Below are 72,089 nucleotides of genomic sequence, written 5' to 3'. Positions count from 1 at the left end.
GACGGTTGACCTGGTCTCCGATGATGTGGCAGAGCGGGGCTGGTTGGAGCGTGTGAGCCGGGTTTGGGCAAGGCAGAGATCGTGGCCTCGGGGTTGGGCGAGGTAGAGCCCACCCCTGGAGGTCAGGCGAGGCAGAGATCGTGGCCTTGGGGTCGAGCGAGGCGGAGCCCGCCCCTGGAGATCGGGTGAGGTGGAGCCCACGCACCTGGGGGTCGGTTGGAGCTATAGGCGCGCTATTGACTACTCGATTGAATCAATGTTGATGATCATTAGCTTCTCGTCTTCAGGTACCCTAGTATTGGTCCCCGACAGTAGCCCTCGAGCCTATGGAGGAGTAGAATACTCCTTTGGAGGCTTTTTCGAATGGGAGGACTCTGAGGGCCTTGGCCTTTTCTTGTCGCCCAAGGCATGTCCTGGGGACGGTGATTGCCTTTTGTCATGATTGTCTATTCTCAGATGGACTTCTGAGAGAGGTTAGTGGGGATGGGGTCGCAAGAGCGGCTCTTCCTGGCTGTGGAGCCATGGCCGGTGACGACTAGAGCTCGGTGAAAACAGTGCAGAGGCCATCGTTAACCAAACTAAGAGCACCGAGAGATAGAGCGGAGCACAGAGAAATCACCTAGGGGCTTCTCGATGTCAGAGAGGCTGCTGGGGTGGAGACCGAAGGCGGCGGGTGAACACGAGCTCGGTGAGATCCGAAACACGGCGACAACACGAAGCCAAGGCTAGAGCGGCGGGCAGATGGATGCGGAGGGGCGAGATAGGAAGGCGGCGCGGTCACGGCCACTACTTATGGGGCGATTTGGCTTGGGTGGCACAGCAAGGAGGAGACATGAGCGGCACGGCGTCGGCAGCACGGCGGAGTCCGGGGCGGACACGCGCAAGGAAGATGGCGCCGACAAGCGGGCCTGTCGTGGCAGCGAGAGAAGGGCGCGGGGCCACTGTGTCTGCGGGTGAAGTGGCAGGTCCTGGTTGTCAAACAGAGAGATCTCGTCGGAGCCTCCGAGCCCTTCGTAGCCTGACCAGGAGTCATCGTTACGAAGGGTTGAATTCAATTTTCTAGTGACCGAACCCTCTGTGGTGGGGATGGCTTCCACTGGTGAGAGTGTTGTGCCCTGCTTGGGGTCTTCTTCTCTAGTGTGATAGATGGTGCTTGGCTGTTGGGGTCAAGTAGAGATGATGCTGATCCCTTCATGAGTCTATGTCACTCGGGTCTTCAACTTGAGCGAGGGCTTAGTGAGCTCGTCTAGGAGTCACTGAACATAGGCCTGGGGGCACCCTCCTGTCTAATCAGAACCTATTGTGGGCCAGGTGATCCAGAGCACTAGGCTCTGGCTCGGGGCCGTCTGATCATCTAGAGCTCCACACGCTTCTAAGGGCTGCAATAGCAGGTCTAGGTCCTCTCGAGCCTACCTTATGGGCCTGACCCTCTACAGCCATAGATTAGGGAAGTGGGAGCATGCCGAGGCTCAGATGGAAGCCCTCATTGGGCCCACTACTCAGTAGCTCTCAGCCCAACTCTGAAGAGTTGGTTGGTTTTGGGGGGATGTGCCACCCGAGCACCTGTCTGGGGAGCTAGTGTAGCCCTCGAGGCCATTGTGGGGCCTCCTTACCAGCAAAGGGGGTTGCTTCTGGGTGCATCCCTTTTGCTGACGCCTTACGTAGGCGGTTCATGGCGTTTGGGCCATCGTGCCTAGTGGAGGAGTTATGACATGCATGTGTGCCCCCCGCGACATCCCATCTCGTCTGGGAGATGGGGCCTCGGGGCCACTAGAGTAGATCTGGTGGAGGAGGAGTCACGGCGCTAGGTGTAAGTGGATCTAAGCAATCGATGGAAGTCGATGGGCCTAGGGGAAGGGGGATCCCCCAAGTCCGGTGAGGAGGCGTGTGTGGAGTGGGCAGCATGTGTGGCAGAAAGTGGAGCGAGGACTTTACTCGTTGCTAGTGGTTCCCTGACTCCGCCTTTACTACACAGTCATCATCACCCAACTGCCTGGGACCATGCTGCGGGGATTGAAGGGATGCCTAGCTGGTTCTCTAGGGTCCTTTGTAGCCGCTGATGGCTGATCGGAGGACCCTAAGCCACTCACAGCACACCGCATTTGGCTATAAAGGGAGGCCCCTACGGGACACGGTGTCTTCAATCCTTTCCTTAGGCCCCTTCTCTTCTTCTGCTTTCTTTGATCCATCTTCTTCGGTGGTGACGGTGGTGGTGATAAAGTGTGATGCTTCCCTCCGAGTGAGAGCTTGGTGTTGTCCATTGAGCAACTACTTCTTCGAAGGTCGAAGGGCTCCAACGATGGGGAGCCGATGGCATGGCATAGAGGTAGCTGTAGAACCATAGCACTAGGTGGGAGACCAAAACCTCCATTATCGCCGCCGGCCTAAGCATCTGCGGTCTTATCCTGAGTTGTTAGCACCAATGCCTCCCTGGTGCCGAGGGCCACTGAGTCCCTGCTCCGCTGCCCTTCCTTGAAAAAAGGGGAAGGATCCTGGTGCCTTGGGCTACCGGTGTCTTTTCACTTTGTCAATGGATGAGTTAGTGGCCTAGGGGCTCAACGGTCCTTCGCACCGGTGGGCTTGGTCGAGCGCTGCCGGTCCTGCCATCACTGTGCCTATCTGTGTGCCACAGAAGCTCGGTCGGGGGGTCCTGACCAAGTGACTACAGCCTTGCCTGCTGTAACAGTGGGTCAGTAGCAGTTTTTGCCACTGTATATTGTGATTGGGTCATTCCCAATCAATGAAATTACTTCTGTGTGCAATCCCATTTTGCTGTTGAGTCATGCTCAGAGACTTGATCCCTCGTTGGGATGGGCTGTTACAATGATGACCTCGTTGGCCAAGATCACGACGACCATACTGCTAGCTGGTAAGTCCATGAGAACCCCAGGTTTATGGTCATTCCATGCCCCAATCATGTCCCCTAGAGGGGAGATCCTCAGCTTCTCGACCAAGCCACTCGTACAGTTCCCGAGCCCATCTATCGATGCTCAGGGGCTCGTTGTCTCCCTTGTTGGGTCACTACGAGCAGCTCAAGGCCCATACTTGGACATCATTTGTCAAAACAGTCAGGGCACTTCTAGGTGCCCTAGATACAGCCACATGGGCTTGCCTCCCGAATGCCCCACGCGCTTTTGGTTGCTTCGGGCGACCTTGAAGCCCAATGGGTCAGCCTTGAACCCTCGGTGATGCCCCTTCTGGGGGTCCTCCGTACTAGCATGCGGTGGGGTGGAATGATCTGATGAAGGATCGAGAGATAGGCAGATAACTATAGAAAAAACAGAATGGACACATGAGAGGGGAAAGAGGACATAGCTGGTAAAGCGATGACCGGGGCCGCTCCGTTAGCACCTTGCCGATCTTTTGCCTACTCCTCCTGCTCCCACCATCCCATCCTTGACCTGCTTGGGGGCCTTCTATAGCGATCCTCCTTCAGAAAAGGTCAACAGGTGGTTAGCCTGGTCAATCCTCCGATGCGGCCAAGCCATCGCTGGGATCGCTTGGGTCAAGGAAGATAGCAAACAGAGCAAACATGGATAAGCGAAGTAAGAAGGTTGAGAGGACGGGACTTATCTTAGTTTTTGTTGTTGGAGAGGTAGGCCAGCGAGGAAGGTCGGCAGGTGGGCCTTGGCTCAGGAGGCGTCACTTCTGGGCAGATGGCTCGACGATGGCCTTCCCTCATGGGCAAAGGTTGGAACTCACCTCGATCGGGTTAGCCCCTTCTAGGGAGCCGATCGCCGGGATGGAGGGGCCAGCCGAGCCATCCGCTATCGCTAGATGTGTTGACTACCTTGCCGATGCTCGGTTGGTCGAGCACCATTGCCATCTTTGTTGCTTCCTCCGTCGGCGCCCTTCCTGCATCGTGGCTAGGTCCATCAGGAGCATAGGGGGTGATCAGAGCGGCTGCTTGGGCGACGCGGTCTTGCTCACAGTAGTAGGCTTGCTCAAAGTTGCCTTCGACGATGACGACCCCCTTCGGGCCGGACATCTTGAGCTTGAGGTAGGTATAGTTGGGGATGGCCATGAACTTGGTGAAGCACGATCGATCGAGGAGGGAGTGGTAGACACTAGGGAAGTCGATGACCTAAAAGGTGAGTGGCTCCTTGCAGAAGTTGTCTAGGTGGCCAAAGGTGACACTGAGCTAGATGCGCCCAAGGGGCACGGCATCCTTCCCCGGCACGATCCCATAGAATAGTGCCTTGCTGGGGTGTAGGCTGCTTCGAGGGATGCCCATCTTGTTGAGGGTGCTCGCATAGAGTATGTTGAGGTTGCTGCCTCCGTCCATCAGGACCTTGGTGAGGCATGTTGTGCCCACAATCGTGCTGACCATGAGCGAGTAGCGCCCCGGATGAGGGACGCAATCGGGGTGATCCTCTTGGTCGAAGGTGATGGCCATCTAGGACCACTGAAGCCACATCGGGGTGGCAAGGGTGTGGACAACGTTCACCTCCTGCTCTATGATGCGGCGCTGCTGGCAGGATTCATATGCCTAGGAGCCCTCAAAGATCATGAGGCAGCGCTCAGCCTTGGGTAACTCATTCAGGCGGCAAGTGGCATCCGACATGCTGAGCCTCGCCGTTGATGTGGTAGCACATGCTCGGTGGGGCGCTATAGTCGATGTCATTAGAGTCATACTCTGGTTCATTCCCCAAGAGGATCTCAAGGAAGGCGTTGAGCAAGGGACCATCAGTCCCCGCTGCACTAGAGAGGATGATGCTCCGTGGCGCCTCGCGACTAATGAGGTGCTCTAGCTCCAACTGGAAGGACACTGCCGCATTTGGTATCCCAAAAGGAAGGTCTAGGAAGTAGTACCAGAAGCGATCAAGTGGCAGGAGCACCTCACCAATGGTGATATGGTGGTGGATATTGGCCAGCATGTAGAACATCTGGCGGCGGTCTAACAAGGTGCGGTTCGGGCATAGACCACGTTGGATCTGGGGAGCCAGAACCTCAAGATCTGTTCCCAAGAGTCTTGATGGAGGGGATGACACCGGGGGCTCGTTGCCCACCGACGCAGCCCTGTGGAGCAACGAAGCTCACCGTAGCAGTCGATGATGTAGGCTAGGCTGCCAAAGTTGAGGACCTCACCCTTAGTGAAGGCGTCGGTCGCAATGGAGAACTCACCGAGGAAGCGGACACCGCCATCTAGGGTGGTGCTGCTCGCTTCAGTGACAAGGTGGTGGCTCTAGCCACCGTAGAGCTAGAATCGCACTCGACACTGCCCCCTACCTGGCACACCAACTGTCACGAGGTCGAAACCATGGCAAACATGTTGTTCGAGTCGGTGCCAGAGTACAGGGTCTCTGGTGGCTCGGGTGGACTCAAGAACACAAGAATCACATGGAGAAGACACAATGGTTTATTCTAGTTTAGGCCAATTCGGTCCCTACGTCCAGCAGCTGAGATCCTTATACTCAAGAGCACCCAAAATCTAGGGGGTTACAATAGAGTGTAAAGGAAGAAGAGTTTGGCAGGGGGTTAGCTCGGTGCTAATCCTATTGTTGCATCGCTGCCGGTGGAGTCTCCCCCTCATCGAAGAGGAAGGAGACGGTGGGATGCGGTGGGGGGAAGGGCTCTTGGTGCCCCTCTCTGGATTGCCTTGCTCTTTGTGCAGAGTGGAGCTAGATAGAAAGGAATGGAGATCAAATTGAGATCTCCCCCCTCTAGGTCCGACCTTATCCCATATATAACGAGATTGGTCGGGTACAAGGTGGTTTGTGGTTTCTAGTCTATGGTCTATGTGCGCTTGAGTCCAAGAAGGTCTAGCAGTGGTGCGCCATGGACCATCGAGGTGTCTTGGAGCTGAAGAAGCCTGGGCGTCGTCCAGCTGCCCTGTTCTGACACTCTACGTGTTAGGCGGTGTTAGCTTGGACTAGCCTCCCCTGGATGAGACCTTCTGAGTCTTCCTGATGGAGAGGAAGGCCGCCTCCAAGGACTGGCATGCAGGCTTGGAAGCCCCCAAGCCCTCGGAGGTCGAGGGAAGATTTGTCTTCTTATGTCACACCCTGGACGTGACCCTATTGAAGGAGCAGTTGGCATGGGCACGCCTTGGGAGCGATGCTAGGGAGCCCCCGGGCATCGGTAGCCTAGGGCTTGTCTTCTTGCGCCCGGGCCTTGGCTGGTGTCGTTAGCTGGGCAGGAGCCAAGGGCCAGGTTCGGAGATGTCGTAGATCAGGAGCCCGGAGCTTGGGGAAGCCCCTGAGCCTCAGGTAGAAGCTGCGGTCAAGTAAGGTCAGCCAGGTCTCTTTGCCAGAGGGTGCACGCAAGCGTGCCCAATGGGCATATCCCCTCAGCCCTCGGGCGATCCTAAAAGGGTCGGTCGGGGGGTCTTCTTCATTCGAGAACCATTGGACCCAAGGCTTAACATACCCATATTTAAGGTCTCGTCAGGTAGTCTACCAGCCTCTATAAGATGGTCACAATTAATCATTGTTAACCGAGGCAGTCTTGATGCATGCCTATAAAAATGATGTTTCGAGAGGCGAGTGGCTTGTGATGCCCGCTTCTAGTAATAAAATAATAACGAAAAGACAACAACTGCCACCACCATTACTCCATGCCCCCAATCACCACCTATCCAATGCTTCCCTTGGTTGTTGTGAGCTTCTACTTTTGCTTTTGCCACCGCACCGTCACTCCTCAACGCCCCTAGCCAAAGGTCGGATCTGTGTTGCCCTTGGCCCCAAGGTTGGAAGGCTATCCTGTGCCTTGCACCGTCACTCCTCGACGGTTGCAACTACAAGCTAAAGCTAGTGCTGCCCTTGGCTGCCACATAGGGATGGCAACGGGGTGGGTTCTGCTCAGGTGGAGTATCTGCGGATCCTGCCCCGAAACTGTTGAGGAAAACCCGCATCGACACTGAACCCCAATTCGGGTGGTAATCTGGACCCGCCCCCGAACTCGGCGGGGACCAAAAACCCGAGTTCCATCGACATAGGAGCATAAGTTGCACAACATTTAGTAGGATTGTATTACAAATTTGCAACCAATTTCATCAACAAAGATCACATATCATAAGAGCACAATATTCAACATCAATAGGACAACTAAAAGAGAGCGGTCACCGCCTAAGCAAGATGAGTCAAAGCAAATTGTGCTAGCTTTGGCTCCAGATCAGCAGAGGCATGCTCCTCATGTGTCTTGTTGTGGTCCTCTAGTGAAACATCCTACTCATCCTATGCGCTGGACTTATGTGTGTGGGTGCCGTATCCGCCAATGGCACCTATGATGCAACAAATGCAAGGAGTTGCTGCTGCAACAAAGTCCACGAGGGCTTGGGATTTGATTGTTGTTCTGGAGCCTCGCGCTCCTGGAGCTAGTGAAGTCGCTTGTCCTATTGTGTCCCAGTCTCTTGAGACTTGTTGTGCCTATGTAGGACTATGTAGGCCGAGGAAGTATCCGTGGGGGCCTTTTTTTGATCACCCCTTCACCGGTGGTGGGTGCCATCTATGCCGAGCTATAACAGAGCGCTAACCGCCGATGGACGCACAGCCATGAGGGGAGAGGGGCAGAGCAGTGGTCTGACGTGCTAGCCTACTGGGGCAGCGGGGGGGTGCGAGGCTACAGTGCGGGGCCACGTTGGGTGGACGGTGTGACCGCATGACACGGACGCCAGGAGAAGGCATGACCATGCGACACCGATGCTAGGTGGAGGCGCGACCACGCAAGGCGCAGATGTAGTTGTTCTCGCGTAGAGCCTATGCTTCCTACTGCTAGTGGTTCGGATGGGGTGGGGTGGCTGGTGGGAATGGTGAGATGGCTGCTTATTATATACTTAGGGTTGTTGCTCTTAGATATGGGCTAGGCCTTCTAAGTTTACATGGGCTATGAATAAGCCCCTGTGGGACACCCACAAGTCAAAACCCCGACCCGGACCTAGCCCTACCAAAATTTGAGTCTCCAAACCTGAGACCCACCGTGGGAAATTTTCCCCTGCCTCCACACCCGTCGGGTCGAAAACCCGCCCTATTGCCATCCATACCGCCACGTTGCCCTTGGCCCTGAGGTAGGAAGGCTCTCCTTCGTGCTCGCCACCACCACACTTCAATGGATGCAACAAGAGGTTGGATCTAGTGCCGCCCTTGGCTTGATCTCGGCCGACCTCCACATCATTATAGATAATGCACCACCACATCATCCTCGTCTATGCCATTCGTGCCGCCACCTTCAAGTCAAATAGCACCTCCACCTTCAAATGAAACAACAAAAAACAAGTGGATCAAATCGGAGGCCAGGCATTAGTGGAGCTGGGGGTGGGATGGAAGCACCATTGGTGGTGGTGGGACAAGGCTTGATTCGCCGGGTTGCTGCCTTTAGTTCCTACCCATTGGCCAGATCTCGTTGCTCCTCCTCCACCGCATCATGGAGAAGACCGAGGGGGACACGGGAATTGAAGGGCCGAGGACCATGTGGTGCTTGGGCAGATGGTGGCAAATGCATCACTTTGGATCTCGCGATAGGGAGCACTTCAACGGAGGTGGTGGTCCTTCGGAGGCGAGTGGGTCTAGCATGTTAGAGGGGGCGGTGGTGGCAGGGATACTATGGTGGAGGGGCGACAGTGGTCGTGGGAGGGTGCAGGAGATCGATCGAGCAGTGGAGTAGATCGGGAGGGTGGGGAGACTGAATGTGAGATGAGGTGGCAGCGGTGTGATGGAGATAAAGCTAGCTAGCTTTGCGGTTAAGGAATGCAGTTAGGGTTTTTAATTTGTTTGGTGGGTAATTTCGTAGGCGTCCCATATAGGACACCCGTGTCTCCTAAGATAATAATTGTAGTAGTGGCCAAACCCCTATATCTTCTAATCTGCAAGTTTCTCGACGATGTTTGCGGGCATTTAAGGTGTCCTTACCGATCTAGAACAGCCCCAAGTGTGCCCCCAGATGAGCTCCATCCTGAGAAGGATTTCTAGATTCTTCGTGTCCAATCTGTTGAAACTGGCTAAGCCGTCGATCCTCGAGTTGTCGAAATGAATGATTATCATGTGGTGCGGACATGCTAGCACTTATTTGGATATGGAACCAGATTTGCATTGAAATGCATATCATCATTCGGCGTACACCAAGGATGCTGGACACTATTTATTTGACCTAGAGGACATGTCCATGATGTTTTCGCAAAAAGGGGAAAAAAACAAGACATGTGCCCTATATGCATATCTAGTTTACACATCCGGATGTGTGCATAGGAGACAGACATAACATCATTTTTTTACTGGCCTTCGCTGCGGTACTCCAAATGACTGTGAGTTGTTTATTTATTTTGACGGAACGGTTACAATCACATATTACCTCATGTGAAATATATATTTATTTAATTTTTTAATTTATAAAATAAGCTAAATAAGGAAAGATTTTGATTTTTTTTTCTAGATTCGATTGATGCATGCGTGATCTGACAAATATGGTGTTTTTTGTAACTATATACTTTGATTACCATGTATTTTTGTAGGTGACTTCCATGTGTGTAGCGTGTGTGCGCGTGTTAGTGAGTGGCCAGTAACGTGAATACGTGTACGTGACTTACATGTGTGTGTTAGCATGTGTATACGTGTTACACGAGAGGCCGGTAACGTGACTTGCCTGTGTGTAGAGTGAGTTCACTGTTTTGTCACTCTAAAAAAAAGTGTCATGTCATATATATACATATAATAATCCTCTGCCCATAGTTGATTGATATATATACATATAATCATCTATCCATAATTGATTGTCGCGTAGCCTCGTAGGCAAATGACAGTAGACCATAATTTGGTAACATGACATGTGCATATAATCTATTTTGTTAGTATTTACAATAATAGACATTCTGGTCATTCCAATAGGTCCAGATTAAATGGCAAGGCCCAACTAGTCTCGCGTGATTAGGCCGATCACTGCGGTTGTTTTCACAGAGACGAAGATTCCCCCCGATCTTTTCTCCCGTCATTAGGGGAATCCAGAGGGATTAATTTTGTTTTTCTGGATTTTTTAATTCATTAAGTAAATCATAAAATCAGAAAAATCAATGGCTCAGATTGATTTGAGATATTACCATCTTAAAGGTAAAGGTTGTACCTTACCATTTTTACTCTACATGTTCTCTCCATCCCGTAATATAGTGCATTTTAGCATTCAAAATTTATCCTCAAATATAATGCATTCAGAGGACAAAACCCAGTTTTGCATTAAAAACTTTATCAACCAATCACCATTAACCACGTTGTTGATAACGTCTGATTAGAAATAAAACGAGGATAGATGCGTCTTTTATGTTCTCTCTTAATTTGTCTTAAAATTCTTAGAATGTACTATATTACAGGACAGAGAGAGTATCCAGTAATACTCTAAACATTTTTTTAGGGAAGCCATGCGGCGCACTTTATTGATTATCAAATAGGATTACATCGTTTACAAGACTCAAGAATAAAATCAGGGGGTCCATCGACCCAAATACAAATTTCTTTTGCTGATAAAGCTACTTTTGCTAACTCGTGCGCCACCTTATTTGCTTCCCGATCGCACTTCTCAAGAGATATGGCTTCAAAATTCTGCCATAGCTGGAAACATTCATCAAAGATTGGTGCCCCCACTGTAGATGAGAAGCCACTTTTCATAGTGTCCATAACCTTCGTGCAGTCTGAATGAACGATGAAGCCGTTGCATCCGATGTGTTGAGCAAGTAGCAGTCCTTCTTTCAGTGCCATTGCTTCCACCATTGGGGCATCAACCACATGCTCCCTGTAAGTGTAAGAGCTAGCTATGAAGGAGCCATCAGAATCCCTTATGATGACGCCTGTTCCTCCATCCCCACATTGTTCTCTGAAACTACCATCAACATTTATTAATAACTTCCCTGTTGGAGGTTTTTTCCATCCCTCTCTTTGCCTGACAGTTTTTCTCATTGGTCTTTGGTAATTAGTGGCAAGAGTAGCTATAGAGAGGGCTGATCACACCGGGCGCTGGATCGGTTCACCGTGAACAAATTTTCGACGTTCCCACCAAATGTACCAGCCACCCGTTAGGATCAGTTCAGCCAGACCAAAAGAGTTCAGCTTCTCAAGCGGTGGAGAAATCTTGATCAAATCAGCAACAAGCACTGAACCGATCTATCTGATTTTTGAACTCTTTCCAATTTCCTCCATACTCCAAGCCTCTGCCATATCTCCTTTGCACGGGAGCAAGTAAAAAGGAGATGTTTTATATCCTCACAGTCATCATGGCATGCATGACAGCTGCTGCAGTTTTCAATATGTCTATTTGCGAGAATCCCCTTGCACGGTAAGTCACCATGCAACACTCTCCGGCCAAAAATTTTGATCTTGCTTGGGATTTGCAATTGCCATAGTTTTTCCCATACTTTCTCATCGCCTACTCCACTGGCTTGTTCTTGAATCAGGTTTTCTCTAAACTTGTACATCCATTGCTGATGATATGCAGACTAGAACAAGTCTCTGATCATTTGTTCATCCCAATTCCCGTCGACAGGGTTTATCAATTCCTCCAAATTAGTTACCAGATTATTGCCTCTAGGGGGTCAAAATTTTCAAGTTGTTACTGGATGGGATCCAACAATCTTCCCATATTTTAATTTGGGGACCATCTCCAACTCTCCAAATGTATCCTCGTTTAAAACACTCCAAACCCACCAAAATGCTTTGCCAAGTGTATGAGCTTCTTCTCTTCGGTTTAGCCTTTAACAATTACCATCCGGATAATACTTTGCTCGTAGAATCCTAGCACACAGAGAGTCCTGCTCAGCTAGTAGTCTCCAGACTTGCTTGGCGAACAAAGCCAGATTAAAACTTTCCATGTCTCTAAAACCCATTCCACCTCTTTTCTTCGGGATCCAAAGTTTCCACCATGCCTTCCGGTGAATTCTTCTATGGTCATCTTCATCACCCCACCGGAATTGTGATATGGCGTTTAATAGCTTCTCCTTCCATCCCTTTGTTTTAGTTTGGACACGATCAATTAGATGTTGAAAACAATCACTGGGATCTGCTCCTACCAACGCAGGGAGACCCAGGTATTCGTCATTCAGTAATACTCTAAACGTTTATATGCAGTACATGCCTGTAGGCAGCGACGAAGCCAGGAATCGACGAAGCCAGGGCTGGCTTCCTCTTCTTCTTCCTCCAGCCCCTCCTTGCCTTCTTCTTCCTCCTCATGGCGGTAGCCCGGCCTCCATGTAAATCATGGCCGTAGGGGGGGCTGGAGCACGGGTAGCCCCCCCCCCCCCCCCCCCGGCTTCGTCGCTGCCCCCCCCCCCCCCCCCCCCCCCCCCCCCCCCCCCCCCCCCCCCCCGGCTTCGTCGCTGCCTGTAGGGTCAAATATATAACTTTATCCAGTGACGCTAGCTGCATGTGGCCAAGTCCAAATTATTGCACGCCCTGTAGCCGACCAAGGATCCCAGAAACACGGTGCTGGGCATAGCGGCTGTCGGCTATATAGAACAGAGCAAGATGCGTCGTCTGCGCGCATGCATCTGGTCTCGTGTATGCAGGACAGTTGACTTGGACTAGCGAGGTGGCAATGGCATCCATGCACGCGGATGGGACTGTGCCCTGTCTGCTCGTGTCGTCAAGACGTTTCCTGGAAAAAGGGGATCAGAGGAGAAGAGGTGGGGAGAATATGTGAGGTCAGCCATCGCCGGGCGACACGATGATAAAAACGTCGTCACCAGAGTCTCACTGGCTGGCGACGACGCACCATCCTCTCCGGCCAACACCGCGCAGCTCCGATCCACTGCTCGCATCTCACTCCGGGCGGTTCACTTTTCTCTCTGCTTTGAACTCAAGTACGGCCGCCCGGCCGCGCCCGGCCGATCTGCTCCACCTCCGACTCCAAGCTGCAAACAACCAAGGTAAGCAACCCATGACCGTGAGCAGTCCCACCCCAATGCAAGCGGCAAGCCTAGCTTCATGTACATACATCCTTGTCTCTTCCCATGCCCTCGGATTTGAAAACGATGGCACGGAGCTTGACTCCGGCGATCAACCGCTGTGCGTCGCGGCGGCGCGGTCAGTCGACGACGGACGTCGCCTTCCTCCGTCGTCTTTATGACCCCCCACCCTGTCACCGTTTTGTCTCGCTAGCCCAGAACACCAAACGGGCCCAGAGCGCAAGCAGTAAACCACGAAGCTCCACGCGTACGTGCAGCCAAGGTCCAAAGTTCATATATCCTCCGTCCAAACTATGACTCACTACTTTCATATAAATTCAAACTTTGTCCATCGAGCCAGATTCATAATTTTTGAAGCTCACTGAATTCAAATTAATTTTGAGTGTGCTTACATTTGTACTGTATTATTTATATGGATTTGTTAATCCGTTTGGTTCTCAGTAGATGTGAATCTGACACGTGCATGGTTTTTGAGGCTGTGGCATCCTACATAGCGGGGATATGTTAGACGCCTAGACCATGTGAGGTAACTAAAACATAGTGGGGTCATACTACGACATGTAGGATATGCTTCAAAAACCATGGACACCAGCCAAACACCATTCGGAGTCATCCCATTTTCTGTAGCACAGGCCATATCTTGCCCATAACCCATCGATCCCTATCGGTGGTATTAGAGACCATCCATCAAATCAAACACAGGAGATGATTTCCACCACCCTTTGTTTCCCATTCCCACCTCTCCTGTCCCGTTATCCAAACACCACCTTTTGCATTTATACACTATAACAGTAACTCAACACTTTACTTTGGAAATAGTAGTTGGGATTTGTAACATTTAATAGAGGTATGTTTGGTAACTGGTCCTAAGCATAATACAATAGTAATATGATAATCACCTAAACAGAGCATAATTCAGTCATGTCTAGCTACTAAACCTAGGTCATCAAGGAAATCAATCATGATTAGCAAATATAAATCCATAAATAAGTTAGATGGATTAAAAGTTTGAGGATAAGGAAGAGTTTCTGACCGTCAATCCATTTTACAGTGCTATGCACTGTGCACTATCCGACTCCACTAATGACTTGCATGTTTCCTTTTCCACGCACTAGGAGATTGGGACACCATCGAATTCTTTATTTAGGTGTGCAGACCAATTCCTCGACACCCATCTCTATCATTCTTAACTTGTCTCCTCATCCATGATCATAGCCTGTCTAACTTATGGAGCTCGCTGTCTTCTTAGACCAACTTCAAGGAACTCTTTATATTTTTTATAATTTATATGAATAGAGATTTTGGTGGAAAAAAAATCTCTAACAGTCCTTTAATTGGATATCCAAATATAGACCTCCTCTGTTCAAGATTTCTCGCTAGCTGAGGATGAAGAGCAAGTTAAAGAAAAGCTGTTTGGGGATACAGACATATAGAAACTGATTTTTACTCAAATAACTCTCCAAATGATGATCTAGAGAGAAAACTGATTCCTGCAGATGCTTTTAATATACTTTCATCTAACATCACAGTTGCATTTAACATCCAGAATACCTCTCTATAGTAAACAGGGTAAAACTGCCACAGCTTTCATGCAGTTGTGTAAATTTTTGCTTGTGGTAAAACGTTCATATACCCTTTTCAAGAAAACAAATAGAAGGTTCATATATCTATTATCTGATAATGTTTCATATCGCTTTCTCCTGAGCAGGGAACGAGTGCTACATATTCTTGTTGAATCCTAATGGCAGCGGAGATGGTCAGTTCTGTGGTTGCCCAGGAGACAGTTAGCCAAATCCTATCTGGTCTGGTTCAGAGATATACAGAATCAAATGACGCAAACAGAAACTTTGAGAGGCTAGAGATGGCACACATCAGGCTGGAGGCTGCTCTTGAGACATCTGACAAGTGGCAGATCACCGATGCATCTTTGCTGCATTGGCGTAAGAAGTTGAAGCGTGTGGCTCAAGAGTGTGGCGACACACTGCACAAATGCAAGCAAAGAATCGAAGAAGATCAATGGGAGGAACAAGAGCTGATGAACTCTTCCCTCCCTAGCCGGATTGTGCGTGCTACCAAGTCATTCATTTTCTCTGCCTTCGGCTTCAAAAATGAGCCGAGCAGATCCATGGTTCAAAGGTTCGAGTGGTTTGCACACGGAGCCAGTGAATTTCTGAGATACGTCGAAGTTGGTGGCACACCACGCTGTCACATGCCATTCAAGTCTCTTAACAGGAACCTTTTTGCAGGCATGGAGCTCCAGCATAAGATTGTTTGGGGAAATGAGTACCCTTCTTATCTGCTATGGCTGGTCCCTTCCATCACTCCAGATCATGGGGTAGAAGCCTGCCTGAAATTCGTCCATAAAGATGATAATGCACCGGAGAACAACTTCTTTCTTGGTGCAATGCTGCAGATATCAGAAAGCACAGACATAGTTGGGACCGTAGTGAACTGCCTGCAGCTCTTTCCTCCTTGTTTCCAGCCTACAATTGAAACCATCAAGAAAGAGCTCACTCAGCTTCCTACGCAGGACTTCACATGGGTGCCATATGTTGATCTATGGCACAGAAAACACTGGGACAATCTCCACAGCTTCTGCACCCAATGGTTTCGTCCAGATCCATTGTGTTGCAAGAAGCAACAAGGTCTGCAGAACAATAAGCCTCGTTGCATTGGTCACCCAGACATGGTAGGAATTCCAGATGTTTCTCTGGATTCAGTCATTCTAATGCACTTGGAGTGTCAAGTCCCGGTATCCGAGCACAACTATAGGCAGCAGACCACAACCTCGCCATCTCAACGCAGAAGTTCTACGCAGGACTACTCACCATATCTCAAAGCTGGGCTCCTCTTTACCCCCCACGGTTCCTCAAAACACAGGCTTCCTGAAGAAAAGAACTCTGCAGTAGTGACGGTCCACGGTGAAGAGCAGCACTATGTGCATACTGACATTACCTTAGACCAGCTGAATGAGATCATGCTGCCAAAGGCAACAGATTACTTCTACAGAAACCCCGAAGCGACGGCCTGCCAAATGCTTTGGAAGTCTAGACATGGCACTGAGTACATTGAGTTCGAGAAGCCAAGGATGGAGGAGATGCCATGTGCAGAACGACGGGCAATTTCTAGGGCAGGTAGTAGGAAAAGGAAGCTGGAGGTGCAACAAGATCAGGTGCAGGTGCTGGGGAGCTGGAATCGCAAGGTGGCTTGCTTCCTCAATTCGTGGGTTGCACATGCTCCTGTCCGGCTGCGAGGCTTGATCCTGGACTGGATTCAGAGAGGGAAGGAAAGTCAGCTAGCAGCAGTGCCACCACCACTGCACCTGAAGATCTGAATCGATCATGTATAACTTGTATTTAACCGTACAGTAGGCTCCGGAAGGAGATTAGATAATCATGGGATTTTTTTCTGTTGCTCTATGTACTTGTCTGCAATCCATGATCGCATCGCGCCCTGTAAGCATTGTCTTCTTTTTATTTGATTTGACTAGCAATAATTGTCGATTTGATGCCCTCCAACACCTGTACTTCCTCTGTCTTGTATTTTTGAGAGTCAACAAATTTTAAATTTGACAAAATTTCTCTATACATAATAGAGCAGTAAATATAATTGGAAATACTAACGTTGATACTATTTTTATATAAGTGTGGTGAAACTTAAAATTTATTGATCGACTACTACAATGGCAAGGCACTTTTTCCGGGGTGAAAGGAGTAAGAGAATTTAAGTCACCCCATCTCAGTTTTTTTTTGCTGAGGAAGCACTATAAACAAAATTTGGATGTGAGGTAAAAGTACTCATGATTTCAAAAGAGATATTTGTAAGGAAATTGTTGTAACAGTGCTTGAGGTTAATAATTTTTTAAAAAAAACAGGAGATTAATAAAAACTTACAATAAGTTTCTGAATGCATTTTCTGGTTTACTTTGAGAATATACAAGGCAGAAGTGACATTTGTAATCTTGATGAATCCTCTACTAGACAAGAATGGTAGCCTCCCAAGGGGATGGAGGACCCGCTCCTCCCCTCCGTCAACCCCCACTCGCCTGAACCCAAAACACCCAGATCTGCACCATCCCCAACCATTCCATATGCCATCAGCACCCAGATCAGCCTCCAACAACGCCTGATCTATCCTTTGCTGGGTCTCACTCTAGCGCTCAACCAAGAATCGGCAAGGTCAAAGCCTTCGATGCCCCCATCTAGTTTCTGCTCGAGTCACCGGCGCCACCACTATCAATGCTCGGCTCGTGCTTGAGGAGTGGCCACGCCGACACCGACTCCAAGCCCGGTGGCCACCGCCCTGCGCCGCTTTTCCACTACCTCGTCTAGTCTGAAGGACGACCGGCACAGCCAGCTAGTGTCCTCGTCGTCTCCACGAGTGGCGAGTGGCCTCTCTCCCTCCGCCCTGCCTTTCCACCCAGGAGGCAGCTCGGTGGGAAGATCCAAGCTCCGTCAGTGGCCTGATGAGGACGACGACCTCCTATCCGATGGGAACCCCACCTCCGTCGCATCCCTGCCTACCAGCCTAGCCATCGTGCATTTGGTGGATGTGTAGATGCTAGCGCCGCTACCACTGGAAAATTCCACCTGGACCCGACTCATGTCTATCCTGGTGCGAACTGGTGATGGGGATCCTCCTGCTGGTGTGTGTGGAGGCTAGATTCATGGCCGCGAGGCTGGCCCGAGGCAATCCAAACGTGGGCATAGGTGCCGAAGGCCCCAGCAGGTTCATGGCTTGCCACTTGAGAGGTCCGACAATCGCCTACCACCTCAATGAGCTCTTGCTCAACAACGGATTGGGCCTAGGGTGTCCCGTCACCACTGCATCATGCCGCCGAATACTACGTGAAAAACGGTTTGTAGCAACGGGACAAATATTTTGTAGGGGCGACTTGTGATGGAGCCACCCCTACAGTGACGTGCTTGGGAGTCTAGAGACTAGCCGCCCCTACAAATGGAACAGCAGGAGCGGCTAGTGATACGAGCCACCGCTACAAATGGGTCTGATTTATAGGGGCGGCTCACACACCAGCCGCCCCCGGTGTTTCTATTTGTAGGGTTGGCTGGTGACTGAACCGCACCTACAAATGTCCCGCGTGTAATTACCTGCTATTTGTAGGGGCGGCTCAATCATCAGCCACCCCTACAAATGACTCAAGAATAAATAAACTGCAGCACCTTCTTCCTCCTCAGGTCACTCACTCCAACCCGTGAAAGAAAGGTGGGGAGGCCTTGGGCACCTCCCAAAAATTGCTCTACTAAGGGGGAAAGGTTTTGGTCTCAAATCCTTTGGTGGAGAGGTTGTAGAAGATAAGAAAATGCTATTCCACACTTTTTTGAAGTTTTAATGGTTGGTTAGTGAGTAATTAGAGTTTTATTTTTCTCTCTCTTCTATGGTGCTTGAGCTACTTATGAAGCAAATTAGACCCAAGTTTTGAATGTATTATGGTAAATTAGATAGGGGAACAAGATCATACCCTTATTTGGTCCATGTTTCTTGATTTTAGTGAACAATTAGTTAATTTTATTGATGTTTCATGTACATGTAGATCTAGATCTAGGGTTTAGTTTTTTTATTAATTTTATTTTTGTAAATTTATGTTTGATGGAATTGGACTAGGGTTTGTATGAAAGATATTTGGGTAAAATATAATTGTTTCTAATTGTTGTCTTTGAAATTGTGTATTGTAATCAACAAATATGTATTTTAATTATTTATGGATAAATGGGCCATTAATTAATTTTTCTCTAACATGGTGTGTTTGTATGCTTCATGTAATTATATTTGATTTATATTCATATATATCTGAAGTATATACAATTATTCTCAAGTAATTATTAATTTGATTCATTTTTATATATATCTGAATAAGTAGTTATTTAATGTTTGTTTTGTTGTTGTTGTAAAAGATGGAGTACAGGAACTCTTAGATGTATGGTTCGTTAAGGTTCAAGGAAGGTTTCTATGAAGAGGTGGATAAATTTATTGAAGCCGCAAAGAAGCATGCAACGACATTGACAGAGAATAAGGATACAATTATTTGTCCCTGTAAAGATTGCAAGAACCGTATGGCATGGACAGATGTGACTATCATCAGATCATATTTGATTATGCGAGGATTTGTTGAGGACTACACAGTGTGGATTCATCATGGTGAAACGGTTATTGTTAACGACGAGGATGAGGAGGAATATGACGACGAAACCCTAGAATCCCTGTCCTAATATTCAGCAGAGCTTGATGCACGAATGGATTCCGAGTTTGGCAATGAACAAGGTGGTGATGCTGGTGGTTGGGATGGTAACAACGAAGGTGGTGCCAATAATGATGGTGGAGCACGTGTCGGGGATGAAGATAATATGAAGGACATGATTCGAGCCCTTGGACCAGAGATTTTACTAAATAGCCCAAAAGGTCTAAAAAATTTGGAAATGGTGACAAAAGCATCGAAGGAGACTATGTATGGTGTTGAAAAGTGTTGTCCGACACATTGGATATTGCTACGTTTTGTGCTTGAGCTACTCATCCTGAAGGCTAAGTACGACTAGTCAGACTGTAGTTTTAATGATCTAATGCATCTCCTGTCATGGGTGCTGCCACAACAAAACTCAGTTCCCGCCAACACATACCAAGCGAAGAAGGTCATAAGTCCATTGACAATGGAGGTTGAAAAAATCCATGCATGCCCCAACCACTGTATACTTTTTCGTGGCGAAACGTTCAAGTCACTGGATAAATGTCCCCGGTGTGGGGCCAGCCGGTACAAGATCAATGATCTTTACGGTGAGGATGAAGCCTCCACGGGGAAAAAGAGGAATAAGAAGGGTATAAAAAAGGTGGTACAAGAATCTCAGCCCCCAGAGGACACTCAATTAGGCAACGATGCAAAGCAGAGAAGAATTCATGCCTTGGTAATGTGGTACCTGCCAGTGACCGACCGCTTGAGACGTATCTTCCTAAACCCTAAAGAAGCCACACTCATAACATGGAGGGATGATGAGCGCAAGGTGGATGATGAGATTGCACACTCGGCTGATTGTAGTCAGTGGCAAAGGTTCGATGAGAAGCACAAAGAATTCAGCGATGACCCAAGGAATGTACGATTTGGCTTGAGCACCGATGGAATGAATCCCTTCAATGAAAGGATGAGCGACCACAACACTTGGCCAGTGATCTTGACCATGTACAACATCTCAACGTGGTTGTGTCAGAAGAGAAAGTACCTTCTCACTATTCTTATTTCTGGCCCTAAACAACCAGGCATTGTTATAGACATGTTCCTCGAGCCTTTGATGCAAGAAATGGAGAGGCTATGGAGGCATGGGGAGCCGATGTATGATGCGTTCCGAAAAGAGGACTTCATATGTAGAGCAATAATATTTGTTACTACCAATGATTACCTCGCGCTGTTGTTTTTGTCTAGACGGAATCAAAGGGAAGACGGGATGCTTGGTTTGCTTGGATGGTACTACATGGGTGTACCTGGATGTATCCAAAAAGATAGTTTACCTAAGGAACCGACACTTCTTAAAGACAGGTCACAACTACTGCAGCAAATTGTTCTTTAGATTTTATGACAATACCCCAGAGATTGAACCCCCTCCAGAGAGACGTCATAACGGAGAACACGTGTACAGAATGGTGAAAAACATACGCATCATCTATGGATAGAAGAATTCGGATGGGACAAACAGAGATAGAAGCACACCTCCTGTCGAAGGCATACCTTTCAAGAAATAATCGATCTTCTTTCAGTATGTATCGTATTGGCTAGACTTGGAGGTCCCCCATGCCATTGATGCTATGCACTTGCAAAAAAATGTCTTTGAGAGTCTCATTGCTACCTTGATGGACATAGGCAAGACAAAGGATGGTCTGAAAGCACGGAAAGACATGGTGCAGCTAAACGTGATGCCACAACTTCACCCGGTACCTGAGGCTAATGGAAAATACACTCTGCCCACGGCGTGCTTCAACCTAACACCAGACGAGAAGAGAGCTATATGCACTTTCCTGGGGGGATCAAAGTCTGGACTGGGTTTTCAGCAAATGTGAAGAAGCTAGTGTCGATGAAGGACTTGTCAATAACACACTGCAAGGCTCACGATTGTCATGTGATGCTGACAGTCTTTCTACCTATTGCAATTAGGGCTATAAAGCCAGAGTTCTTGAAAATGGCCATCACCCGCATGTGCTACTTCTTTTTGAAGATCTCAAAGAAGACGATTGGCAAGCAAGAGCTGAGTGACCTACATGAATTTGTGGTGGAGACACAAAACCAACTAGAGATGTGTTTACCTCCTACTTTTTTGATATAATGCCACATCTCATGATTCACATGGTTCATCAGATACAGGTGCTGGGCCCTTGCTACTTGCATGAAATATGGTCATACGAGCAGTTCATATCGGTTCTAAGTCAATACGTGCATAATCGAGCATACCCAGAGGGCTCCATAATAGAGGATTACAGTATTGAAGAAGTCATCGAGTGCTGTCAAGAGTACCTAAATGTACAGAAAGGGATTGGTAAACCCGATTCTCGTCACAAGGGTAGGCTGGCTAGGAAGGGCACCAGTGGTAGAAAAGTGTTCATCGACTATGATTACAAAGAGGTCAGTCGGGCGCATTACAGTATATTATAGAGTACACAACTGATGCAACCGTACATTGATGAACACTTAGCTATCATTATGACGGAGAGAAATGGTCGTTCGGATGATTGGGTCATGAAATAGCATAAGCAATGACTAACTACATGGTTGAAGAACCAAAACATACCGCCTGGAGAAATCATAGACTCTATTACCATCAGTAGGTTTGTGGAGGGGCCATCGAGACAAGTGACATCTTGGAATGCTTATGACATCAATGGGTATACGTACTATGCCCACGCAAAGGATAGTAAATATGTGAACCAAAATAGCGGCATTCGAATAGAGGCTCTCGATGGATTGGGACAAAAGATCTAATACTTTGGCATCATTGAACAGATATGGGAACTTGACTATGGAAGGGATATAACGGTGGCCCTGTTTCGATGCCGTTGGATCAAACAACACCAACTGAACGAGATCGGATTGAGAGTCCTAGACCTCGAGAATCTAGGCTACCAAGATGACCCTTGGATGCTCGCTTCACGTGTCTCACAAGTTTTCTATATGTCTGACCCATAAAGTAACCTCCCCCGAAGAAGAAGACAAAGCACGTGGTTGCCTCCGAGAAACAGCACATTATTGGAGCTGATGGCGTGGACGATGTTGAAGCTTACAATAACTACGATGAGATGCCGCTATTCATAGACTTTCCTAAGAACATCAGTGTTGTGGAAAAGAACCTACCCAAAAATATATTACCATGGGAATGAAAAAGTGTCAAGGGGAAAGTCGTTACAACGGGCTAGCTAATTGTTGAACGTGGTGTGTTTGTGTAAGTGTGTGTTTGTAAGACTTCATTTATGCATGCGTGTGAGACTATATATTTATGTATGTGTGTAATACTATATATTTATGTATGTGTGTGAGACTACATTTATGCATGTGTGTGAGACTACCCTTTGCAACATCCAGATGAATCTATTTCAACATCCACTCTATTACTACTAAAACTCTATGAAATCACTTAACACTTTATGAAATGAAGAAATGACCAAAGTAAAAGTAGGAGATAGTGATGTGTTCAACAACTTTTATATTCATCACCTTTATAGCTGAAATCATTTAGTGGTTGAAAATCAGGTTTGAAACTATCATTTTCTAAAATTCAAAATTTGAACTGTTCAAATTTTGTCAAATAAAAAGATGATCAAAATAAAAGTTGTAGATAGTGATGTGTTCAACAACTTTTATATTTATCACCTTTACAGCTGAAATCATTTAGTGGTTAAAAATCAGGTTTGAAGCTGTCATTTTCTGAAATTCAAAATTTAAAATGTTCAAAATTAGTGAAAAAGATAGATGACTAGACTAAAATGATAGAGCATGATTTTAGAATATTTTAGAAAAAAAACCATCGCATTTGGAGTTAGTATAAGGAAGAAAAACTAGTTAAAAGTTTTAGCCACAGATTAAAAAGAGAAATCACACTTGTTCATCATTGATCATCACGAATAGTTGTAATTTTTCTTTTTAATCTCTGGATAAAATTTGTAACTAGTCTTTCTCCCTCATACTAACTCCAAATGTGATGATTTTTTTCTCAAATTTTCTAAAATCATGCCCTATCAAGTTACTGTGTTGATTTGGTCATTCTTTTCATTTGACAAAGTTTGAGCAATTTAAAATTTCAATTTAAAAAAAATAACATGTTCTAACGAGATTTTCATCCATTAAATGATTTTAACTGAAAAAGTTGTATAACTCATCAAGATCTACAACTTTTATTTTGGTCATTTTTTTATCTGACAAAGTGATAGTAAACATTGTTCACAAATCAATATGACTCTCGTATAGTTCATGAAACTATGAGTCATATATGAATTTGTAAACAATGTTTATTAATACTTTGGCACATAAAGAAGTGACCAAAAAAAAGTTGTAGATAGTGATGAGTTCAACAACTTTTATGTTAACAACTTTTATTGTTGAAATCATTTAAGGTTTCAAAATCTTGTTTGAAGTTGCCATTTATTGAAATTCAAAATTTTAACTGTTCAAATTTGGTCAAATTAAAAGATGATCAAAATAAAAGTTGTAGATATTGATAAGTTCTACAACTTTGGTATTTACGAGTTTTTCAGCTGAAATCATTTACTCTTTCAAAATATAGTTTTAAGTTGAAATTATTTGAATTTTAAATTTTGAATCGTTCAAACAAAGTCACATGACAAGATGACCAAAATAAAAGTTATACATGTTGATGAGTTATACAACTTTTATGTTTACAAAATTTTCATTTTAGATCATTTAATGTCCTAAAATTGTAGTCGAAGTTTTAAAATTCAAATTTTTAAAATTCAAATTGTAGTCACATGACAAGATTGAGTTATGTTTACAACTTTTATGACTACAATTGTTTTTATATGTATTTGTGCATATATAGAATAATATAAAATATTATATACATTTACTTTGTGTTTTTGTAATAAAAAATACAGAATTAATAATTTAATAAAATAGAAAATATTTATAGGGGCGGCTAGATCAGGAACCGCCCCTATAAATGCATTTGTAGGGGCGGCTAGATCAGGAACCGTCCCTACAAATCGTCCTGGGTATAAAACCACGGGCGCTCGGGTGAATAAGTGTTGGGCGCTCTCTTCTTTCTCCCGACACCGCCAGGCTGCCCAACTATCTCCATGCCCTAGCCATCGCTCTCTTCGCGCTGTTTCCTCTCACCTCCGCCGTCCTCCTATGGCAGCCTCTGTCACCCGTCACGCTTCCTACCCCAAATGCCGCCTTCCCCAGGCCGGCCACCACGGCGGCTAGGGTCTACGCGAGAGCTCACAATCCGGGTGGCTGCGCCCCGTCCTCGCCGGCCCTTGCGCACCCGGCCATGAGCGCACGTGAATTCTTCTCTCGCTCGCCCCCTCCCCCTCACGCACCGGTAGGGTTTGCAGCGTGCACCACCGGGTCTCTCCTCATCCCCTGCTCGCTGGGGGCGCCAGTTCTTGCGTAGACGCTTGTGCACGCGCGCCGCCGGATCAGCGGCAGTGAAGGTCGCCTGCCTCCTTCCCCTCCCGCTTCCCCTTCCCGACGCTGAGGAAGACGGGCTGGCACCATCCCCTCCTGCTGTCTTCGGTGCGACTTCCCCCGACGGCGCGGACTCGCCCGGCCCCTGCGACTTCCCGGCGGCGTGAACTCCCCCAGCGACCGCGTCCTGTCTCAGTCCACGACTTCTCGGCGAAGCGAGCTGATCTGAACGCCCCCGCTCTCTGCTCCAGGTATGCCTCCGCTATCTGCTCCAGATCTGAACGCGACAATATACATCTGGGTCGTACTTTTGCCTTCCTAGTCTTGCTAGTTGCTAGTAGTATGCATGTCAGTTAAGGATACGTGTGTGTGTGGATTCTTGAGCATGTCAGTTCAGATAGTGATTGAGAGTGACACATTATTGATATAGAGTGACACATTTGCTCGCTTGATTATCTTCCCATCGAGTCGTTAACTTGTGTCTGTATGTACTTGAGTGGCTGGGTTAATAATTGCTATACTGGATTGATACTAATTTCATACGAATGCTAGGCATCATTTAATTTCATTTTTTTCTAAAGTTCTATGCATCATTGCATCTTACTGCTTAGAACAAAATAAAGCCATGAATTAACTCTAAAAATAGAATGCACATAATTGAGTGGCCTGAATATTGGATCTGCTTGTTTTATGAATGCTGTGAATTCTAGGGTTCCAGTGATGGAAAATTAAGAGTCTCACGAAGAAATTGTTGTTTTGCTTGTTAGGAACTGGTGAGCTTGCAGGCTAGTATCTATTTATTAAGCTGAAAGGTGGAAAATATAGGATGAATATATGTATATTACATACTTAGCATTCGGATCTCCTTCATTTGTTATTCTGTTGACACTGATGCTTAGATGGGGGGCGAGTCATATAGGGTCTTTTCAGCCCAAGTAAATTCCGGTCGTGGCTGCAGAATTTTTGACATTAATTGGTCACTTTTCAAACTATTAACAACAAAGAGACGAATACTAAAAGACAAGTGCACAGAAATCACAGAATACACTTAGAAAATTTTCTCCATCATAACTTCATGGAGATCATACCAAACAAATTGTTGAGTTTTTGTCATCTTTAAATTCACAAGCCATGAATAAAAAATGAAGGTTGAAGAGAGGCAATCTGAGGTAGCAACAGACTAAAAATATAATAGGACATATGTGTCCTGTGACTGTTTCCCAGTAACTGTGCAAAAGTCCAACACAAAAAAGAAAAAGACAGAGAATTACCAAGGAGCAGAACTGCTTCATCCTTAGACCAAGTTTCCGAAACATGAACCTCTCTTCATCTGTTATTGTTTCAGGTCTGGAATCTTCAGTTGGCCTCAGGGCTGTTTCAACCTTTCCTAGTACCCTTTCAGCTTTCTCCGTCTTTTTCTGTGCCTGTACATAAATAAAGTGAAATTGGTTTGATTCAAATCATATAACTTGCATCTTCCAGTGATACAATGCATAGAAGAATTTAGCCACACAAGCTTAGATGCAACATGACCCTATATTACTTATGACAACAACAACAAAGCCTTTTAGTCCCAAGCCAATTGGGGCCTAGATTGAAAACCCAACAAGAGACACCAACAAGAAGAGAAAAGAACATGCCCTAAACTACTTGTCATACTAAAACTATGCATCTGCACTCTGCCATATTTTGGGGAAAAATATAAGTTCTTGACGTATTTTGGACATCATGAGGCACATATAAAAAAATGTTTCCAGAAGATAAGATAGAATCTAACGAAGTGAACTTAGACTATTCAAACTTGGTCACTTACAAGTGAGAGCTTCCACTCTAGTTTTCTTACGAGGTCAGCATGTCTTGCAGCTTCAATAGTTCTTGTCATTTTGTCCGCATGATTCTCATCAAGTTTAGTTCCATATTTAGAATTAGCCTCTAGAGTCTCTCCTAGAGTACCAGCTACAGTAGGTTGTACATATGTCTCAGCACTTGAAGAAAAATAAGATGCTGCCTTTCGGCGTGCTTCCTCTTCATCTTGAAGTGACTTTGCTAATCTTTCCCTCTCTAACAGCACCTCTGCAAGTTCTGAGGACAAGAAATCCTTTCCTCTGTAGAAGACTATAAATTCATTGTTCCTTGAAAGCATCACACCACCTGTTAATTTCTGATGTGGATTGAAAAAAAACATTAGCTATGAATCATTAGTTCACTACAAGACCTACCTAAAAACTTGAACAAATGGATAAGTGAAAAGAAAAACAGCAGTAGTGTAACAACCCAAAAATCCACACACCAAAAATCACAACTACAAAATTTTTTCTTCAAAACCCCATGTGATGATGAGTGACATTGTAGAAGCCAACCTTAAGTGTTGCATTAGAAGTAACCCAACCAGACAATTTCATGAGCATGCCATGTCATTGGTTATCATGTTTATTCAAATACTGACAAATGAGACATAGCATACATTGTCAACTCAAATAGTGATTGGATTTTCATTTGTTTTATGTAATGTCTAACAACACCTTTAAAGAAATAAACCATAAAGTAGTTATCACTCAAACCAAAGAATAATTGCTTAAAGGGAAAACTAATCCTATTTTTTTGTATAACAAAACTACCCCTATTTTTGTTATACAAAATAGCTAAATAAAGTTCCTAATATATATAAAAGAATGTTGTGGGCCTCATACCTAAAACTCCAATGAATAAGGTACACCAATTTGGAATTCAAAATTTCAAACCAAATTTGAATTCAAAATAAAGAAGAAGAAAAAGAAAACAGAAAAAGGAAAAAGAAAAGAAGAAGAAGCCTCTCGGCCCGCCAGCGCGCAGCAGCCCAGCAAGCAGCCCCGCCTGCGCGCGCAGCAGCAGGCCGGCAAAACTCGCACGGCCAGCCCAGCAAGCAGCCCAGCGCGCGTCGCCCACACCCGCGCGCCTCCCCGCTTTCCCTTGCTGCCGCTGCCACTTGGCCCCGCATGTCAGCCACCCCCATCCACAGTGTCGTCTTCCTCCCCCACGCCGCTCACGCCTCCGACCAAGCCCCGATAGCGCTGGCAGGAGCGGGCCAGGGGATCACGCCCGGGGCATGGCCTTGTCCCCTTGGCGCCGCGCCCACGCAACCACGCGGGGGCCGTTGGATGCAAGCACGCGCCTCCGATCGCCCTCGATCTCCATCCGCCGTTCACCGAGCTCCATGGCCGAGCTTCGGCTATAAAGCCTCGGCCCCGGGAGCCCTAGAGCTCTCCCATCGCCCCACCGCCACTTGGTGGCCGTCCACAGCACACCCGAGATAAGAGAGAAGAGGGATAGAGGGAGAAGAAGGAGTGTCCGACGCCGCCGGTGTCGCCGGAGCAGAGGACGTCACCCCCATCAAGCACGTCGACGCTGCGCTGCACTGCACTGCACTGCGCTGCTTTCGGAGCTACACGGCCACAACTCGCCACTGCATCACCATCCTATCTTCCACGGCACCTACGGTGAGCGCCCGACTCTCCCCTGCTTGCCGCCGGACTTTGCTACTCCGACCATGGCGCTCATATCGTGAGCACGTAGGCCAAGGCCATCTCCGGCCTCTGGGTACACAAGCACAGCACACTCACGCGCACACCCGCGACCACCTCTGAGCCCTGGGACGCCGTAGCAGAGCACGTGCACGCCACGCTCACGATGACGCCATCATGCCGTGCACCACCACTCACGCACCCGGTCGCCTCGCCAGACTAGGACATAGTCGTAGCACCGCCGTGACGTCTGGAGAATAGCCGCGTAGACCGAGTCATCGATAGCCAGCCACAGTGCCTTGGCCACGAGCACCAGACCACCACCAGACCTTCGCCATGGCCGAATCAAGCCGCCACCGTGGCCAAAGCTACTGGGGGCTCCAGAAGACCCTTCGACCTGCCCGACATGCCCGCTGGAGCATCATGACGCTCACGCGCCCCACAGACCCAGCCTATGCCGCTGCACCCGCGCCACCCCCGCACGCCAGTGACCTAGGAAGCCCTATCCATCGCCCCGACCCCACCGTTGCAGTCACCATGGCACAGGAAGGCTTTTCCCCACCTCAATTGGATGCCTGAGCCGTTGCGGGAACTCGTCGGAGAGCACATCACCGGCGGGAGCACGCCAGGGAGGAAACGGAGGATTCTTCCTCGCCGGTCACACACGCACGTGCACCCGGTTCACGAAGACCGCAACGGAGGAGATGAAGGGTGGACTCGGTCCACCGAGGACCCAGCCTACGGTCCATGGACCATGAACGCTGGTCCACCGTGAGCCACGCGGTGTGGGCTGAGCTGTGGACGGAGCCCAGTAGAGGCCCAAGGACGTGACGTGGCAGTGCCATAGCATGCCACGTGGCGGGCCAAAGCCCGGCCCAAATCCAGCCCTGTCTAGGCCCAGTTTGAACCCGGCCCGTATTGACCGTTGACCGGTCAATATTGACTGTTGACCTAGCCCCACATGTCAGTGGCACAGACACTCTGGACCCACATGTCAGATGGTGACGTCATGCTGACGTCATGCGGGACCCACACGTCAGAAGCCAACACAGCCGGGGTGACATCATGCTGACGTCACGATGACATCAGCTGCTGACGTCAGCAGCCCTGGACCCACATGTCAGTGACCCTGACCGTTGACCGTTAACTCGCCCGTTGACTTGACTATGACTTTGATCGGACCCACATGTCAGTGACCCAAGAGCCTCTGGCCCCACCTGTCGGAACTGATGACGTCATGCTGACGTCAGCTGGACCCCACCTGTCAGCTCGGAACCGAGATGCTGACGTCATACTGATATCATGCTGACGTCAGCATACCACGTGGAACAGTCACAGCGTGACACGTGTCAGCCCAGCATTAATTCGGCCTTTTTCCATTTTCAGAGATGAATTAATCTTCGGAAATTCATAACTAATTCATACGACCTCAGAAAAATATGAAACTAGGACCAAAATTCATCTAAAATCGAGCTCTACGCAATGAACCCATGTTTGAGTGCATTTGGCTCTTTTGAATTTCCATTGCTTCTTTGTGCTATTCTATAGACGTCGCTAACACGACTATAATGCGATCATATACAGACTCAGAGGAGAATCAGACGGACAAGGATCGTGAGTACCGTGAGGAGTACGGAGACGACTACACTGAAGGTACCACATCCCACCCAATCTCGTAGCACCTATTACGCATGGCTAATATAGAACTGCTATTGCTTTACTTTATTGATGTAATCACACTGTGATAGGACTTGCATGGTAGTATGCTTACTTGATGGCCTCTACCTTGACACAACCTTACCCCTGCATACCCTGCTATTAGGCTAGACACACGCTTACTGCTATATTTCATTGCTTATATTTCTACTACGCTTATACTACATTAAATGCGTGGTGGAAACTGGTGTTAACTGGACTATGGGGAGAGTGCTGCGTGTGTGACTTGGGTGTGTGGAGGGTGAGGGTTGTGTCGACCAAGTTGGAGTATACGACGAGCCTAGGGTAAGTCTTGCCGTGGGGTGCTACCTGGGCACCCCTGGAATAGATACCTGTGGTGGGTAAATGGTATATGAGGTGGTCCTGGGTGTGAACCTGTGATGGGTGGAGCCCGGGGTGGAGGTGCTGTGGTGGCACGGTAAATGGAAACCCTGATGAAGACATTTTGGCTCGGTCACCCCTAAGGACTTACTAGTACTCAGATTCACCGGGAAGCCTTACGTACCACTCGCCCTATATGGTGCGGGACGGCCGGACTACTTGGTAGGATATTGCCACTACTGCTAGGTTGATAGCGGACAGTGTGAGGGAGGTACGGGGCATGGAGGATTTCCCCCACACCCTTCCGAGACTTCATGGAGACCTTGTGGACCTGGCTCATGACTCACAGTTTTAGCCACCCCAGACTAGACTTGGGGTGTACCAGGGCTGAATGGTAGAGTGGCTTTATCCTAGGCTAGCAAGCGGCTGGAATCAGCCTAGTTGACGACGGTCAGCGAGGAAGGCGGATCTTGTGGTTATGTAAAACCTCTGCAGAGTGTATGGTTGATCGATCGATACATGTGCCGACTTGTCGGCTATGGACCTTTCCTGGGTTTCGCTTAAACAAGATAGTGAGATGAGTCCTTCTCTTCTTTCCCCGTGAGAGAGTGTCTGTCATAGCCAGGGGCTACGGGCCTTGAGACAGTGCCAAGAGGGAGTTGGCCTATCGACTGAGAGATGGTATGGTGATGATGTGGAGATGATGGTATATCGATCCCAGGATTGAAACCTGGCTCTGGACGGAAATGGGGTGGAATGGGTGTGGGAATGGTGTTAAAACTTGATCAATTGTTATTATATACTTGATATGCTAATACATAGGAAACCCCAGCCTTATAGGTTCCTTTTGATTATATCCAACTTGCATCCAATTTCCACAAAGCAATGCTCATAGGGTGGGAGTGGCCAGTACAAATCGTACTGATAAATTTTGGCACACAGGTTCTGCTGAGGAGTATAGCTCCGAGGAGTTTGACGGATGAGGGGTTCGTGCCTACGCTCGAGTTTGGCGATCATATCTTCAAGCTGTTCTGAATGAATGCTACTTTTGATTCCGCCAAAGCGGCGATGTAATAATTTATGTAACTCTGCACTATTTGTACTCTGAAATTATCGTTGTATGGATGTGGTATTCGACTGGAATTTGGGTAATATGATCTACAACGATCTTATTACACTTCGACTCTGTGGATTTCCCTTCGTGGAAATCAGGTCGCTTCAAGTAGCAGATTGTTCTCTATAACAGGGAGCCAAAATGTAAACATTAACATTTTGGTTCGTAATCTATGTTCCACAGGACCACAACTCTCATCGATTTAATCTTTCATAGAAACTATGAATTTTTCATGCAAAATCAGCCAACATTTTTTATTGATCAAGAGCCCAAATCAGTACATAGGTAGCATTAATGCTCATTTAATACAAACTTCAAGCTGCAGAAAATGGATGAAAATGACAGTTGCAAAAGAAAACCTAGAAGGACTTCGAATATGTATTGTGTTGTTGCTAGTGATCAATTAACATTTCTAACTAGGATACAAATATTTACATATGCTACCCAAATTGTACAAATCTAATAAGAGACACTTTGTTTACTTACTTTAATATCTTCAGCCATTGTCTTACTGGTGGTAAGCTGTACTCCTCTCTTCAAAGCAACTTTAGCAATAGAACTTTTCTCCCACAACTTTACCATAGCATTAGCTAAGCCTTGGAGTTGTCTGCTTCGTCCTAACATCCATTAGTAAGGGTGAAATTAATATAAGATAGTACAATGGATCGACAAGTTCATAGTTTAACTAAAGCATAAGTGCATAACAGAAGTTACCGAGAGCAAAGTGAGGAGGTAGTCCCCGGGCAAGATGGCGTAAATTGGTAGTGTCCATTCGGCTAAGAGATGGCCAGACACCATATGGCAGAACTCTGAAAGGGGGCTTGTAACCTGGCACGGTTGCAGGAAGTAAATCTACATCTACTGGTAACGGGTCGGATCCAGGCCAGTCAGTGTATCTTGGGCCAAGTTGATCCAATAGTTTGTCAATTTCATCTTCATACTTGATTTCTGGTGCTTGTACAACTATTTCCTCTTTCGCAGCATTAGAAACTAAAGGTCCATTGCTATCTTGTACACTGTTTGCTTTCTCAGTTGGTAGTGAGGAAGCATTAGGAGACCCTTTAATTGGGGACTTCATAGCAAGAGACTATGAATTCTTCTTTAACCCCTTAGTGGTTTCTGGTTCATCATAATCTACTCCCCTGTACAGAGAAACAGAAGTCCCTAATCTCCATATTACTAATCCTTCGGTTTTTCTCTAATCACCACCATTATAAGACACAAAAAAGGAAGAAAGTATATCAGATGACAAGCACATCAAATATCTAAACAGAGATGAGTTGAGAATCAATCAAAGCCACTATATTCAACTTAGACTTTTCTTATTACTTTTTTGCACACAACTCAATTCACAATAGAATATTTTTGCGAACATTTCATAATGTTTCAAAAGCACAGTGTTTTTCAAAGATCTAATTGTACACCGAATATACTATAGTAGTTGTACCCAAATATTCGATGATATTACCTACACTTAATATGATTTTGCTAGTATCTTTTCTCAACTGAACTTAATAATAGAAACAGAATGTAGCACTCGTTTTCAAGTCAATTCTACAATGGGAAAGAACCATAATAAGTGGAATGATAGAACTTGATAATTAACATCATAAACATCAATTGTATAGAGTTTTCAAGCACTGACAAGATGCAACTCATTGGTATCCTGTCCCTCGCTAAGAGTAACTGAGTTACGAGCTATGTGGTATTCTACTTCAACAACCTAACTGAGTTATGCTGCTAAATCTGTACATACTGAAAACAAGTCTGTCAGCCACATTTGAAAGGGTCTGTATATGTGTCATTGGTGAATACTTGTGCCTTTTCTGGTGCATCATAGGTCAACTTGTAATTTGGTGCTCTCTTTGTATCATTTATAGTATTGGATGTTTTCGTTGAGCTTTAACAAATGATTCCTTAAGTAATGTTTAGTTGATTCTGTCAGAAGAAAATATACTCTTAATTTCTGCCTTTTGCTTATAGCAGTAAGTGATTTCCTATGTTTTCACATTGGTCGGTTTCTACTGTTAACTATATTTGTGATATTTTCTTGGACTACTCTATTTTCTGTTATCATGATAACTACTTCTACTACTTCCCTACTACTACTGTTACTACTTCTACTACTTCTGTCTTATGTCAACTACTTCTACTTCTGTCTACTACTTCTACTACTTCCCTACTACTACTGTCTACTACTTCTACTTCTATCTTCTGTCAACTACTTCTACTTCTGTCAACTACTTCTACTACTTCCTTACTACTACTGTCTACTACTTCTGTCTTCTGTCAACTACTTCTACTTCTGTCTACTACTTCTACTACTTCATTACTAATACTATATACAACTTCTACTACTTCTATCTTCTGTCTACTACTTCCCTACTACTACTGTCTAATACTTCTATTACTTTTGTCTTCCCTACTACTTCTGTCTACTACTTCCCTACTACTACTTCTGGTCTTCTGTCTACTACTTCTACTACTTCTATGTTTGGCAGCAGCTGCTCTATTTTTTTTTGGCAACCAGTAGCTGCCTTTTTTTTGGCAAACTCTCACCTCCTCTCTCCTCTTTTGCTTATGATGAAATTGTCCAACTCCATATGTTTTGCCGAATCTCCCCTCTCCTCTCCTATCCTCTCCTTTGTTTTGCCGATGATGAAATTATCCAAGTCCATACATTATATGGAATATGAGCTGATGATCAAGAACTTATAAGGAACTTGGCATCATTAGCAGCCGCTCCTACATTACATTCTCCTCTCTTCTCTGTTATGATGCCTTCATGCTCCAAGTTCATGATCAAATGATGATTGACATGTTTCTGAGGCCTCTACTACTGCTACTACTCATTTTTTTGATATATTGTTGTTTTATAGGACTACTTTGGTTTATAGACCTTTTTTATTTCTTATACCTTCTCACGTACCTAAAGCACACTTTCTTGCATCTATTAGAACAAAGCGCGAAATAATGTCGTCGACACCAGACAGTGCAGCCCGATGCCCCGATCATTATGAGCAGCCAACCTATGAGGAGCAAGCACTAGATGACTATCTTACTCAGGAGCAGTTAAATAACAAGTTAGAAAATGATCTAGAAGTGATGCTTACTCAAGAGCAGTGTGATGAGGAGGAAGGGGGAGCAGAAGGAAGAGTAGGAGAGGCTGTTGAAGGCAAAGAAGAAGAGGATGATTATGATGATGACTCAGAAGAGGGATATGTAAGTCCCGAGGATCCTTTCCCACGTGAAGCCAGAAGGAGACCAACAGAGGAAGATTTTGACAAGGATTTTGACTCGAATGAGGAGGTAGGGATAACGCCTTAGCTTGTAAATTTTGCTAAAGCTTTGGCTGTGTTACCTCTGCTAACACTTTGACCTATCGTATATACAGGTCCCTCCTAAAACTTAGAAAAGACGACGTCGATGTCCGTGACATCTCGCTGGACAAGACGGACTAGAGGAAAGGAGAGCAGAGGCAACAGCCACAGAGATGGACATTGAGGCCTCTGCTCCACAACCTCAAGACACAACTACGACTACCAAGCCTAAGAGGAAACGAGGGGATAGAAAAGCAAATCAATATCTAGATAAGGCATGCTATGTGATAACGGAGGTTGGGCCAGCAGGGGAGATCCTTGAGCCGAAAGAATTAAGTGGACAATTCCGTAATGCGATCGGGGCCCTAGTTAGAGATAAATTGAACCTAGCAATCCCTAACTGGAAAGAGGTACCAGAGAAGAAAAAGGATGAACTATGGGATAGGCAGCTGAAGCTTAATTTTAGATTTTTGGAGGATAAGCATGAATTGGTAAAAAAATACTTTCAGAATGATGGGAGAGTCATTCCGACATTGGAGGTCAGAGCTCAACAAGAAGTATATCCAAAAGGGGTTAATTCCCTTCAACGAGTTCGACAACATAACTCCTAGTCAATGGGAGGAGCTCGTGGCTCAGAAGACTTCATCGAAGGCATTGAAGCTTAGTGCCCATAACACCGAGGTGGCGAAGAGGAACAAACACCACCATCATCTAGGCCTCGGTGGCTACTATGCCAAGGAAGAGCAGTTTAGGAAGATGGACGAAGAGGCCGCAACTGCTGGGAATATTGATGTGATGAATTTGAAGGTACGCTCAAGGAATTGGATATATACGAGGAGTATAGAATCATCCGGCGGTAATCTTAAGTTTGATAAGCTAGAGACCCAAGAGGCAGTATCAAGGATACTGAAATATGTTGAAGACAAGGAGAAAGGCTCATTCAATCCTTCTAGAGAGAGGGATGAGCTTAGCCTTGGCTTGGGAAACAAGGAGCACACAGGCCGCACCAGGGGGCTAGGGAAAAGGATGACCTGGAAGCAAGGATTCGAAGAGGACAGGCATATGTACAATAAACATGGCAGAGAGTGGGAGAGTAATCTTGAGCTCCAAGTGAAGGCTCTAGTTGCGAAGGCGCTGGATGAGCAAGGACTCTCTATGGAGCCACGGATATTAATGACGCCGCTGCGAGAACTGGCATTAGTTGGCAGCCCTCCAAAAGTTCCTAGCAGCCAACGTTCCACTGCAGCCACAACCCCCGTCGATCGCATACAGGAACCAGCTAGTTGCACCTTGGTGTTTCTCAGCGGCCAGCAGAACATTGTGATGGAGATGGCAATGGGTGTGGCACATTCTCTCGGTGGCTTACACCACAATAATAAGATACCATCGGACTACACTAGGATCGAGGTGCATACTATGAAGCCCGACTTCATGCAGTGGAGGATAGACTACGCAACTCTCGAGGGGCTAGTGTTACTTGGAGACGTAATGGGGCAGTTCATCCTCTGGCACAAACGGGACATTATATTGACTGCTTCTTCGCCGCATCCCCCTCTCCTAAATTTGGAGCGAGTTGTTGAGGTCGGGGAGATATTTTCACCGTCTCATGACCACCACATTCCTAAGATGCCACATTCTTCCCCACCTCCTAGCGAGCATGTGCCTAATAAGCCACAACCTTCTCTAGCTCGTACCGAGCAAGTGCATGATGAGATGCCACAGTCTTCTCAACAAGCACAGCCGATACATGAACAATGAGTGCCTCCTGAAGAAGGTGATGCACAAGAAGATGAGGATGTGCCTGAATGGGAACTTCGAAAGAAGCATCCAATCACCATAAGATCAATTTATGTTTCGATGAAAGACGTCTCATCGGTGTCCAAGTGGTATTCCCATGACCAGTTCAAGCCTGAGAACCAAGTTAAAAAAGTCTCATCACGGGCTTTCTGATGAGGCTGTCACTAGCAAACTCTACCAAATAGCAAAGCAATATCTAAATGTTGATGCCATCAAATGGTCAAAGGATTGCCCGAAAACATATGAAAGAGGCAAGCCCTTCCTACAAAATCGAGACATCCAGCGCCTACCACTTGGAATGAGAAGGTTCCATGATTGGTACTTGCGTGTTCTCCCAATGAGCATAGACCTCATATAAGCATGCTTCCCCACCAGCACATTTGGAAGCCCGGCCGGAAAAATTATCTTTGACTTCAATGACATGCAGACATGCTTTCACCTGGGAGCAATGGAGATGAATCTAATTCGCACGTGGTGCCTGTAAGTCCTTGTCCTCCCGATATGATATGAATGTAATCTTTGAATTTTGTTGTAACTAACCCACGCCGTGATTTGTAGAATGCAAGTGCACATTATAAAACAAATGCCAAGTGTGAAAGCCGGGTATATAGACCCTCAAGCTATAGCATAAACAAATTTTAATTACCCTAAACAGTGGAAACTGGATAACAAAGAGCTAGCTGCTGAAAAGACCATTCGGGAGAAAGAGCATATCCGTACGACGAAACTAAGGGAAGAGTCCCTTAATGTTGCGGCATACATTGCCCTGGCTTTCAAAATTCTCCAACAGCACTCTACTATATGGCTACTATACAACTTCGAGTAAGTTAAACTCTATACTTAAAGCTTTGTTCGATATATTTTATTCGATGCAAAAGAGCTTATCTAGTTCTATGATTAAATTAATGCAACAACCACTGGATTTGTATAGGCGTCGATGTCGGAAGGAGCATGGCATGGGTCTTTGATTCAATAGATAGGGACCCGGTGACATACAAAGACTTCATATCGATTCTCAAGACGTATACATATCGACAATCCTCATTAGCTTATATGTTTATATACATAATTGTAACGTTCACTTTTGGATACTAACAAGTTGTATTTGCTAAAATAATTCGAACAGGGCATTAAGGTTCTATGTCACTAAATATCACGGAAGACACGATCCAACAAGGAAGGAAAAGCTAGCTATAAAAATACTATGTGCGGTAAGTGTAACTTACTTCTTCAGTACTCCATTACATGGCTGTCAAAAGTATTACTTAACATTTTTATATGCAAAACACATAGTGCCCCAAGCAGAAGCCTGGGAGTGTACATTGTGGGTACTATGTATGTTCTATGATGAGTAACACCGGTGCCTACAGGAGACATCCCTTAAGGGTAAGTTTGAACCTCTTCATCCGTAGTATAAAAACTTCGTACATGGTATAAAATATTAAATCAAAACTTGTTCTCTTGTAGTGGAAAGAAGAGAAAAAAATAAAAAGAGACCCATACGATGACCAACTCTTAGAGCTCGTCGGTAATCTTTGCAACTTCATATTGGACCAGATTGTACACGTCAAATGCACCTACCATGACCGAGAGTCTGACTTAGGTAGAAATTCTCAGTATCAACACCTTCGTGAGACGGAAAGGCTAGCTCTAGGCCGTTGATAACAATGTGTATAGAATTTGATATTGGTTTTACCTTGTGAATTATGTCTATTTAATGATGGATTGTATATATTCTTGTGAATTGGACTTGTAATTGTAGTTTATATAATACTCTTGTGCTTGTAGTTTATATAATACGCTTGAGCGAACGCGGTTATGAAAGTTGGTCGCGGGGCGTTCGGTGGGACGTTGAGCGAACGTGGTTCGGAACGTTGATCACTCACTCGCAACACGAACACGGAAATACACGCAAATAAATAGGGCGGTTCTGGTCGAATTTGAATTGTAAATTTGAATTTTTCTAGACTGAACCGCCCCTACAAATAGATATTATAGGGGCGGCTGGTACTACAGCCACATCTGCAAATCGATTTATAGGAGCGGCTGATAACACCAGCCGCCTCTACAAATCGATTTGTAGGGGCGGTCTGAAAACCACCCCTATAAATACATAATTTATAGAGACAATTTGATAAAGATGGCTGGCTAAACCGTCCCTACAAATAGTCTACAAATGATATCTATAGTAGTAGAATGTGCACGGGTGGGGGGTGGCAGGACATCCTGCGGCGAGGCCAGCCGGAGTTACGCGGTCGTTCAACCCACGTGAGGTCGTTGAGGTAACAAGGAAGAGCACCGCAGCATGGCGCACTTCCGTGGGTGATGCTTTATGTGCCTTGTGCGGGACCACAAGGTTGCTTCCTGCTGTCGGGACCCATTGAGGTGCTTTCGCTGCAACTGCAGCGGACACCTATCCAAGCATTGCGCGAGACGCTGCAGCCTCGACAGTCGTCGTCGAGTCAAGGACAACACCCAGTCCAACAGGCTAATCGCTGCTCTGCTCACGAGCGGCTCAGCTTCAATGAGTTCCCGCCGCTCGTTGGGGGCGCCTGTGTCGTCCTCGGGCGAGATGTTCGAGGTGAACTCGGGAGTTGCGGTCATGACGCCCAACTCTACTATTGCGGCAAAGTTGGTCGATTTGGTACTGATTAGTTCCACTTCACTTTGCTAAATTTTTTAAGATTCTCCGTCACATCAAATCTTTGACGCATACATAAAGCATTAAATATAAATAAAAAATAAAACTAACTACATAGTTCAGACGAAATTCACGAGACGAATCTTTTAAGCCTAATTAGACTATGATTGGACACTAATTACCAAATAACAATGAAAGTGCTACAGTACTATTTCGTCGAAAATTTTGTAAACTAAACAAGCCGGCGATTTAAGGATGACGTCCTCACCATGTCAGGTCGCATCCTCTACTCTGGACCCCATGCACGAGGTGGACTTTTCCGGGGGAATGGTCTCATGGAAGGAATCCAGGGATGACCTGAACCCCCACGGGGTCTCGTGGGTTCCTGGGGCCCATCCTTCAGGAGGACTTAAGCCTAGTGGGTGGCCAGGCCATGAGCACAAGTCCGACAGCTGATTGTTTTGGGCTTGTGGACTGCATGCATGCTGTCACGGCCTCAACCTCTCCATTACTGCCCTCTCCCCTGTGGAGATTGATGGCCCTGATGGGATGCTTGTGTCACCGGGTTTTTGGCCCAGATGCCATCCAGTCAGCCGCCACCGCCATGCCAGACATAGGTCCCGTTCGGGTTTTCCTGAAAAGTTACGCCTGACAGTACCGTTCGCTGATTTATTATGAGAAAAAAATAATATTTATTCACTGAAACAGTACGTCTCATAAGACAAGCGAACAGGGCCATAGCTGCAGATGTCATCAAGGATTTCGTCGACTCCTTCCGACGGCCACTGCAACAGCGCCTCGTCACGTCCCCTCCCAGTTTGAGGGTGACCAAGGTGATCGACTATGACACAGATGACAATTTTGTGCCCCAGCACAACGCTCGTCTGGAAGCTAAAAATAAGTTCAGGGAGCCGAAACCAGGCGAGGAAGGTTATGATAAAAGGTTAGCTTCGAAACCACCACCGAGCTCCCCGATCAGGCATCCTTCGAAAAATTTCAGCAAGCCTTCGCTCTGCGGCTATCGCCCGTGAAGGAGGCAATGCATGCGCTATTCCCAGGTAGGCGGTGCAAGAAGGGTGCGGCAGTGACAACGCGTAGGTTGTGGGTTGGCAGCCTTAGTTTTTCAATTCTACTGATGTATAGTATATTTTTAATGGCCTCGCTTGTTTAGTGTTCCGGTCTCACCGGTGGCTCGCTAGCAAGAATGAAAACACTGTTGTAACCTTTTAAAACTTTCTGTCTCTTAACAAAAAAACAGGGCTCAGTCCCGATCGTGAAAAAAATAAGAATGGTAAAAGAAGTCGTGAAAATGGCAGCAACATGTTGAGCCAAGCCGAGAAGGTGCAGACTATGGACCCGGCCCAGGTTAGCTCGACACTCGTGGTCCCCATATATACTTGAAATATTTACATGTATGGCCTTCAAAAAATGTGTCTTTTTCCATGGCCTTATTTTTTTTAACTTACATACAAGGCCCGAAAACGAAAATTCCTTCCCTATATGTATGGATGAAAACGGTACGGATATTTATTCGACCGTCCGTTCGACCGAACAAATATGAACACTTATCTGGATAGTTACTCGGATATCCGTAATTTTTTTCGGATACGGATACTAAAACGGATATCTTAGGCGGATATCAAATACGGATGTAATATCATCGATATCCGGCGGATATCGGATAATCCGGTTAAGTATCGGATATATCCGGATATTTAAAAACGGATATTATCCGGATATTATTCAAACGACCTTGGATGGAGAAATGATCAAAATAAAAATTGTAGATCTCAAAAAGTTATGAAACTTTGTTGTTTACAACTTTTTCGTTTGAAATCATTTAGTGCTTCAAAATTTAAACCGTCCAAACTTTCTCAAATAGAAAAAACTAGTTTATAGGCGTCAAAATTTAAAAATCACAAATTTGAACCATCCAAACTATCTCAAATGGAAAGTTGACCAAAACAACAATTGTAGATCTTGATGAGTTGAACAAACTTGGTATTCAAAACTTTTCAATTTAAAGTCATTTATAGTTCATAATACTAGAGTCAAAGTGTTGTTTTTTCATTTGACCAAATTTGACTTGGTCAAACTTGCTCAAATGAGACACTAAATGACCTCAGATGAAAAAACTCTGAATACCAAGTTTGATCGTCTCAGCAAGATATACAATTGTTACATAGCTCATTTTCCCATTTGAGAAAGTTTTATCAAACACTAGTCACAAATTCTTCAATCTCATATAGACTTTCTGAAACTATGTCGCACACTTGTAAATTTTGAACTACATTTTGTTCAAACTTTCTCAAATGAAAAAATAGCCTATATAAGGATTGTAGATCTTGATGAGCTGAACAAACTTGGTATTCAAAACTTTTCAATTTGAGACAATCTAGGGTTCCGAAAACTAGTTTGTAAGCATCAAAATTTAAAAATCACAAATTTGAACCGTCCAAACTATCTCAAATGGAAAGTTGACCAAAACAAGAATTGTAGATATTGATGAGTTGAACAAACTTGGTATTCAAAACTTTTCAATTTGAAGTCATTTAGAGTTCATAATACTAGAGTCAAAGTGTTGTTTTTTCATTTGACCAAATTTGACTTGGTCAAACTTGCTCAAATGAGACACTAAATGACCTCAGATGAAAAAACTCTGAATACCAAGTTTGATCGTCTCAGCAAGATATACAATTGTTACATAACTCATTTTCCCATTTGAGAAAGTTTTATCAAACACTAGTCACAAATTCTTCAATCTCATATAGACTTTCTGAAACTATGTCACACACTTGTAAATTTTGAACTATATTTTGTTCAAACTTTCTCAAATGAAAAAATAGCCTATATAAGGATTGTAGATCTTGATGAGATGAACAAACTTGGTATTCAAAACTTTTCAATTTGAGACAATCTAGGGTTCCGAAAACTAGTTTGTAAGCATCAAAATTTAAAAATCACAAATTTGAACCGTCCAAACTATCTCAAATGGAAAGTTGACCAAAACAAGAATTGTAGATATTGATGAGTTGAACAAACTTGGTATTCAAAACTTTTCAATTTGAAGTCATTTAGAGTTCATAATACTAGAGTCAAAGTGTTGTTTTTTCATTTGACCAAATTTGACTTGGTCAAACTTGCTCAAATGAGACACTAAATGACCTCAGATGAAAAAACTCTGAATACCAAGTTTGATCGTCTCAGCAAGATATACAATTGTTACATAGCTCATTTTTCCATTTGAGAAAGTTTTATCAAACACTAGTCACAAATTCTTGAATTTCATATAGACTTTCTGAAACTATGTCACACACTTGTAAAATTTGAACTACATTTTATTCAAACTTTCTCAAATGAAAAAATAGCCTATATAAGGATTGTAGATCTTGATGAGCTGAACAAACTTGGTATTCAAAACTTTTCAATTTGAGACAATCTAGGGTTCCAAAAACTAGTTTGTAAGCATTGAAATTTAAAAATCACAAATTTGAACTGTCCAAACTATCTCAAATGGAAAGTTGACCAAAACAACAATTGTAGATCTTGATGAGTTGAACAAACTTGGTATTCAAAACTTTTCAATTTGAAGTCATTGAGAGTTCATAATACTAGAGTCAAAGTGTTGTTTTTTCATTTGACCAAATTTGACTTGGTCAAACTTGCTCAAATGAGACACTAAATGACCTCAGATGAAAAAACTCTGAATACCAAGTTTGATCATCTCAGCAAGATCTACAATTGTTACATAGCTCATTTTCCCATTTGAGAAAGTTTTATCAAACACTAGTCACAAATTCTTGAATCTCATACAGACTTTCTAAAACTATGTCACACACTTGTGAAATTTGAACTACATTTTGTTCAAACTTTCTCAAATGAAAAAAATGGCCTATACAAGGATTGTAGATCTTGAATCCATGACCATGACTCCATGAGACCCATGAAGCCATGAGTTTGGCTATTTCTACTCATGCCGCGAAGATTGGTGCTTGTATGATGTTTGATGTATGATGTATCTGTATCTTTATCTTATTTGTTGCTTTACTCTTTAGTCTTTCGGCTTAATCTAGATGGATTATGGACTCATAGAGTGGTGTAATGGTTTGCGCACGTATGATATATATATATATGCTGCTTTTACTCAATATCCGAATAGATATTTGTATCCGACCTTCTCCGAATCCGATTCATACCGTATTCGATACTCATTATTCGTATCCGTAACCGAGTCAATCCATATTCGTATATGTATCCGAACGCTATCCGTGTCCGAATCCGAATCCGAACAGAAATATGAAAACAAATATAATATGAGTGATATCCGTTCGTATCCGATCCGTTTTCATCCCTACCTATATGGCATTCCCTCCATTTCATGCACTTAACGGTGTTTAGTTAGGAGTAGAATGACCATTTTACTCCTGGCGACAAAATAAAGTACAGAGTTTAGTTTGTCTATTTTAGATTTGGAGTAATATTGCGCAAATAAGGTAAAAAATTTTACTCCAATATTTGTACAATATTACTCCACATCTAAAATAGACAAACTAAACTCTACACTTTATTTTTTTTTGCCAGGGGTAGAATGGTCATTTACCTCTGACTTAACATCGTTAAGTGATAGAAATGGACGAAAGGCCATACAGGGAAGGAATTTTCGTTTTCGGGCCTTGTAGATAAGTTAAAAAAATAGGATCATGGAAGAAAGAGTATTTTTTAAGGCTAAATATCTCTATATAGTTTGGTATACGCGGAAGCTCTACTAGGAGACAAAATACAAAAATGAGCCAACACGTTGGGCTTGGGCCAAGACAAAACAGAGCGGACTTTGGGCCGGGACTAGGTGGGCAACTGTACTGACGATGAGTTGACAGGCGAGTGGGGATGGAGAGGGACGCGATGCGCGGCAGCGGCGCCGTGCGCCGTGGGGAGGAGGAAGAGCGTGCGCTGCCGGCCGCCGGAGAGGACAGCAGAGGCGACGCCACCCTTTCCCACCACACGCGGAGGCGCTCTCGTGGACTCGAGGTACGGTCGATTTGCTCCCCAGTCCCCACCTCACAGTCCAGAGTCCACAGCCTGTTATTCCGTTAGTTCCGATTGCAGCAGGAGCAGAATAGCATTAGCCTGTCTTATTAGTTGAATATTTGATGCATTGCAATTTGTAACAAAAGTATCTGTAATCGAACGGTCCTGCGAGGAACTAGCCTGTCTTTGGTGTATTTCTGATCCATTTTATTCATTAGAGATAATCCCTTTTTTGTTCCTCAGTTGCAGTTTTGTGTTCTATTTTATACAGACACGGTCCCTTTTTTGTCCGCTCGTTTGCATTTTTGTGCGAAAATGTTCTGGGGCCATGTTTAGATTGCAAAAAATTTCAATCCGATGAATAGTAGCACTTTCGTCTTATTTGGTAAATATTGTCCAATCGTGGACCAACTAACCTCAAAAGATTCATCTCGTGATTTCCAACTAAATTGTACAATTAGTTATTTTTTTTATCTACATTTAATGCTCCATGCAAGCGGCTAAAAATTGATGTGATGGAGAGAGAGTGAAAAAACTTGGAATTTGGAGGTGATCTAAACAAGGCCTGGTTACACTCGCGTCATGTACCCACCCTAACGTGCAGCGTCAGATTTTGTTTTGAGATTCGTGTTGGCATTGCTTATGTGCAGGGGCGGATCTGCCAGGGGGCTGCCGGGGCTCAAGCCCCCCCTACCCTGGCGACGCCATTGGAGCCCCTCTTAGCCCCCCATGAATTTTTCAGCCATTAACAACACGGAAGAAGGTGTTGCAGTGCTCCCGACGGAGATTGAAGATGAGTTTCGAGTTAAAGATGAATTCCCAACCCTCTAAATGTATTTTCTAGATCTGCCACTGCTTACGTGTACCAGCAGGTTCCACTTAGCATTATCAGGACACGCTGGAAGCACACGTCGATTTCCACTGACCATCCAATTTATTGTGGCAGGTGGAGGTTCATTATTGTTCTCTGCCTTCTGCCCTTCTCCCCTGTATCTGTTCCATCATTTTTATTCAAGAGCAAAATTCACAGCTGTCACTGAACTTGGTTAGCGGTGTCATCCAGGTCCCTGAACTTCTAAAGTGATATTTATGGGTCCCTACACTTAACAGACGGTGTCATCCAGGTCCCTAAACTTTCAAGGTGATTACCACATATCTCCAAACTTGGCTGACGGTGTCATCCCGGTTCCTGAACTTTCAAGGTGATCACCGCAGGTTCCTAAACTTGACGACCGATGTCATCTTTATCCAAATATAATAATATTAAAAGTTAACCGTAGTATTAAAAGTTTTTTTCTATTAAAATTTACTTCTAATTTTAGTATTATTTTAAAAGTTTTAATAGTAGATTATAGAAGTAACTTTTCTACGTTATTAATACTATAACATTATTATTAAAACTTTTAATACTATAATACTATTATTAAAAGTTTTAATACCATAATACTACTATTAAAAGTAGTATAGTATTATAGTATTAATAATAGAGAAAAGTTACTTCTATAATACTACTATTAGAACTTTTAAAGTAATACTAAAATTAGAAGTAACTTTTAATAGAGAAAACTTTTAATACTATAGGAATTTTAATATTATTTTAATACTATTAATGATACATAAATATTAAATTAACTTTAGTATTTTTCTATTCTAGTTTAAACCTAATATATTTGTTATTGTAAATTATTTTAATACTTTAATTTATTTTTTGTCGATGTAAATTATTTTATTATATAATTTATATTTTCATAATAAATACTATATAAATAATGATTAAATTAATTGACACATGTTGGATCACATCTAACGTGCAGTCAGCATGGCACGCCAGCTTATAGAGTAGGTTAGACCATATTTGGACAGGGATGATACCGCTTGCCAAGTTTAGGGATATGCGGTGATCACCTTGAAAGTTCAAATGATCGAGATGACACCTACAACAAAGTTTAAGGACCTGCGGTGATCATCTTGAAAATTCAGGGACCGGGATGACACCTTCGGCTAAGTTTTTTGAGACCTGCGATAATCACCTTAAAAGTTCATGGACCTGAAAGACACTATCTGTCAAATTTAGGAATCACAGATATCAGTTTAGAAGTTCAGAACCTACGTGACAACGCCGGCCAAGTTCAGGACGGACGGTGAATTTTGCTCTTTATTCAATTCTGAACGTCTTCCTCGATCCATACATACGATTCCTTTCCTCAATGTAACTCTCATCCTATCCATTCGCAGCCCGACCTGTGCGCCCTCCCCTACTCGTCCGGCACGACGGGGGTGTCCAAGGGCGTGATGCTGAGCCACGGGAACCTGGTGTCCAGCCTCTGCTCCTCCATGTTTGCCGTCGGGCCGGAGCTGGTCGTGCAGGTGGTCACCCTGGGCCTCATGCCCTTCTTCCACATCTACGGCATCACCGGCATCTGCTGCGCCACGCTGCGGCACAAGGGCACGGTGGTGGTGATGGACGGCTTCGACCTGCGCGCCTTCCTGGGCGCAGTGCTCACGCACCGCGTCACTTTCGCGCCCGGGATGCTGGCCATAGTGAAGAGCCCCGTGGCCGACGAGCTCAACCTGTCCGGCGTCGCTCTCAGGTCCGTCATGACGGCCGCCGCGCCGCTCGTGCTGGACCTCCTGGCGGCGTTCCAGAGCAAGTTCCCAGGCGTGCAGGTGGAGGAGGCATACGGGCTCACGGAGCACAGCTGCATCACGGTGATGCACGCCGGCGGCGGCGGCGAGGACGGACGGATGGCCGGTGCAGGTCGCCAAGAAGAAGTCGGTCGGGTTCATCCTGCCCAACCTGGAGGTGAAGTTCGTGGACCCGACACGGGGCGGTCGTTGCCCAAGAACACGCTCGGGGAGATCTGCGCGCGGAGCCAGGCCGTGATGCAGGGCTAGTACAGGAGGAAGGAGGAGACGGAGCGCACCATCGACGCCGCAGGGTAGCTCCACACAGGCGACATCGGCTACATCGGCGACGACGGCGACGTGTTCATCGTCGACTGGATCAAGGAGCTCATCAAGTACAAGGGCTTCCAGGTGGCCCCTGCCGAGCTGGAAGCCATCCTCCTGTCTCACTGGTCAGTCAAAGATGCGGCCCTCTTCGGGTAAGCGACCATTCCCATCCGTGGTTGTGTGTGTGTTTCCTATTCCTGTGCTGCGGCAATATAATGCATGCCCTGCATGCAGGCTACCGGACGAGGAGGCCGGCGAGATCCCGGCGTCGTGCGTGACTGCGTGGTGCGGCGGAGAGCCAGGCGTACGTGGAGGGGCGCGTGGCGTCGTACAAGAAGCTCCGGCTGCTGCGGTTCGTGGTCGCCATCCCCAAGTCGGTGTCCGGCAATATGCCAAGAACCTGCGGAGGCAGCTCAGGGACGATTTAATTCGTCAAGAGGGCCAACACGGCAGCAGCCTGGTAGTAGTGCCAATTTTGACTGGCTGACTGTTTGCTTATACCGGAGCTATGCAATGCAAGATGCAAGTACTTGCATTCGAACGAGCAAATGTCAAAGCTATAAGGCCTTGTTCGCTCGCTTCGCTGAAAAGCCAGATCGAAAAGTACTGTTTATTGATTTGTTGCGAGAGAAAAACACTATACCATGGCTGATAAGCCAGGCTGATAATTTCTAGGATGCTCAATTATGCAGGTTTATACTGTGTTATGAATGAGAATACATGGGTTGCTTGGCACAGATCTCACCTAAGTTCTACTGGATGAAGACAATAATACAGGTCCAACTGTTAGGGTACAATCAGATGTTCCAAGCTACTCTATTACAATTGGAATCGAAACCGTACGTGATTGCCAGGAGCGTAGGAGAACACTGCAGCCTACATTCTTGTTATTTCTGCAAAATTGTAGACCAAAACTGTTGTTTCCGAATAATTTGAGCTTTCCAAATTCCCTGATAAACTTTCCCAGCTTGCATATCCTGGTGATAAGAAACATTATGTACTGCCGATGCAAACAATGACAGCCGGCTTGGGCACATGAACCTAGAGACTTTGTGAGAGAGACAAGTGGGCCATGTTCGCTTCTCTTATAATCCATCTTTTTCAGCTTGTTTTTTCAGCCGGAACAGTGTTTTTCTCTCTCAACAAATCAGCCGGAATAGTGTTTCGCCTTGTTTTTTCAGCGAAACGAACGGAGCTTGCATTATGTATTAATAGTAAAGAGCTAACTACTATATGAGTGGGCTGAGAGAAGACTACAAGGAACCTTACAGCCAGCAAGCCGGCTGTATTATTTCCTCTCTCTCTTCTCTCCTCTCTCTCTTCCACGTCAGTATTCAGTCTGCTTGTAGCCTGCTATTATACTCGCTCTTAGTAGCATCTGCAAGCACTACGTGAAAAATGGTTTGTAGCAACGGGACGAATTTTTTGTAGGGGCGGCTCCATCAGTGGCGTGCTCGGGAGCCCAGAGACCAGCCCCCCTACAAATGGAACAGCAGGGGCGGCTGGTGATACGAGCCGCCCCTATAAATGGGTCTGATTTGTAGGGACGGCTCACTCACCAGCCGCCCCCAATGTTGCTATTTGTAGGGGTGGCTCAATCACCAGCCGCCCCTACAGATCACAGTCCGGCTCCGATATATAAAATAACACCCAAACCCTAGCCTGATCCCACACCGACACCTCTCCTCTCAGCAGTCCGCCTCCCGTCCCCTCGCAGCAGTCCGCCTCCCCTCTCAGCACACCGACGCCTCTCCTCTCAGCAGTCCGCCTCCCGTCTCCTCTCGTCTTACTCATCTCCCCCACGCGACAGATCCAGCGAAGGATCCGGCGCTCCTCGTTCGTGCGCCCCTCATGGTCGTAGATTGGGCCATCTCCTATCGCTGCCGGCTTGCGGAGGCTGCGAGTCGCCGTGGCCGGCCTCGGTCGTCTCCGACCAAGTCCCGTTCCTGGGGCCGGCCTCCTCTCCGTTCCTCGTCAAGTCCAAGCCGGCTTTGTTGCAGAGCTAGTTAACCAGCAGAGCTAGATGGCAGATGCAGATCGCTTGCTTCTCTGTGGTTTGACTTTTGGAGTCACCATTTCAGTTCGCTTCGTGTGTCTCTGTGTGTGACAGCTGCAGATTCTCGACGGAGATGGATGGGGTTCTGCAAGCCGCGGATGCCAAGGACTGGGTTTACAAGGGGGAAGGCGCCGCGAATCTCATCCTCAGCTACACCGGCTCGTCCCCTTCCATGGTATACGCTGAGTAGGTTCTTACTGAGTGTGCCCGCATCGATCACTTGGCTTTAGGGGTCTCTATGTGTGATTCGCGGGTGCAGCCATTGAGCCCCAGATCCAGTACCCGGTCGAGCAAGTGATGAAACATGGATCAGGGACGCTCACGTGGTTGCTTGAAAATTAAGCATACGTTACTTTTCCATGATTGTGCATTTTGTGACCATGCATGTGTTTTTTTTTCCTGAATATTGATGGGATATGTTTGGGAGGAAGCATTGTTTCACTTTGATGATAAGGATGTTATTTCACTTGTTTTCAGCTTGGCAAGTTACTGCAGGTCTAGAAGATTCTAAACGACAAGTCACAGCAGGCACCAAGTTGTATGGTCTTCTCAAGTCATGAGCAACTCCTGTGGGGCCATATCCCAGAATTGGTTGAGTCTATCAAACAAGATTGCTTGGCTCAAGCCTATGCAGTGCATGTTATGAGCCAACATCTGGGTGCCAATCATGTCGATGGTGGGGTATGGTTCAGGTTCAGTTCATTTATGTCCTGTTATTGTGATTTTGATTGGTAACATATCGACAACCTTGACACTTGGGATCAGATTCAGTTCACTTATGGAAGAAATTGGAGAATTGCTATAATTTCCTTATAATCACCCCTACTGAAATAGAAATAACATGGCACCAATGTGCATACTATTGAATTCTGACATGAATATGCTTTATTTCATCATTTGTTGCTGATTCCAGTAGGCACTACTCTTTGGATCTGCATGACTAGACAAATAAATCATGCTATCTCAACTCCTCAGAACAACTTCAGGATTTTTGTGAATGGATCTTTAGCTTTTGGTGGCATGGGAGGTGGTGCAGATAATGTTCATCCTGCTGACACCCAGAAGTGTATTGAAGATCTCAGCAAGGTTAGTGGCCTAGAACTACCTGACTTCACTGAGCCTGCAAATCTGGTGATTTTGACGTGGCGAACAAGGAAGTTAGCAACATTATAGCAGATGGATATCCAGTCTCACAGCTGATGGCACAGGTCATCTGTTTATTTTGTTTCTAGATGCCATACTCCAGTTAATTACTATTCCTGTTGATTTCATCTGTCACTGCTGCTAACTGAAGTACTTGTGCAGTTTCTAGATGTGATTGTTAGCGTGGATGATATTCAAGATGATCAAAAAGGCAAGGATATGTAAAAAGCTTGGGGAAACTGATAAGGTTTGTCCGACTAAAATTACAGTAGTACAGTTCTCATGTTCATCCTTTTCTTGTTTCCCATGACTTGTACTCTTCTAAAGGGAAACCTAGAACTTATTTCTTCCACATGACTTGTTCAGAAATAATATGATGTTGAAGCCTGCCATACTAGAGTTGCATGTTTTATCTTGTAGCAAGTCTCTGAACTGTATCCACAGATGTATCACATATTGAAACTTCTATAGTATCTGTAATGTTACATTTCTCACATTTCTAATTTGCAGATAGCTGATGCGATTGAGAATGAGAAGGAAGTTTCCAAGGCATTTCAAATCTATAATGTCGATAGAGTTATCTGTGGTCGGGTAGCAGGTGTGTCTGGAGAAGAATAAGAGCTCATAGTATTATTTTTTCCTGATGTGTAGCTATTAGATCTAGTTGAGTACTTGACTACATTCATTTTTAGTCTTCGCAAAGCATCTGAAAACTTGTCCCAGATTTGCTTATCAAGCCTGACCAACGCCCATCCTACATGTACAAGTTCAGACACAGATAAGTCATGATGGAGTTGTGCATGAAAAATATATGTTCTGGTCGAATTTAAATTGTAAATTTAAAATTTTTTTGGCGAAAAAATGATTTGTAGGGGCGGTTGGTACTGTAGCCGCCCCTACAAATCGATTTGTAGGGGCGGCTGGTGTTCCCAGACCGCCCCTATAAATCGATTTGTAGGGGCGGTCTGGGAATCGCCCCCTATAAATCAACGATTTGTAGCCACCCTTTTATAGAGGCGGCTGGCAAAACCGCCCCTACAAAGGATTACCAGCCGTCCCTAGAAACGTTTTTCTACGTAGTTGAAAGCTCTAGTTTGGTTTTGGTTAATTGATGAAACCCTAAGTGCTAACCTAGTTTATCAAGATGATTATGAGATAGGTAGCAATACTCCAAGTGATGAAGCAATAAAGAAGATCATGACAAATGCTTGAACTTGGAAAAGAAGAAAGAGAAAAACAAAAGGCTCAAGGCAAAGGTATAAAATGTAGGAGCTATTTTGTTTTAGTGATCAAGACACTTAGTGAGTGTGATCACATTTAGGATAGATAGCCGTACTATTAAGAGGAGTGTAACTCGTATCGAAATGCGGTTATCAAAGTGCCACTAGATGCTCTAACTCATTGCATATGCATTTAGGATCTAGTGGAGTGCTAACATCCTTGAAAATATTTGTGAAAATATGCTAACACATGTGCACAAGGTGTTTGCAGGGTTGAGATGGGTTTGGGTGGGATTCGGCACTTTTGGAAAAATGAAATGTCTATTTTCTATTGCGCTGGATGCAAAATTCTTGGTGGTTGGCACATTTGAGCAAGGGTGAAGAAGTTAGAGTTGAAATAGAGTTGGTCGAAATGATACTGGCGTCGGTCTACTGACCGGACGCTGGGTCACTCAGCGACCGGACGCTGAAAGGCTGCGTCCGGTCGAGCTATCAGACGGCACAGTGGGTAGGGTTGAGCACCGGACGCTGGTCTGCGTCCGGTCAAGGTGGACCGGACGCGTTCGGTCGAAAAAACATGCCTCGGGGAGCTTACTGGAAACGACCGGACGCTGGGGCTTCAGCGTCCGGTCAGTTTTGACCGGAGCGTCCGGTCAGCTTCGTAGCCGGTGAAATCTGACGAACATCGTTTGAAGCTGGTGACGCGTGGCGTCCATCGGGCGACCGGACGCTGAGGGCCAGCGTCCGGTCGGTATGACCGGAGCGTCCGGTCAGAGCGTGTTTTGCCCAGTGAAGGGGTACAACGGCTCTATTTGATGGGGGCTCTATTTATAGCCCCATGGCCGGCTCAAGGGATATCTCTTGCACATTTTCATTGACATAACAACCTTGTGAGCTTAGCCAAAGTTCTCCCACTCATCTGTATCATTGATCCATCATCATTGTGAGATTGGGAGAGAATCCAAGTGCATTGCTTGAGTGATTGCATCTAGAGGCACTTGGTATTCGTGTTGCGCTGCGGATTTTGCTTGTTTCTCTTGGTGGTTGCCACCACCTAGACGGTTGGAGCAGCGGTGAAGGATCGGCACGAGTTGGTGATTGTTCGTGGCCGCCTTCGGTGATTATGAGGGGAGTTGTACCTTCCCCGGCAGAGCGCCGAAAGGTAACTCTAGTAAATTGCTCGTGTCATTGAGTTACCTCACTTACGGGTCGGTTCTTGCGGTGTCCAATCGTGTGGACGAGGTTTGTGAAACACCTCTTAGCCGCCGAACCACCAAGTGTTGGTCGACACAACGGGGACGTAGCGTGTTGGCAAGCACGTGAACCTCGGGAGAAAATCGATTGTCTCTCTTCTTTGTCATTCTCCCGGTGATTGGCTATATATTCATCTTGTGATTGGTTCATCCCCTACACATCGGTATAATCACTCTACTCACTCATTTACATTCTTGCAAACTAGTTGATACAAGCTCTTTAGTGTAATTAGAATTGAGAGCTTGCTTTATTATTTATATTCATCTAGTTGAGCTCTTTAGAGTAGCAAGGTTGAGAGCTCTTAGTGAGTAATTACATAGCTAGTTTGTGTGCCTAAGTATTCATTGCAACTAGAATTGTTGGATAGGTGGCTTGCAACCCTTGTAGAGCTAGAGCAAGTTTGCATTACGCTATTTGTCATACTAATCAAATTGCTCTAGTTGATTTGTAGATTTTTAAATAGGCTATTCACCCCCCCTCTAGCCATATTAGGACCTTTCAGTAGTGAGGCGCAAAAGTCGTCACTGCCACTCCATGCATGAGTTTGCGAAACATTTAGTGGCTACGTACTAGTAGTAGCAATAATACAATTAGGCTACTCCAAGCATGAGTTTGCGAAACATTCAGTGGCTATATACAGTAGTAGCAATAATACAATTAAATAGCATAATTGCAGCAAGACAATTTTTGAATTATCCATCGCTCATCCAGATTTTATATGTTATCACACACCAATCAAATGGTTGTCACTGCTTGAAACATCCCAACTATCAGTACAGTCCCTAGAAGAATAGATGGAAATACTTGTGTGTGCTGTTACCTTGGCTAGGAGATTGGACAAATCCATGATGCAAAATCATATTTCTCTAACTGAAACTCTGAAAGGAAATTACATCTACTTATGCTGACAGTCCAAAGACAATTTTATTAACAGACCCATGCAACCATATGCACTATTTAACTTAAACTTGCGCTCTGAATACCATCTATAGAGAAAGCACATATCCAAAATAGCATAGCACTTCACTTATGGGAGCAGTCAGCGGATCCGGAGCCGCCCGGAGCCCGACCAAACAGGCTCTTAGGTGGTGTTGGGATCCAGTGACTAAAATTTAGAAGGTGTGTCGGGAGGATGTCGCATGGGGTGTTCGGATACTAATAAAAAATAAATTACATAATCCGCCAGTACTTCACCTGACGAATTTTTAAGCCTAATTAGTCCGTCATTAGCATATGTTTACTGTAGCACCACATTGTCAAATCATGGACTAATTAAGCTTACAAGATTCGTCTCGTAAATTAGTCGCAAACTATGGTATTAGTTTCGTAATTAGTTTATATTTAATATTTCATGTATGTATCCAAATATTCGATGGGACAGCGACTAAAATTTAGGAAGAGCAACCCAACACTATACTTTTCCAAATGGCACTAACACGGTGGGCCGGCACGGGCACGGCACTAAAAAGCACGACCTAGGCCCGGCCCGGCCCGGCCTGCTTCGTGCCCGTGCCTGGCACGGCCCCGCAGCAGTGCCGTGCCTGGGCTGCCACCTCGGCCCGCTAGCACAGCCCAGGCACGGCACGGCTAACAGGGCGGCACGGCCTTGGCACGGATCCAGCAAAGGAGGGCCGTTGATCCCCTCCCCCAGATCCTTCATGAACGTTGGATCCGACCGTTGGATGGGTCGACTATATAAGCCAGCGCCCCCACGTCGCCCCGTATCGACGAAACCCTAGCTCATTTGTTTCCAGCTCCCTCTCTCTCCTATCTCTCGCTCTAACCTCTGCGAGCGGCTCTCTCCTCTCTTCGTCTCCCTCTCCGGTGGTGTCTCCTCTCTTCTTCTCGCCCTCCGGTGCCATCTAGAGCCACTGCTGGCCGGCACGGGCACACGGCACGGCCTCGTCTTGATCTCGCCCCGTTGATGTAGCCTTGTCGTCCACCTCGTCATCTCATTCGTCACCGTCGTCGACCTCGCCGGGCCCCCGGCAACTCTGGTGCTCCGGATGTCGGTAAGTTGAGCTTTGCTCCCCTCTAGATCTGGCTCTTCCTCTCTTATCCCCTCCTGGATCTCGATCGGATGTGCTCCCCTCCTGTAGGTCCCCTCTTGATTCGCATCCGTCGAGGAACCAGAGGGCTGGATCCCGCGTCGTCGACGTCGCCGGCGTTCTCGGTGCTCCGGCCGCCAAGGTACTGTAAACCCTAACCCTAACCCTAACCCTAACCCTAACTAGATCTGCTACTGATTCTTTGTTTATGTGTGAAGCCGTTGAGGAACCGGGCGCCGGCGAGTGACGATGGCCCGCTCCTCCGACGAGACCGTTGAGGTCAGCGCCAACGATGAGAGGCGGATGTGCGGGCTAGCCAGAGATGACGACGAGGATGACCTGCGCGAGGACGCTGCGGAGCTATTCGGCCGTCGCGTTGAGGATCCCATTGAAGCTGATGGCGGCAGCAATGATGCAGCAGGGGGCGAAGAAGAAGAAGGAGAGGATGACAATGACGACAAGCGCTATCAAAGTGTATCTCTGCTGTCAAAGTGTGATCTTCTAAAGTTTGATGTATTGTACAAGTTTCTGTTAAAATTCTGAAGTTTCTGAGGTGTTTGACACTTTTAGTGCCAGTGCCGGCACGAGCACTACGGGTTGCCGTGCCCAGTGGCACGGCACGGCACGCCTAAGCCATGATAGTGCCGTGCCTGGGCCGCTGAGTCGGCACGGCGGCACTATCAGGCACGGCACGGCTAACATGCCGTGCCGCGTAGTGCCGTGCCTGGCCGTGCCGGGCGGCCCGTTTGGCCATATATACCCAACACCCCCTGATAGATCCCACTACGGCAGACGCCCTCTTTGCCGAGTGCTGGTGGCACTCGACAAAGCCAGCCAAGCACTCGGCAAAGCCTTTGCCGAGTGCCGCACTCGGCAAAGGTCTCTCGACAAAGATTTTATCGGCAAAAATTTCTTTGCCGAGTGCCAAAAATCGACACTCGGCAAAGCCTTTGCCGAGTGCCCGACACTCGGCAAAGTTGGAACAAAAAAAAAACCCGAAGAATGGGAATTTTTACCAAAAAAAATGGAATTTTTTTTAATTGGTGGAGGCCCCCACCGGTCAGCGCCCATCCATCTCCGGCTTTTTTTGCGTAAATTTCACAGCTACGCAGCCGACGGGATTCGAACCCGAGACCTCCCGCTGCGCACAAACCTCCTCTACCCCTACACCACACTGTCACTTGTGTCTGGATTCCGTTTTAGTTCCCAATATATTATACTAAACCGAGTGTAAATTGTTTGTTTGAGGCCCTAAACGAATTCAAATAAAAAAGTTGTGAACTACAAAGTTTCATAACTTTTCGAGATCTACACTTTTAGTTTAGGAAGTTTTTCCATTCGAGGTCATTTACAAAATTTGAATTTTAAAATTTGAAAATTCAAACGCAGTTTTGCATGACAAGATGTTTTCAAATCAAAAAGTTGTCAACTACAATGTTTCATAACTTTTCGAGATCTACAGAGTTTATTTTTGTTGTTTTTCCATCCGAGGTCGTTTATAAAATTTGAATTTTAAAATTTTGAAATTCAAACGCAGTTTTGCATGACAAGATGTTTTCAAATCAAAAAGTTGCCAACTACAATGTTTCATAACTTTTGGAGATCTACAATTTTTATTTAGGAAGTTTTTCCATCCGAGGTCTTTTGAAAAATTCAAATTTTAAAATTTTCAAATTCAAACATCGTTTTTGCATGACAAAATGATTTCAAATCAAAATGTTGCCAACTACAAAATTTCATAACTTCTCAAGATCTACAAAGTTTATTTTGGTCATTTGTTTATCCGATATAGTGGTAGTAACATTGTTCACAAATTATATATATCTCTCTTCTACTTTCATGAAACTAATATGAGAGATATATATTTTATGAACAACGTTATTGTCGTTTGGTCAAATGAAGAAATGACCAAAATAAACTTTGTAGATCTTGAGAAGTTATACAACTTTGTAGTTGAAAAGTTTTTCATTTGAATTCATTTAGGGCCTCAAAAATTGATTCGAAAAACTGATTTGCCGAGGGCCAAATAAATGCACACGGCAAAATGCCTCTTTGCCGAGTGCCAAAACATAAGCACTCGGCAAAATACGGCTTTGCCGAGTGCCAGAAAAAGGCACTCGGCAAACTTAGAGTAAATTGCTTGTTTGAGGTCCTAAATGAATTTAAATCAAAAAGTGGTCAACTACAAAGTTTCATAACTTTTTGAGATCTACAATTTTCATTTAGTAAGTTTTTCCATCCGAGGTCGTTTGAAAAATTTGAATTTTAAATTTGAGAGATTCAAACGTAGTTTTGCATGATAAGATGATTTCAAATCAAAAAGTTGTCAACTACATAGTTTCATAACTTTTGGAGATCTACAATTTTCATTTAGGAAGTTTTTCCATCCGAGGTTGTTTGAAAAATTCAAATTTTAAAATTTTCAAATTCAAACGTCGTTTTTGCATGACAAGATGATTTCAAATCAAAATGTTGCCAACTACAAAATTTCATAACTTATCAAGATCTACAAAGTTTATTTTGGTCATTTGTTCATCCGACATAGTGGTAGTAACATTGTTCACAAATCTTATATATCTGTCTTCTACTTTCATGAAACTAATGAGAGATGTAGATTTTATGAACAACGTTATTGTCGCTTTGTCAAATGAAGAAATGACCAAAATAAACTTTGTAGATCTTGAGAAGTTATACAACTTTGTAGTTGAAAAGTTTTTCATTTGAATTCATTTAGGGCCTCAAAAATTGCTTCGAAAAACTGATTTGCCGAGGGCCAAAAAAAAATACACACAACAAAAATCCTTTTTGCCGAGTGCCAAAACAGTGGCACTCGGCAAAATACATCTTTGCCGAGTACAAAAAAAAACACTCGGCAAAGACGTATTTTGCCGTGTGTTTTTGTTTACCGAGTGTATTTTATTTAGTACTCGGCAAACACGGTCTTTGTCGAGTACCCGATAAAATACACTCGGCAAATCGCTGGTTTCCAGTAGTGTCTCGAGTACCCGATAAAATACACTCGGCAAATCGCTGGTTTCCGGTAGTGTCCGCTCGGGGAAGAAGGACGAGGAAACGACATACATGGTGATCAAGACCGTCAACCGTACGCTGGAAGGAGCCCCTCCTCCGCATTCAATACTCCATCAGTCCATCTACCGCCCTGCCGGCCAACCAGCCTCCATACATGCTTTTCGTCCCTCTCTCACCCACGTCAGATCCACGGTGTCCTGCTTACCTAGCCATGTCTACATTTCCACCGGCTTTTCCTTTCCCAATCTCCACGCCCGCTCCCATTCATGTCCGTTCGATCATGGTGGGTACCTCCCGCCGGTTGTGCCAAATCCGAGTTCCATTTTTGTGTATCAAACACTGTCCTTTTTCACTGACACTCTGACAGTAGTTTGTTGGACCGAATTTACACGGCATCGAGCAATTAGGGAGGACATTAAAAAATGACAAATAAGAGAAAATGCTAGTGAGTTAATCAGGCATCGGTCGACTGACTAGGGTGGCCTGAAAATGAACCGAGAAAGACTCACATATTGGCTTCATCTACCAGAAATTGCCGGTGACAAGCAACCATGACTTTTCCATGTTCCTTGTCTAGTGCTGTGGAGATGAAATATTCCTAGGCTGTACAGTAATTCACCTTGGGCCCAGTTTAGTTTGCAAGAAATTTTGCAAAATTTTTCACATTCCCCGTCACATCAAATCTTTGGACGCATGCATGAAGTATTAAATATAAATAAAAAATAAAACTAATTACACAGTTTAGACGAAATCCACGAGACGAATCTTTTAAGCCTAATTAGACTATGATTGGACACTATTTGCCAAATAACAACGAAAATGCTACAGTGCCCATTTTGCCAAAAATTTTGGAACTAAACTGGGCCTTGTTTCCCTGCCCTTGTTTGTTACTGCACCATTCTACAATTGATTTTCCATGAAACTTCAATGCAACTCTTCGAGCTCTATCAACTTAATGCCTGTTGGCCTATTCCATTCAAACATGGAATAAGTAGCTAGATATTCTCATTGTTGACGAAGACTTCTTGACCAAATTTTCCATTGCAAAGACCATCATGCACACATTCCCTCTCAAAGCCTTGGACATCACTGTATTCTCTTCAAGGTTTTAAATCTCCGGCTATAGCTGTTTGAGGCTGATCAAGCTATTTGTGTTGATGTACAACTTAGCGGCTATAGCCCGCTATAGCCTCATTTAGCTCAGCTAGACATATCTATACACAGGAAGGTGTCCACCATTCACGACTGCAATTCAATCAAAGGTAGGTTCTTACCCCCATTAAGCCAAATCATTGCCTGTGATCCAAAGTTCTTGTATCTAATATCTCATTATTACTGTTGTATGTTGAATATCCTGAACACGGAAGGGATATTTTTGTAGATGCTTCAATCCAAATGGTGGAGATTGTTGGTTCTGTGGTTGTTCAGGAGTCAGTTAGTGTAACGACCCAGGCCCGGCACACGGTACAGGCCCACTCTACCGAGGGGTGAGCCCCACCTACGTAGGTACCCGCTTACGCTTTCGTCCTCGCTTCGCGTAAAACGGTTAACCGAAGGTTATTACGCGTCCTTGGCCTGGCTATTTAAGCTGGTTCGACGAACTCTGAATTACCGATACGGTACTAAACTTCCGGTCACTACAGTGGTTTCCGAAGCTATCCCAACCTCTTTAAGTAAGTTCGATTTCGAGGACGTCGAGTCTTTAAGGGTGGGTGTATGTGAGACCCCACTAATGGGCCTTGGGCCGGTCTGTGGCCGTGGGCTGGGCCAAATAGCCAACACTGTAGCAAAAAGGTATGCGGGTTACTGTAGCACGCGAGACACTGTAGCTTCGTGAGTTAGTACCACACTGTAACTGGGAGGCAACCGAAACCAGCTTAAAAGTCTCGGCCTGGGAAAGCTAATGAACTCCGGTTCGAACTTTTTACGCGAAGCGAGGACGAAAGCGTAAGAGAGTTAATTAGTAGGCGTGGTCCACCCCTCGGTAGAGTGGATCTTAGCCGTTTTTCCAGGGCCGGGGCGTCACAGTTAGCCAAATCCTATCTGGTCTGCTTCAAAAATATGAGGAGAAACACAACTCAAATGCGTTCAGAAACCTTGAGAGGCTAGAGATGGCACACATCAAGCTGGAGGCTGTTCTTCAGACATCTGATAAGTGAGATATCACTGATACATCCTTGTTGCGTTGGCGTAGGAAGCTTAAGTCTGCTGCTCAAGAGTGTGATGACACGCTGCACAGATGCAGGCAGAGAATCCTAGAAGATGAACACATAGAAAAGGAAGTAAGCAATTCCTCCCTTCCTAAGCGGGTTGTGCATGCTACCAGGTCATTCGTTTCTTCTATCTTTAACCACGACAACGACGACTTGAATAGATCCTTTGTTCAAAGATTTGAATGGTTTGCAGATGGTGCTAGCGAGTTTCTAAGATTACTAGAGCTTGGTGGCACGCCACGGTGTTGCATGCCCTTTAACCCTTTTATCAGGCACCTTCTTGCTGGCAAGATACTACAGCATAGAATCATTAGGGCAAACAAGCGCCCTTTGTTTCTACTGTTGGCACCATTTATTAGTGCAGAGCATGGAATAGAAGGTAGGCTTTTCTTTATGCAAAAAGATAGTAAAGCTCCAAATGATGATTTTTGCCTTACTTTAACGCTACAACTTTCGGAGAGTACAGACATAGTTGGGGTTGCAATTCAGTGCTTACAGCTGTTTGCCCCTCTAAACAAGTCTACAGTTGAAAATATTAGGATAGAACTTCTGCAGCTACCTACTCAAGACTTCTCATGGGTACCATATGTTGATTCACACCAGAAAAAATATTGGGACAATGCTCACAGATTGGGCACACAATGGTTTCGCCCAAACCCATTATGTTGCAAGCAGCATGATAAGAACAACCTTTGTCATGGTAGCAAGGTAGACAAGTCATCTGGATTAGGACATGTTTCTCTAGAACCGGTTATTGAAGTAGGTCTACGGTGCCAACTCTTGCTCTCAGAGTGCAACAAACAGAGGGCCTCACCATCCGAATGTAAAAGTTCTCTACGTGATCATCCATATCTGAGAGGTGGAGTCCTCTTTGCACCACATGGCTCTTCAGAAGGCATGTTGCTTGTGGATAAATTTCCTGCAATAGCTTCAATCTACAGTGAGGAGCAACATTGTTTGCATACTGTCTTTACCTTGGGACAACTTGAGGAGATCATGCTGCCAGAAGCAATAGATTACTTCTGTCAGCATGAGAAAGCGGCAGTCTACCAAATGCTTTGGAGGTCTAGGCATGGCACTGCATACATTCAGGTTGAGAGAGCAAGCATCTTCAAGCCAGACACACGACAAACATTTCATGGAGCTAATAAGAGAAGGAAGCTGCTGCAAGGACAGGATGAGGAGTTGGAATTGTCTCTGAGATATTGGGTCTCTCACTTCCTTGACTTATGGGCTGCACATGCACCCATCCAACATCAAGGTTCTATCAGGGACTGGTATCAGGAAGTAAAGGAAAAACAGAAGCAGCACATCACAGTAGCCTGAAATTCTTGATCATATATGTACCATGGATCGATCAACAAATGATGAAGAAATAAAATAATGGAGTGTATGTTCCATGAAAGGATCAAAGGGTGAATTTACTGTTCATGACCAAGAACAGATCTATCAAAATAACAGGGTACACATATTTTCAGATCTCGGATTTGGGATAGATGCTCCAACTAGAGGGTCAACACTCAACAACAAGCAGAGCTACATCATGGAGGAATTTTGCTTTACTGACTAGAAACTTGTGTTTAATGTTGGTTTTAGTTGAGAACCCTATTCCAAATCAGGAATGTATGTGACCATTTTGTATAGTTGTGTTTATTAATCAGCATTTGATCTTTAAGTGGCCATTCCATGGTTACAGTATATATATACACATAATACATCTAATTGATCGTACAAATGTGTAAGATGCAACTGCATTGTCAGTGTCGTTTTTATATGTAGTCGCTTGCTGTTACGTTATACAGTCGGTGTAAGATGCAACAGCATTGTAAGTGTAATTTTTGTGTGTGTTGTCGCTTATGGTTACCTAATACAGTCGAGGAACTAAACATCAAAATGTTATGTTTATTGCTTATTAGCTATTCCATATTTATTATTGAATCCAAAATATTTTCCTTTAATGGGAAACTGTCAAGTTCGATTTCTCACCTCGCCTAGATCAAGCACATCTCGTTTTTGTGTTGCGGTTACCTAATACAGTCGAGGAACTACAATTCTAAATTTTTGTTTATTACTTATTATCTATTCCATATTTATTGTTGAATTCAGCATATTTTACTTTGATAGAAAGCTATCAAGGTTCATATTCTCACCTTGCCTAGATCAAGCACATCCTTGCTACAATAAGGGTACTCTTAAGCGGCCTCCACATCGGCACTGGGCCCCTTCAGTCACTCATCGTCTACTTGGATGGGACTGGGCGGCTGCCCTGACTCGTGGCGTTCTACTTCATGGTACTAAATCTTCTCGGGCGACAACCTAGTATCCTAGTTGGCCAAGCATCGGACAACAATCTCCTGCACCAATACCGAGGCCGAGTACCGAGCCGCTTCACACACTGTAGCCAAGTGTTGTTGGTTGCATCAGCTACTTCAGAAGCTTCACGTCCCAATTGCTTCTGTGATCGTCGTTTATTGTGACAATGTTAGCGTCTATCTCATCAATTCCTTTTTGCCGACCAGCGCGTGTGCGAAACGCAAAATATGCTCGTGGAATTCCTCGATGCGCACAGGTAATCACGGAAGAACCGTATCGAGCTGCTGATGCGCGAGCGCTCCAGGGTGGTGGGCATGAAATCCAACCAAGAGGGTGAATGGCCACCACATGGCTTTCATGTACAAGTGGCACAATTTATGTATCAACAGCGGCCTCGAGGTTGGTGACACCTATTTCTTCAGTGTGATCCATGAGGGCATCGATTGCGGCGACGATGACGATGAAGAGTGGGAGCATGATCAAGAGATGATGATGCGAAGTTCAAGGTGGAGGTGTGCGAGATGAACAACAGATTCTTCTCGTAAACTCAACGCTTGATGTGCCATGATAGTTTCAAGAAGGGACCTGCCCATAGTATGAAATCGCTCATACATCTACCGAATAAAATTAAACTAAATTTCTGTGGTATTTATTTGTTCATTTAATGAATAGGCCAATAAGTTGTTCTCTGTTATGAAATTAATTAGGTGTTGGAATGTGCTGGTGCGTTTGATTCATCGTAATTAGTTCATGAACGTAGAAGACCGAGGTAGCAACTCAAAGTAGGCGATTTGCCCACAGACGACACCAAAACATTCTTCTTCTCTTTCTCGGCACAAAAACACCACATCAAACCACCTCTCCGTGTGATTTCACCGCCGGATAAAAATGAATGAATTATGATCCATCGACGAAATGTTTTTGTTGCTGCCGGTGTAATACCAAGGTTGCACGCTGCTCTTTCGGCCCGGTGGTGAAAGCACTTTTCACTATGGGGTCAATTGCACACTGCCCATCCCCTGGCTCTGGAACCCGTGGTAAAACAGTTTCACTGCCAGTTCAACAAAATCTGAAGGTGAAAAGGTTGCGGGGATAATGGTTTCTATAGTAGTAATTGGTCGAGATCGGGCTTGAAATAGACTGAAAAGCAGTGCCAAAAGCACGCTCCGGATGATGGGGTTGAGCCCCGATGGATCGTTCAGTGATGCTGCTCAGTGACTTAGCACAGTAATGCAGTGGGTGCCATATAATCCGGTGGAGGACTGTGTGACCTCATAGATCATCCAGTGATGCCAGGATAAAATTGGTGACTGGTCATTCAGCTTACTGTGGAGCATCGTATGATCCGGCGAAGGACTATGTGATGTCAGTGAATTATCCAGTGAAAGTCCAACTTGACTTAGTGACTTGTTGTGTCATGGTTACTAGTATGCGCCTTATGATCATACAAAGAACTATGTGACCTCAGCGCCTTATGATCATACAACAGTGTGACTAGTTGGCCAATTCATTGTGGTGCACCATTTGTTCTAGTAATATTGTGTGTCCCACCGGTGTATCATACGACAACAAATATTCCCAACTAGCAATTGAAGGAATCTCACAACACAACACCACCATATGATCCGGCGGGGCCTTTGGTGGCTAGCGGATCATGCGGTACTAAATGCATCTACCAACTTTTCCAATAGCTAGCAACATTTTCACCCTCTATGTGAGTGCTATCCCTATCTCATTTGGAGATGCTCTTGGACCCCATTGTACCTAGCACTTATAGACAGGATAGCGATGCATTTGGAGAGCCACCAAAGCAAGAAGTGAGACTCGAGCGTTAGCCTGGAGTGCTATCAGTGTTCTTACTTGGGTTTCTGAAGTTGAAGCTTGAAAACTTATTACTCTTGGTGTTTGCTAGCACCAAGACAGCCTAGTGAAGGACTTGGTGACCTTCTACAGAACTATTGTGTGGAGGCTCAAAGCGCTTGTACATGGTATTGGGACCCACCATGCCAGAGTGGAGAACAAGTATTCACTAGCGGAGCGAAGTGTAACAAGTCTTTGCGACTTAGGTGCTGCAACATGGGGCTGTGGCAACAACCTGAGACCATAGGGAAAAAATTCAGTTGTCTCATTGTCTCTCTTTCATACTTGGTTTACTCTCATTGCTTGCAGTTCTTGTTGAGTGACAACTATGATTCAAGCTAGTATGTGGGTAGCGTATATTTCATTCTTGTTCTTAAGGACCTTATTTTTGTATGAAATTTTGCTAAGGACATGGTTCGCTTGTTGTCTCTAAGGACTATCTACTTTGCTTTGTAAAAGAACTTAGGAGATAAGAAGTTTTGGGAGTATAGAATTTGCATAATCTTTGTAGAAGAACTCAGTACATTAGACGTAAGAAAATTATTATGGACATTTTGAACTGCACTTGAGATGAAAATCTAAATAAGTCCAGAAAACACATCTGACTTATTTTTTCCCTAAATTGAGACATACCGGTGCGGTACGCGGAAACTCTGCTGGGAGGCAAAATGCAAAAATGAGCCAACACGTTGGGCTTGGGCCAAGACAAAACAAAGCAGACTTTGGGCCAGGCCCAGCTGGTCAACTCTACACCGACGATGAGGTGACAGGGGAGCGGCGATGGAGAGGGACGCGGTGCGCGGCTGCGGAGCCGAGCGCCGTGGGGAGAAGGAAGAGCGCGTGCCGTTGGCCGCCGGAGCAGACGGCCGAGGCGACGCCACCCTTCCCCACCACAAGCGCAGGCGCTCTCGAGGAGTCAAGGTATGGTTACTTTGCTCCCCAGTCCCCACCTCACAGTCCAGAGTCCGCAGCCTGTTATTCCGTTCCGATTGCAGCAGAAGCAGAGTAGCCTAGCTTAGTTGAATAGTTGATGCATTGCAATTCGCAACAGGAGGGTCTGTGATTGAACTAGCCTACGAGGAATAGTAAAGCACAAATAATTAATGGCTCGTATGTGCAATTTTAATACTGTAGATACAGGATCAATCCTCCTTTTAGCTTCAAAGCTTTATGATCTTCTTTTGGGTATTTCTGATCTATTTTATTCTTCAGAGATAATCCTCTCTTTTTTTCCTCAGTTGCAGTTTTGTGTTTGATTTTATACAGACATGGTCCCTTTTTCCCCCCTCAGTTGCAGTTTTGTGTATCAAACACTATCCTTTTTCACTGACACTCTGACAGTAGTTCGTTAGATCGAATTTACAAGGCATCAAGCAATTAGGGGAAACATGTTTGAAATAAGAGAAAATGCTAGTGAGTTGATCAGGCATCGGTCAACAGACTAGCGTGGCATGAAAATGATCTGACCAAGACACATATATTGGCTTCATCTACCAGAAATTGCCATGACTTTTCCAAATTCCTTATCTACTGCTGTGTGTGGATGGAATATTTTCAGGCTGTATTCCACCTGCTTTTCCTCTCCTTGTCTGTGACTTCAGTGCAACTCTTCCACATCTGTCGAAATGATGCCTTTTGGCCTATTGCGTTCAAACATGGAACTAATTAGCTAGAGAGGTTCTCATCTTTGACGAAGACTTCTTGACAAGTTTCCCTTGCAGAGAGCTACCAGAGAGCAGAGACCATCATCAACACGAAACCTCAGCCCTCTCTATCAGGCTTGTCTACCACGTTCCCCCCTCTAAGCCTTTTACATCACAGTCTTCTCTTTGACTTTAAGTTCCCATCTTACCACACCGTGGGATTTTGCCCTCAAGACATATCTATAGACAGGATAGCTGTCCACCATTCACGTCCATGCAATTCAACCAAAGGTATGTTCTTCCTCCCATTAATTAAGCTAAATCATTTCCTGTGATCCAAAGTTCATGTGTCTAATCTCTCATCGATACTGTTATCTGTTGAATATCGTGAACAGGGAAGGGATATTGTAGATGCTTGAATCCTAATGGCGGAGATTGTCGGTTCTGCAGTTGTTCAGGAGTCAGTAAGCCAAATCGTATCTGGTCTGCTTCAAAAATATGAAGATAAACACAACTCAAATGCGTTCCGAAACCTTGAGAGGCTAGAGATGGCACACATCAGGCTGGAGGCTGTTCTTCAGACATCTGATAAGTGGGATATCACTGATACATCCTTGTTGCGTTGGCGTAGGAAGCTTAAGTCTGCTGCTCAAGAGTGTGATGACACGCTGCACAGATGCAGGCAGAGAATCCTAGAAGATGAACACATAGAAAAGGAAGTAAGCAATTCCTCCCTTCCTAAGCGGGTTGTGCATGCTACCAGGTCATTCGTTTCTTCTATCTTTAACCACAACAACGATGACTTGAATATATCCATTGTTCGAAGATTTGAATGGTTTGCTGATGGTGCTAGCGAGTTTCTGAGATTACTAGAGCTTGGTGGCACGCCACGGTGTCACATGCCCTTTGACCCTCTTGTCAGGCACCTTCTTGCTGGCAAGATACTACAACATAGAATCATTAGAGCAAACAAGTGCCCATTATTTCTACTGTTAGCGCCATTTATAACGGCAGATCATGGAATAGAAGGTAGGATTTACTTCATACAGAAAGATTGTAACGCGTCGGATGATGATTTTTACCTTATTATAGCGCTACAGCTTTCAGAGAGTACAGACATAGTTGGGGTTGCAATTCAGTGCTTACAGCTGTTTGACCATCTTTTCAAGTCTACAGTTGAAAATATTAGGAAAGAACTTATGCAACTACCTACTGAAGAATTCTCGTGGCTTCCATATGTTGATTCACCCCAGCAAAATTATTGGGACAATCTTCACAGGCGTGGCACTCAATGGTTTCGCCCAAACCCATTATGTTGCAAGCAGCATGATAACAACAACTTTTTTCATGGTAGCAGGCTAGACAAATCATCTGGATTTCCATATGTTTCTCTAGAACAGGTTATTCATGTAGGTCTATCGTGCCATGTCTCATTCTCAGAGTGCGACAAACAGAAGGCCTCACAGTCAGACTGTAGAAGTTTTCTACGTGATCATCAATATCTGAGAGCTGGAGTCCTCTTTGCACCACATGGCTCTTCAGAAGACGTGTTGCTTGTGGATAAGTTTCCTGCAATAGTGGCAATGTACAGTGAGGAGCAACATTGTTTGCATACTGTCTTTACCTTGGGACAACTCGAGGAGATCATGCTGCCAAAAGCAGTAGATTACTTCTGCCAGAATGAGGAAGCTACATTCTACCAAATTCTTTGGAGGTCTAGTAGGCATGGCACTGCATACATTCAGGTTGAGAGAGCAAGCATGTTCATGCCAAGCACACGACAAACGTTTCATGGAGCTAAGAGAAGGAAGCTGTTGCAAGGACAGGATGAGATGTTGGAGTGTGTAGCATATAGGTACTCTCGATTCCTTGAGTTATGGGCTACATATGCACCCATCCAATTGCATGGCTCGATCATGGACTCGTATGAGGAAATAAAAGAAAACAGAAGCAGCACATCACTGCCGCCTGAAATTCGTGATCACATCTGTACCATGGATCCATCAGCAAAAGATGGAGAAGCCATAAAAGAACGGAGTGTTCCATGAAAAGATAGAAGTGTGGAATTTACTGTTCATGACCAAGAACAGATTTGTCAAAACAACAGATCCAGTACATATATTTTCAGATCTTGAATTTGGGATAGATGCTCTGACTACAGGGTCAAGACAAAACATAGAAGCAGAGCTACAGCACGGAGGAATTTATGTGTTACTCACTAGCTAGCAACTTGTGTATAATGTTGGTCTTAGTTGAGAACCCTGTTCTGAATTAGGAATGTATGTGAGCATTCTGTATGGTGGTGCTTATATATTAATCATGATCGTATAGTGGCTGTCCCATGGTTACAGAATTGCATTGTACAAATAAGTATAAGATGCAACTGCATTTTAACTACCGTTTTTGTGTGTAATCACGTAGTACGGTTACCTACTACATTCAAGAAACTAAACATTAAATTTTTATATGTTTATTACTTATGAATTATTCCTTTATTATTGAATCCAGCAAGTTTTAGTTTGATGAGAAAAACTGTCAATTCTATAATCTCATGTCGCCTAGGCATTGGCACTGGGAAGGCGGGATGAGGGAGCTCTTTTACAATTGTTGGAAAAAGTACCACGGTACTTCTAGGTACTTCCATTTTTTTCTATTTTCTAGTCATTTAATCGTGGAAGAATATTTATAAAATTAAAATTTTATATTATTAAGGGTGTATTGGTAATTATTTGCTACATGCTCTGCAGACCGATCTTGCCGTCCCAGGGCGGCATCGGCATCGCCATGCTGACACTGCTAGACGTGTCAAGCAATGTGCTCACTGGTGCAGCTCATCAACAGCTCAAGCTCTTGAAGCTCTCGCTCAACAACCAGACAGTGTCACCTGAACTCGGCAGTTTAGTGTCCCTCAACGTGCGGTCAAGAACTCCGCCCATTCCGTTCAGCTCCCAGCTACTGCTAATACAGGGCAGTCGAGACCGAGCTCCGGGAGTGCGAACAAGAGGCACGTATGTAAGTCGCCTTGCCTTGCCGGAGTTGAACAAGAGGCATACACAGCTCTGCCTTGAATAGTTGCAGAAGAGGGGCGTGGCCAGCGCGGCACCAGGACCGGTGCCCGTGTGCACGAAGGCCTTGTTGGAGAAGCGCGTGAGTCCACTGCTCCTCGGCTGCCCTGTGCCGGGGCCTCCGGGGATGCGTGGCTGGAGACGGCTGCAGGTCCAGGAATGCGGATGGCAAATTCCAGTTTTACTACTGACCTTACTAATCTTGATACCGTACCTTACTTTTATAGCATTTCTAAGAATTTCTAAGATTATAGGGCTTTGCTGTGATACCTCCAAATGACTATGAGCGGTACATTTAATGAGATCGGATGACTAGTATGATATATTACTTCTTAGAACGTAATATGTGAAATATTAATTTATTTATTAATTAATTTGGTAAGATATGATAAAGAAGGAAAGTTTAGATATAAAAATCTTTTTCTAGATCTATTTGATATGGTAAATCCTTTTACTTTGCAACTTTGATCATTGCATAATTTGATTAGTATATACTACTATAATAGCTAATGTACGTAACATAATTTGATTATTTTTTTGAATTCAACATAATTTGATTATTTGATTAGCATGTAACTTTTTGTTCCCCTGTACGTGATAGCTACATGTTTTAGCGTGCTTCGTTCCCAATGTTCATTAGTTGGCATGCAACATTTTTTAATTTAGATGTTCCCAATTTTTTTTTGTAGGTAACATGTTTTTTCAAGTAATTACGTAACATGGTGGTGTGCGCACGGAAAAAAACGCCTCCTCGCTTTGTGCTCGTACACTGTGCACCGATGGGAAGGAGACCGCTTTTTTCTAATCACGGAGGCAAGTGTACCCCCAGCTTCGTTTGTCCCAGTGATTACTGGATTTTAGAGATTTCTCTCATTTATTAGGTAATTTATTTATTTGTTTAATTTATAAAATCTAATAAATCAATGGCTAAGATTGCTTCGAACTATTACCTCCTAGTAGGTAATAGTTGTACCATAGCACTGCCCTTATAAATAATATTGTTCAACTTTTTTCATCATGTTGTCGTAAAGTACACATATAAATGCTATGTATTCTTCAAGCAAAAATTTAAAAGAACCTAGTTCAGAAACTAATGTACCACTAAACTTGTATTTCTTTACTTTTGTTAATTGAAATAAATGTTTTAAATAAATGAATTATATAAATATTTCACCCGTTATCATTCATGCATGTAAACTTGATCTCATATACTAAATAAAAATATAATGAATGTTCATGATAAAAATAACTAATACCAAACCCTAGTTTAATATCTAGATATAGATGCAAACAATCCCTTCATAAATACTATTAAATAGACTACTAAAATGAACACATGACCCCTTATCCTATCCTATCCTATTCTATATTCTTATAAAGCTAAACAGCACTAGAGATTTCTCTCAATATGCAAGCCTATCCACGTCAACAATCTACTAGAACTTACAATTATAGCCAACTAGCACATGTAATTATGATAGTTATCTCTTCATCCACTAACATGCATTTAGCTACCTACATCGATGTGTCAAACCATTCACCAAAACTAATTTAATATAGTTTCATTCATATACCTATAAATATAAATAGTCTAATTTCTTTTTAAATTATCTGGAATCCCCACAGCAACGCGCGGGGTGTTCTCCTAGTACTCTTATAAAGCTAAACCCCATTAGATATTTCTCGCAATATGTAATCTATCCACATCAACAATCCATTAGAACTTGGAATTATAGTCAACAAGCACATGTAATTATGATAGTTATCTCTTCATCCACTAACATGCATTTAGCTGTCCACATCGATGTGTCAAACCATTCACAAACCCCACTAGAGATTCTTATCAACATGCAAACTATCCACATCAATTTTCACTAGAACTTGTAATTATAGCCAACTAGCACATGTAATTATGATAGTTATCTCTTCATCCACTAACATGCATTTAGTTGTGCACATCGATGTGTCAAACCATTCACCAAAATTAATTTAAGATAGTTTCATTCATATACCTATAAATATAAATAGTCTAATTTCTTTTTAAATTATCTGAAATCCCCACAGCAACGCGTGGGGTATTCTCCTAGTCTCACACAACTAATAAAAAGACTTAAGAGTGGACACCGTTTTGGTGCGACAATCGAATTTGGGGTCGTCGCTCTGCCCGTGCGATCCGCGGCCTCTCTCACGCGCGTGAACGCTCCCTCCAACAAAAAGAAAGGAAACTCGTCCACACGAACGCTTCGTCCGGCAAAAAAAAGGAAGTCGTGTTCCCAATCAGTTCCCCATGCGATCTCCTTCCCATGTCCCGCGCGCTCCCGAATGCTCTTTCCAAAATCCCACCTCCAATAACGCTCTTTCCCATCGCGCAGCCGCGCCCGCACCTCAACCTACGCGGTAACACCTTAAAATTTACAACATTTTAAAATAGTGGAAATTGATTTATTATGCATTTTTGTGAGCATTTGAATTTAGGAAAAATAATAAATTTTATCAAATTAAAATCAAATGTAGGTTCATAATCATGTGTGTGCATTCATGCTGCTGTATAATGGTTTTTGAATGGTTTGATTTGAAATCAAATTTCTACTTGATTTGAATTTTGCCTTCAAAATTGGTTTGAAAATAGAAAAGGGATTTCTTTCTTCCTCCCCTTCCTTTTGGCCCGTAGGCCTGCTTTAGCGCGTCAGCCCATTCTTCCCAGCGCCGGCCCATCTCCCTCAGCACGGCCCAGCTTTACCCAGCCCAGCCAGGACGCGTCGCGCCAGCGCCTTTCCTCCGGCCGCTGACCGCCCTGGCCCATAGGTCAGGGGCTTCTTCTCCTTCGCGTCGTACTCCGGTTGGACACCGCGCCAACGTCCGTGTCCGGCTCTGCTACGCTCCGCGCCATGCCTCCTAAGCAATCTTCGCCTCATAAATAGCCAGAGCCGCCTCCGCCGCCTCCCTATCCCATCTAGCTGCAAGCTTTTTCGCCCACGCCAGCCGCAGTCGCGCCTTGCCCTAGCGCCGCCACGACAGACGCCGATCGCCGAAGCATCGTGCCGCCTCCGTTGCTCCTCACTAGCTCCTCTTGGGTCCATTGAGTCCGCCGTCGCTCCCTCTATCTCCCGGTGCTTCTTTTTCGTTGAACCGAGCACTATTGGCCGAAAGCCGAAGCTCCGGTGAGCCGGCAATGGCGCCGCCGCCGGCCCTGTTCCGGTGTGGATTTCTCTCTCCCCCAGCCAGATCAAATCTCAGTCGTCCAGTTCTAATCCGATGGTCTCAAATCCAAGATCCCCTTCGCTGCCGGTTTTTCAAAAACACCCTTACAATTATTTCAGACTTAACCCACAGTCCAAAGCGTGTT

At 45.0% G+C, this 72,089-nt stretch overlaps 2 protein-coding genes, 1 long non-coding RNA gene and 3 pseudogenes across 4 annotated transcripts; 5 read left to right on the top strand and 1 right to left on the bottom strand.

Moving 5' to 3' along the window:
- The first annotated feature begins 12,703 nt into the window (after positions 1 to 12,703).
- LOC136545007 (uncharacterized) lies at positions 12,704 to 16,267 on the top strand. The gene is made up of 2 exons (XM_066537067.1): positions 12,704 to 12,838; positions 14,586 to 16,267. The coding sequence occupies exon 2, from the start codon at positions 14,619 to 14,621 to the stop codon at positions 16,209 to 16,211; it is 1,593 nt and encodes a 530-aa protein (XP_066393164.1). The 5' UTR covers positions 12,704 to 12,838; positions 14,586 to 14,618; the 3' UTR covers positions 16,212 to 16,267.
- Positions 16,268 to 24,520: 8,253 nt separating this feature from the next.
- Positions 24,521 to 38,881, bottom strand: LOC136543179 (CRM-domain containing factor CFM3, chloroplastic/mitochondrial-like; annotated as a pseudogene).
- Positions 38,882 to 43,805: 4,924 nt separating this feature from the next.
- On the top strand, positions 43,806 to 49,455 carry LOC136543178 (4-coumarate--CoA ligase-like 9; annotated as a pseudogene).
- Positions 49,456 to 50,018: 563 nt separating this feature from the next.
- On the top strand, positions 50,019 to 50,759 carry LOC136545006 (uncharacterized). The gene is made up of 3 exons (XR_010780887.1): positions 50,019 to 50,162; positions 50,260 to 50,344; positions 50,608 to 50,759. It is a non-coding gene; the product is annotated as an uncharacterized lncRNA (long non-coding RNA).
- Positions 50,760 to 59,044: 8,285 nt separating this feature from the next.
- Positions 59,045 to 61,508, top strand: LOC136545005 (uncharacterized; annotated as a pseudogene).
- Positions 61,509 to 64,834: 3,326 nt separating this feature from the next.
- Positions 64,835 to 68,143, top strand: LOC136545004 (uncharacterized). Of its 2 annotated transcripts, XM_066537065.1 has the most exons (3): positions 64,836 to 64,956; positions 65,757 to 65,969; positions 66,074 to 68,143. In XM_066537065.1, the coding sequence occupies exon 3, from the start codon at positions 66,104 to 66,106 to the stop codon at positions 67,724 to 67,726; it is 1,623 nt and encodes a 540-aa protein (XP_066393162.1). In that variant the 5' UTR covers positions 64,836 to 64,956; positions 65,757 to 65,969; positions 66,074 to 66,103; the 3' UTR covers positions 67,727 to 68,143. The 2 variants fall into 2 exon arrangements, with proteins under 2 accessions (XP_066393163.1, XP_066393162.1); XM_066537066.1 differs by having other exon boundaries at positions 64,835 to 65,969.
- The last annotated feature ends 3,946 nt before the right edge of the window (positions 68,144 to 72,089 follow it).

This window comes from Miscanthus floridulus, chromosome 3 (assembly GCF_019320115.1).
Source record: "Miscanthus floridulus cultivar M001 chromosome 3, ASM1932011v1, whole genome shotgun sequence".
Classification (NCBI taxonomy): Eukaryota; Viridiplantae; Streptophyta; class Magnoliopsida; order Poales; family Poaceae; genus Miscanthus; species Miscanthus floridulus.
Note: the sequence above shows the minus strand (reverse complement) of the source record. Positions and strands in the feature narration are given on the sequence as shown.

Coding starts and splice junctions, on each gene's coding strand:
- LOC136545007 (XM_066537067.1), top strand. CDS start 14,619: ATGGCAGCGGAGATGGTCAGTTCTGTGGTTGCCCAGGAGACAGTTAGC.
- LOC136545004 (XM_066537066.1), top strand. CDS start 66,104: ATGGCGGAGATTGTCGGTTCTGCAGTTGTTCAGGAGTCAGTAAGCCAA.